The 72089-nt window shown below is 43.7% G+C and overlaps 1 protein-coding gene across 2 annotated transcripts; it reads right to left on the minus strand.

Annotated features, from left to right (window-relative positions):
- Positions 1–9139: 9139 nt before the first annotated feature.
- On the minus strand, positions 9140–38229 carry LOC147425545 (AUGMIN subunit 6-like). Of its 2 annotated transcripts, none has more exons than XM_086500141.1 (13): positions 37490–38229; positions 37343–37399; positions 37171–37265; positions 19199–19355; positions 18838–18963; positions 18596–18758; positions 18462–18522; positions 17973–18276; positions 10686–10811; positions 10447–10590; positions 10081–10330; positions 9522–9998; positions 9140–9435 (listed from the first exon to the last, which is right to left on the minus strand). In XM_086500141.1, the coding sequence occupies exons 1-13, from the start codon at positions 37766–37768 to the stop codon at positions 9371–9373; spliced, it is 2304 nt and encodes a 767-aa protein (XP_086356267.1). In that variant the 5' UTR covers positions 37769–38229; the 3' UTR covers positions 9140–9370. The 2 variants fall into 2 exon arrangements, with proteins under 2 accessions (XP_086356267.1, XP_086356268.1); XM_086500142.1 differs by having other exon boundaries at positions 19234–19355; positions 37490–37628.
- Positions 38230–72089: the final 33860 nt, after the last annotated feature.

Below are 72089 nucleotides of genomic sequence, written 5' to 3' on the forward strand. Positions count from 1 at the left end.
TACATTTGTATTTTCACCATTGAAAAGAGGCAACAAAGTGTCATAAATGTCCTGTGAGCTTACAATATTGTCTCTAGTACATGACAGCAAGGGCTGAACAGAATCTTCCACAAACACTACATCCCGTGAAACCAAAATACATTTTGTTTGCGAATGATACAACCTGTAACCTTTTCTTTCAGCACTATAACCAACAAAATACATTTGACAGCCTTATCATCCGATTTTTTTCGTTGTGTTTGTGGCACCAAAGCATATGCCAAACATCCAAAAACACGCATGTGCTCAATAGAAGGCTTTCTATCATGCCATGCTTCATATGGAATAATAGACTGCAAATCTTTCGTAGGACACCTGTTAAGTACATAAGTGGCACACATGATGGCCTCAAGCCAAAAAGAATGCCGCAAAGCTTGACTTTTGACCATACATCGTGCCATTTCCGTAAGTGACCTATTTTTCCTCTCAGCAACACTGTATAAGGCACTGTCATTGGTGTTTTATTACATGACTAGCCAGAAATGCATTAAATTCATGAGACATATACTCCCTCCCTCGATCGAAATGGAGGGTGCCCATAGTACATATCGATACATTTTCAGCCATAGCCAAAAATTGTTTGAAGCACATAAAAACTTCGGGCTTCGTTTTAACCGGAAATACCCATGCATGCCTGGAGTAATCATCAATGAAAGTCACGAAGTACAGGTAATTTCCCAAGGACGGAGTCTGCATGGGCCCACAAACATCACTATGCACAAGCTGCAACCTGCATGTGGCCCTAACTGAACCATCCTTTGGAAACTTAGAACGCTGCATTTTACCCAAAATACAGCCTTCACAAACATGTTAACACGTGCTTCAAGAGATGGTAAAGAAGCAACCATATCAGATTTTTGCAAACGCAGCAAACTGGAAAAATTCAAATGCCCAAAACATGCATACCACAGTTTTGCATCTGAAACAGACCTTGAATCTGCAACTGCATTTGCAAACCACGCTTGTCATACAAAGTGAGCTTATACAACCCATGGCACAAAAGGCCAGATGCAACAATTTCATCACCAAAATTGAGATCATGAACTGTACATCTGTCATCCACAAATTTGACTACAAGTCCAAGTCTAGCAAGTGCAAATACAAACGAAAGATTCTTCTTGATCCCAGGTACATAAAGTGTATCAACAAGTGTGAAAGAACTTCCATTTGCAGTAGTAAGCACACTCTCTCCAACCCCCTGAACCGGATATGAGGCATTGTTGGCAGAAGTGACTGAATTCCCATGAGGGACAAACTCGAGAGAGGTGAACAATTCACGATGTGAGGTAATGTGCTTTGTAGCACCACTGTCAAAATACCACACATGTGAATCTGCAGCAACTGACATGCATCCATATGGACAACAAGATTGTAAGTGCACTCTGCACTAAAAGCCCATTCTGCATCAACATGAACATCAACATCACAGTCTCCTTTCACAGAAGACTCAACAATGGCTGCTTTTGTAGTGGAACTAGCATTTGCAGTGGAACCACCCTCTTTCTTCTTAGCCTCTTTGGCCTTCAACTTAGGACACTGCTTCATCAAGTGATCATTAGCTTTACAATAATGGCAACGCATCTTCTTTTTGCCCTTATCACCAAAATTATCAGACAAATTGTTGCCAACAGAAGCATTAGGAACAAAAGTTTTGACACTCGCAATAGAACCATAAGAAGTGGCTGCATTGTTGTTACCACCCTTTCTTTGAGAAGCAATAAAAGCTTGTTCAACTACACGCTGCCTAGTCCTGTTTTTTCTGGAAACTGACGCTTGCAATAGCAATGTGCATAATGCATCAAACGTGACAACTTCAAGATTTCCTTGGGTCATAAGTCTCCAAGTACTAGCAAAAGCCTGGTAAGAATCAGGTAAGGCATCAAGAACAGTCTGCACAAGGGAACTGTCTGAAATGACTTCACCTACAAAAATAAGTTGCTCATTGATATCCTTGACACCAGCAAGGAAAGTTTCCATATCATCTTCCTCATGCATAATCGTCAACTCCAGCTCTTTACGTAGCAAAGCAATTTTAGCCTATTGCGACTTGCATAAAGACCAGTCAAAATATCCCAAGCCTGTTTTGTAAATTTTTTTGAACGAATGTGAGAAACAATGGTGTGCTTCACAAACAACACAATCAATGCATGAGCATGTGCATCCTTTACCCAATGAGATTGTTCTACCATAGGCAAAACAACTCTAATGGTAGCAATCGTTGCAGCAAGACCTGCCACATCCTCAACATCGCCTACATCCTCAGAACCAGGACGTACATCAATGCCCTGCACAATATTCCAGACGCCCTTTGACACAAGAACATGTTGCATCATGTAAGCCCACATAGGGTAATTGTCCCCATCCAATCTGTCCTCAGCAACAGCAAACATTGTGAACACATCATTGTTGTTGTCAGCCATGGTAAATATTGCACCTGATGTGAAAACCGCTCGAAAAGAAGAGAAACGAAGCGGGAACAACACGTGCTATATAGCACAAACCATAGAAGGCTGTAAGGCACCTGTTATGCAGAAAATGGAACTGACAAAAATTTTGCACAAAATGACGAAATAGCTTGTGTAGTACTGCCTTTAGTGGAAACGGAGGCCGAAATGAGCCCAAATCAGAAATATGAGCATACTAAACTCTACAAGCTTTTCCAAAAAAAAATTCGACCTACGAACGCTCACCAAGCTCACAGAAATCGGAGAAAGTGAGCAGGCGTGTGCTGGAGATGCTGGCGACTGAGCCCGGGAGGATGCAACTTGCTCTGATACCAATTGTTGGAATTAGGGTTGCAAGGAAACGCACACATCTTGGAGAAGACGAAGGAAGCTCAAGGCACACAATAGAGAGTTTGTTACTTAGTGTGCAATGAAAAGATAGATAGCCCTAGAATGGATGGGCGTATATAGAATGCACGGGGGGAAAAACCTCCTAGAGAGGGAAAAAATGCCCCGGTCGTCCTAGTGTGTTCACACACATCACTACCACATGTATATGGTAACAGTTATGCCAGCTATATTTATTGATTTATGTCATATCTCACAAAAAAACTATGCATATTATATTTTTATTTATCAAAGATTAGTTTTAGTCCACTTTTAAACTTTGTCGTTCATCTCACCTATTTGTATACAAATACCTCATATGGACACAATTAGAAAATTCATATACACACTTCCATTAATTTTTCACGGCAATATTTTTTTTCAAAAAATAATGCACCATGCAATCACTGACAATTATGCATCTTGAAAGCAATATATTTTCAAAAATTATTTTGAAAACACGCTCTTTTACTTCGATGTAACATTTGTCCAAGAGATCATTCCGTGTCATGTGATACAAAGGAGCTGAAAATCGTGGATCGTACTCATCGATTCTCTTCCATGCATGTTTCCAATGATGGTTGTTAACCATGACTAATACACTCTCAATGAAAACAAATGCTTTCGTAAGTGCATTTTGTGTCTCTTCTAGTGTTTGTGTTCAAAAGCTTTGGTGCAATGATCTTTATCGCATTTGCTCACGCCCAACCTCGTTGTGGCGCTTAGAAAAAACATTGCTTGATATTGTATCTCCTTGTGCATGTTCTTGTGTAGTGTTGGTTGGTGTCACCATAGGATTATCATGATTGGTATTTAGATATGGATGCTCTTGGCATGCATTCATAACAGATTCCTCTACTCCCCACTATTTCTTTCCATCCTTCTTTGCCGTCTCTTCTCTCAAACGCTTTGCAACTGAGGTGCCTGAGGATGTTCATATTTGCAAGAACTCTTTTTGAAGCTACTCAAAAAATGATCCCTAATACGTGGAGCCCCACGTGATTTTGTTTTGAAGCATAATTTACATTTGCCACTCCATATATCAGTCACATATGTTGTGAGCAAACATCCACTATTTGCCAAGAGCTGTTTTTTTCTTTCTTCATTGTGAACCACTTGTGCCGGCATTTTGGTTCATTGCTTGCATTAATAGCTGAAGGGATAAGAACTACATATTCAGTTATAAAAACAATTCTCTAATTTAGTATATATAAAAACTTCATTAAAAAAGGAATTAAATTTATACATTGTGCAATTTGCAATGCACTCTCTATTTGATATTATGCATAAAACAAAACTATGAATTTTTTAATTTAATTACACACTTGAGGATTACTTTTACACGCTCTGCGATTTACAGACAATAAGACACATTTAAAAACATCACATTGTCTACATGTAGAGGTTTAGGGTTTTTTTATTTGCTCACTTATTTTCACATGCAACATAGAGTAATCAACTTAGACATTGGAATGATGATAATCGTTTGCAAAACACAAACAAAAGTAACAATATATATGATTTCAACCTCATGCACCAACAATCTTTCACAATACACAATGCACTCTCTATCTAACATCATGCATAAAACAAAAGTATGAAATCTTCAATACAATTACATATTTGAGGACTACTTTTACCCAATCAAGGATTGTAACCCCCTTATACATTCGATTGAATATATAAAAGTTATTTTCACCCAATTAAGGATTGTAACTCTCATATTGTGCAGTGATACATCAATTAAAACCTAGAAATGCAAGACTTCAAGGATCGTTATATACCCAATACACTAGTACAAGACATGCAACACTTGATTAACGACTCATTTTTCAAAAATGCTCATCTTCTGAAACTAACTTCAGCCCCTTTATGGACAAGTGGTTTCGTCGCAATCATGACTCTTAAGACATTCAATTTTTTTGGCATCGTACCTTTGTCAATGATTTTAATTTTTTAAGAATTGGTTACCGTATTAACGTTCAGCTCAGAAATAGGACCTGTGACTCTGTAAGGTTAGGTCTACTCACAAGAAGAAACAATTGTACGTGGCACTAGGATACACTCCCCAGGGATTGCCTAGTCAAAATGCAAAAGATGGTAGAGTTTTTACTTTATACAGATTGGTCCATCGGGCTTTTTTATTTTCACGACGGGCTTACCGGCCCAAGTGGTTTTGGCAGGTTACTAGGAGGGTTACGTTAATATTTAATGTAATCAAGTGTTTTTTATGTGTGACCACTCAACTATAGTAATGTGTTCACGTATTCATGATCACGTTAATGAAACCCCTAGCCACGTCATGTCCTTATTGACAAACCAATATGAACCATCAACCACATGGAGTAGACTATATGGCAGTTGATCCAGAAATCCCAGAAGGAAGTACCAAAATCTATGCATGAAGGCAAAGATAGGCATGCATCCCACCAAGAGTCCAATCATGTAGGTAGACACTCCAAAATTTCCTATTGCAATAGATATTAGAATATGCCAAGCTCTACCTTAGCATTATTGATTGATTCTCTTTCCTTCCAAGAAGATTTCAATTCTGACTTAAGTGAATCTGGAAATTGAGTTGCGAAGTGTCCATACTTGCCACACTCGTAACAATCCAGATTTTGTTTTGAAAAATCCTCTCTGCTCCTGCCAGGTCCAGTACTTGTGCTGGCTTCATTTTCATTAGACCCATTGGCTGCATTTGCCTTGGGTGCTTAAGGATTAGTGAGTGCAATCATCAACAGATCCTTTCCTTTCTTGAAGTGGTGAATCTTAATTCCACAATTGTTCCAAACGTGACCAAAGGCTTTACAGTAGGTGCAGTGAGAGCACTCACATATGATCCTTTGATCTACAAATAGAACACCAAATTTTCGTCTTCTTGAGCGAGGTTTTGATTTTTGCAATCTTAGCTATTTGCTTTAGAGGGCCCGGCGTATATGCCAATGTGGCAAGCCTGTTTGGACATTTCATGTATCTTTCTAGTCCATGACCCCTTCTTTTGAAGGCATGTGTTATCATGGACAAGGTTGCTTTTTGCCGTGCATTTTACATACTTTTTGGTGTTTTGTCCAATTTTACGGGTGAAAATGTTAGCTACCTTACAAAAAGCACACCAAATTACCATTAAAAAAATGTACAATTTTTCAGATTTGAGGGGCAAGGGTGCCCATCAAAAATCAACCCTGATCATGAAAGACATCTATCTGGGTATAGAGTGGATAATAAGATTGCTAAGCAAGGGTTGTTGAAAGAAATGTGCTTTGCAAAGCTTTGCAAGTCCATGGCATGTTGAAGTGGATATAGCATTCAAAATCTAGATAAGGATCACAGGCACTTTCGTACTGTGAGAAAAGCATATATCATTGCAAAAGGTTTTGTACATTTACAAAAAGACAAAAAAGTTTTTAGATGGTCTTCTTAGTAATTTATACTTAACTTCTCTTTTCTTGCTGTCGTAGGCAGCATTGCTACTCGAGGTGGTGGAAGTCCCACTCTCGTAATATAAATGCAGGAGGATTTGGAATAGAGGGTTGCAAAATGGTTCCAATTCTCTCCTCTGGCCACCCTCTCGTGGTCGCTCTCAATGTCTCAAAGATTACAAAAGTGAGGCCCTTTAAACCTATTTGTCTTTTCCATTTCCCTCTTGAATAATAGGTCTTGAGTTCGTCTTGAGTTCAACTCCTCGTCAGCTAGATCTTTAAGGTCTCTTGGGATACTTTCCTACGATGTTAAAACTCTCTTCTTCTTCTTCTTTTGCTTGTCTCTCGCTCTCGCTCTCGCTCTCTATCATAGAGCAAGCTAAGACAATAACTCATGGCTCTAAAATTGGTTTAGAAATATCTCATGGATACTTCGAAAGTAAAATCAACAAGGATTAGGCAAGCCCAACGTAATAAAAGAGGCCCAATTTGTTGGCGCTGCATAGAAGGCGTAGTGCACATTACACTGCTTTGTTGTGCATATTCGAAACATCCAATTCTCTCGAGTGACACTTCGTTAGGTTTTTTATAACAGATTCTTCTTCTTCTTCTTCTTCTTTTGCCATACTCACAATTATGATTGGGGATGTTATAGTATCTCAGTAACACACGGACAATGAACCTCAAGCACTACATGACAACTTTTCCTTGTTTTTTCAAGCAATCCTTGCCACAGATCAACGGTCTGCTTTCCCGAAGATCGAGCAACCGATGCAACTCGATGCATGTCTACATTCTTCAGCTTGCCTAGTTTACCCTATTCTTGATCCTAAGCTCAATGCTTTCATTCACTATATCATTGAAATGAGCAATTGCAAAGTTTCTTTCAAAGACTACAAATTGAGATGCCCATATTATGTTTTCACCTCTTGTTTATTCTCCTTGTCATCTTACCACAAGTAGAACCCACATTTATGCATTATATCTCATGAAGCTCAAATTTTCATTGTTAAAAAAAATCGGCATCATAGTTCTGAAAACCTTGAAATAAATCAGATTTTTACACAAAACTTGGTGGCCTAAATAGTGTGCCTGTAAAGTATAGCCCAAATAATGGTTTGTTTTAGTGGTCAATAGTTTCTAGATTCCACATATTGAGGCATTCATAAAGCCATTTTTAACAAACTATGGCCCGTTTTTCATATTCCACAATGAAAGGAGGTCAGGCGAACCACTAAATTTTTTATGAAAATCATATGAACAAGAAATTTGCCCAATTTCTTGACCAATAATTTAGACAAAGATGGAAAGAGAGCAAAACATTAATCCAATGTTGAATTTACTTGCAAAACCACCTGAACCGATCTCTACTTTTCTTTGATTTATAAACACTTTGGGCTTTCATAGGAGAAGAATCTTTGTTTATCTTGCCAAAGAATTCAAGCATTCGAACCGTTGAGAAGAGGTGTCAAGGCGCCTATCTTACAAGACTTTGTAATGCTCCTCCCATATACAAACACCAAAACCCTGAGAGAACTACCACCACCTCCAATTTTTACCTTCAAGGTTGAAATCAACCGCCTTGTTTCCAACTTCCAATCTTTAAAGCATGTGGTATGGCAAGTACATGGTTGGATACATGTCGCACTCCAAATGCATATGTTCTAGTGTAACAAATCTTGCACTTGACGCAATGCAAAGCTTTGACTTGGATTTTAATCAACATGTTGCCTACCCCCAGGGTAGTCTCGTACGGTCATGTACGTTTTGTCCACATACAAAGACGTACGGTACTCATCGAACTAGAAAATTTTATGTCGTACAACATGGTTACATACGTTCAAAAATAAAAACATGCAATTCTTAACCCTAGATTTTACATTTGGGACAATTAGACAATTGGTTATCACAGTGAGGATGTCGTGGTATTTAGTCAATACTATGCAGGATGGAGCTGATGGTTATATTGTCTTGTGGGTGACTACCATGGGTCTATCCCTTGCACTTTCCTTTAAGGCTGAATCTGGGCTTATCTTGGATTCATTGAACCATTGAGCAATCTCTCATGACTCATGAGAGAGCTTGAGAATGACTCGTGAGCTTGAGCATTGGGGGGGGGGGGGGGGGGGATCCTAAGCTAGGTGGGAGGGATCCTATGCCAAAAGGTAACCCAAAAATCTCCCCAAAAAAAAGCACAGTCAACAGACTAAAAAACCGATCAAAAGTACTAAAAAACCACCGGACGCCTTGACCGGACGGGACGCCACCGTACGCCTCGTTCCGTCCGACAGACGAGAACAACCCTGCCTACCCCACAGGGTAGGATATGTACAGCATAGGAATCCATTCATACCATACAACCCTACGATAGTAGGGTACATGATGGTTCCATACATCGTAATGTACACAGATACATTTAAAAATCGCATTACAAAATTATTATGTAGCTGACCATTAATCACTATTAGAAGATTAGAAAAGCAAAATACTCTTTGAGCATCGAGTTACTACACCTCACAAAATCATAATGATGACTAATTAGGGAAGGTCTTATAGAATGGACACAATAGACTTATATAGAGACTTAGTCTCCTTTGACTCTCGAGTAATGACTACACATCAACGTAATGTTGGGAGATATGATCTTGAATATTTAGTAACATAGTACAAATATCCTACATTGCTTTACAATTTAGGTTTTGTTCTAATAAAATGTACCTGAACACTAATACAGTTCAATGTTGAGCACCTTACATTCCAAACGCGTACCGAACACTACATACCTTTCCACCTTGAGAACATACCTTTCCACCTTGAGATTGCCCATACACAAAAGCACAACACATGGCGATGATAAATGCTACATGCTTATTTTTACGACATTGAGCTCACCAAGTTGTAAACTGCCTTACAAAGACCTGGCGCCGAAACTATCCATGTTAGCCTACTCTAGTGAGGGGAGGGGTCGAAAACTACACATTCTTAAGTCAATGGTACAAGTTGCATCAGAATACAACCTAGCAATCTATTCACTATGATATGTTACACAGAAACCAGCAAGATTGTTGCCCAAGAAAATTACATGGAAGGATTGAACCAGACTCCTTCCAAAGCAACATCCGACAGCTCAAAATCTTCAGTACCTGCAGAGAAATACATTCAAATGTAAGCAAAACTGCCCAGATACTTCTGTGAAGATAGACTCACAAAATCACAAAAAAGAACATACTCAAAAGGTCATCAAAAGTGTCTGAGAATGTCGAAAGATCCGTAAGAAGAGGTGGAGAAAAAGGCCTTGTCAACTCATTGCCAATGCATTCTGACCCCTCATTCATCTGTAGCATCTCTGGGTTGGACAATGATGTGCCATTTTGTGTAAGACCGTTATAGCTGAGACACTTGGCTGGCTTCAATACTTTGCCCTGTTTTCGTGATTCATCCTCCATATGGCCATTGGCTAAAGGCCTACCTTCATATCTGTTGTATTCTTGAGACGACCAATCGGGCGATTCTTGTAGATGATTATTGACTGAAGTTGACCCTGAAACCCCTTCAGATGTATTACCTGATACGACAGGCGTGAAAAAATGCTCCGCCTCAAGCTCAGATCTTTCCATTGTTATCTCCTCTGCAAAATTCCTACTTGAAGACAGAGCAGCTTCATGAACAGCTTGTCTTAATGAGGCCAGATTGTCTTCTTTCTTTCCTACAAAATGCATCATGCTTAGCCTTTGAGTTCACATAAGATTTATAGAAAAACATACCGACAATCGGTCCAGCTATGAAACCTTCAAAGTCAGATTCGAGTGTGTTTTGAACAGAAGCTTGACCTACTACATTTTCAGCACCAGGGGCCCCCAATACTCTCTCCCGATGTACGGGTGCACGCGACCTTTGTGATTGCATTGACCTTCCCATTGAAGTTGTTGATAGAGAGAAAATCTGAGGAAGCTTCAATGCAGGACTTGGAGGCACTAGCTCCAATTGAGATGTGCCAGCCTTGACCATAGTCTCAGCACCTTGGCCAGTAAAGGCCTCCTGGAATTCCTCGTTCTTTAGCCTTAACATGTGAAATTCTTTGAAAGAAGATCTGAAATTATTTCTTCAGATGAGAGAGCATATCTCTTTGCAAATAAGTAGAAAATTGCACATACCCGTGAAGAAGCTAATCTGTCAGAAAGAGAGGGTGGAGCAGAGGCTGAAATCATAGGAGGTATTGTCCGACTTAATTGCTCTCGCAGGCTGGCAATAGATGACTCCATTCCAGGCATTGACTCCTTCAACTGGTTGATTAATACCTGATACAAAAAGAGGTAGCAAAGCATGAACCTTGAATAAAACAATATTGATTTAAAACCTGTTAGTTGCAAGCAAGGAAGCTTTCACTGCTCACCTGAATATTTGCAAGGTGCTGCTTATGTTCAGCAAGAGTTGCACGTAATGCTTGAGCATGGCCATTATCACCACCATCAAGTGCTTCCTTAATTAAGTCAGGGCCTGTTCCATCGTTTGCTCTGGCCTGAAAACCTCACAACAGACGGTCAATTCAGTGCACGAAGCAGTCAAACAAATCTATAATCGTTAACTGGTTCCCTATTAACACATATGTATGTATATGTATGCATGTATGTATGTGTGTGAGTGTGTATATATAGATATATCTTCTTTGCGACACTACCTCCAAAATGTGTGCATCTCAAGTTTACAGATATTTAATATCAGATTGAAAAGTCCTCAGAGCGAAGGTGTCATCAGAGAGAGCACATAAAACATCAAAAAAATGACTATATCACTTAGATAGAAACCAAACTGAGAGAGAGAGAGAGAGAGAGAGAGAGAGAATGAAAATGAAATGATATATTAACGTCTTCAAAAGGCCAAAATGACCTATGAGACCATCAGATACAAAGTGGTGAATCTAATACAATGTCTGAAGTACAAGTACAAAAAGTACTGAATGTAAAAAAAATGAAAGCTGAAAATGAAGTGTGAAATGTGAAATGTGAAAATGTAGAATAGGCCCTCAATGACACTCTGGGTGTCGTGCTAAAATGCCTCTGATCCTCTGCTGGAGTCTCCGTCGATGGAGTGTGCTCCTGTGTCTCGGTCGTGGTCGTCTCGATCTCCCGAGCTCAGTCACCCTGTCAATGAGGGTGCCTCTGGTATGAATGTGGGTACAACCCTGTGCTGGTGGTTGGTCTCCTGGCTCCCTTGATCCAAAGAAGTCTGTGATCTGTCTCTATGACTGTCGTACTCCATGTCTCCTCAACAGACTATCTCTATGTCGGTGTAGCTCAAGTAGATATAAGCCAAGGCATCTCTGATCCTGATACTTCATGACTCTATCTAGGGGTCCAAAACCCTCCCTGAATAAGCAATGGAAGTGCCCTCGTATCTCATAATACACAGTGCAGTGGCATATGTAGTGTAGCTCTGTCTCTAGCTCTCTATCGCATAGTTGGCATATCCTAGACTCCGGTGGTATCCCTCTGAATCTACCCGTCTCAATCTCCAGCTGGTGTGAGGATGTGCGAATCTGACCAATAGCACATCGCAGACCATGAGACAAATGAGTGTCCATGTAGCTCGGACGAATCACAAACCCATCTCCCGAAAGTTGGAGAAGATGCTCTTTGTAGAAAGCCATCTTCGTGCCCAACTCCTGCATCGGCTCTACCCATGTCCTCCTGGTGTCCAACTGTATTAGATCCTGACGAATGAGTCTAATGATCTCTGTCCGTGTGGCTGGCAGGGAGGGTGCATCCAGGGAATGCTGAAAAGGAGGCAATCTATCCATGCTGAAACCATGTCTCTGAAACCATGAGGTCATCTACGCATACCAACACGATGCGTCTCCCTGCATCGCTAACTGTCTAGAGGACTCAAGAGCCAATCTAGTATATTTGCCTCTATGTGTATCCCATAGACTGTGCATAAAGGACACTGACCTGGTAAGAGCCTCAATCTCTATAGGAGGGGCTGCTACCTGCGCCCGAATAATCGCATGTGGTACGGAGGCCTTGGCTCTAATCATCCGGGATATCATAAATACCAAGGGTCTCTCCATGCTCCTCCAGCTGTCATGATTCACAGATGGTCCCCAAACCTGGACCCCATAAAGCATAGCTGAAGCAACCAAAGTATCAAAGAGCCATAGCTTTGTTCGTGGTTCTTGAAACTGAACCTGCGAACACATCCTCTCTAGCCCTCCCAATGCCGCATAGGCTTTGGACAGTCTAGTCTCTGCTGTTCTCCTCAGAGTAAACCTCGGTCCCATGAATACCACCCCCAGATATGTATATTCATCTGTGTACTCCACAGTGTCCTGACCATATACGAGTGTAGGTGCCGATCTCTTGACCCACTGTGGTGTGGTGTTAAACACCATAACCTTGGTTTTACCAAGGTTCACAGACAATCCACTATCCTCTGCAAAGCTGTGCAATGCATCCAATTGTCTCTGCATGCCCTCTAGTGACTCTTATATCAACACAATATCATCAGCATATAATAATAAAGGGATCCATGTCCCTGCTAGCTGAGCGCCTCTGTCGCCCTCTCTGTCAATGTAGTCAGAGACCTCATCTACATACATACCAAAAAGTGTAGGGGACAAAGGACACCCCAGTTTCACTCCAATAGTGGAATGAACAATGTCAGAAATTCCCTCAAGAGTTCCTATCTGGCCAGTCACTGAGCCGTATAAAGCCATGATCCCCCATGATCTCTGTGGGTACTCCCAACTTCAGTAGCCTGCGCATCAATCTGGCCCTCGGCACTGTGTCAAATGCTTTGCGGAAGTCCACAAAGCAACAATACATCCGTCTCCCATGTGCCCGACCCTCCTCAATAATGGCTATGAGTGTAAGAATATGGTCCAAAGTGGAGAAACCCCTCCTGAATCCAGCCTGTCCTACTGCTCATATCCCCTCATTTTCTGCCCATTTACTCGGTTGCTGTTCAAGAATGGATGCATACAACCGTGCCAATGTGTGCCCTATCATAATAGTACGGTAGTTCCCTGGCACCGTGGGGTCCCGTGCCTTGAAGAGAGGTACAATAGTAGATAATCTCCAAGACTCGGGTAGTCCCTCACACATGACACGGTTAAACAACCGCGCAAGAACCTCTGACAGTAAATCTCTAGCATGTATCAAATGCTATGCCACCAAACCATCATGATCATATGCTCTCCTAGTCCTCATCCTCTCAATGGCGTTCTTCACCATCTCAATGGTAAAGAAGGTACTAGTGGCTAGACATGGCTCTAGAGGGTCTGGTAATGGTGGTTGCCCAGGTATTGTATATAATGATGCTGCATACTGACCCCAAATCTCGGGAGAAGTAATCACTGGAGGAGGTGAGTGCTCATGGAAGAGACGCCAGGCCTCACCTGAATCTCAACTCAAAAAGAGCTAATACAAATCACGTTCCATCTGGGCTAAAAAGGCTCGCTTCTTCCGTCGCACTAAACGCCAAAGGCCAATCCGAGACTGTCTATATGTAATGACTCCAAGTATAAGCTCTCTCTCAATCTTAACTCTCGTCTCTCTGCACTCCTCATCATACCAACTATTCTGAGGCATGTTCCCAGAACGTCTTCTCTGATCTGGTTGAGTGTGTGGGTATGTCTCTGCTGCTGCCCCATGCAAGATCTCTGTCAATAGAGTGGTGATCTCCTCCAGAATTCAGTGCTAACTGGCCTGACCAGTCCCAGACTGACCGACCCAAACTCCCGCTGTGAGAAACCTATTCGGCCGCAGCCGTTTCACACTGGCCATGCAATGTCCACTTGCACCTTTTTAAGGGTTCCGGGGAAAACAAGTAAAAATAAAATAAATAAAAATATCTAGTACTTATTTACGGAAGGCAACAGGAAAAATACACCTCCTGGTGAAAGAGGAGATCGGTTCATGCTCACACGTTCGGTCAGACAAGGCTGCCCTCTTGCCCCCTTCCTCTTTGTGTTCTATGTTGAGGCGATGAGCAAATTTTTTGTTTCACAACAGGTTGGTTTACATGGCTTAGAGCTTCCTATAGCTCCTAGATTCTGAGTTTGCAGACGACTCAGCTTTGTACTTGGAGGGCCACGAGGCCAACCTACACAGGTGTGAGCAAGCTCTTGAGACCTTTTGTTGTGCATCAAGCGCACTGATCAACTGGAGGAAGACAGTGGCTTTCTCGATTGGCAATGCTCCTATGCCTGATTGGATGCTAAAAGTGAGGGTTTCAGATGGATCCCCCAAGGGACTGCAGTTCGTTACTTGGGCTGTCAAGTTGGCTTGGACTTGTCTCCTGAGCAGGAAGGGGGAGGGTCGGAAAAAGCTCCTAGTGGGGAAAATTCTTCTTCACCACCCTATGCTCATCACCTCCATGCGAAGTATCCATTCCGATTCGGGTGATGACCATCCACTGGAGTCTTGGGTTCTCAAGTTCACGAGGAACTTGGGTTTTTGTGGGTCTTGGTTCTTTGGTTCTTGGGTTCTTGAGGTTCTTGAGTTCTTGAGGTTCTTGAGGGTCTTGAGGTTCTTCTTTAGCTTGTAATCTGTGTTAGCGAAGGATCTTCTCTTCACCCGAGCTATACTCTTCCCTGCGGGCGCACCCCTTGGCGGCCTTGCACTAACACCAAGGTTGCTTTTTCCCACCTCACGTTGATTGGCCGGCCGCTAAGTGCACGGTCTGCTCGCAATGAGTGAGAAGAGAGCAAGGGGAGGCAGGACAAGCCCTTCTTTCTTGGGTTTCTTGTCACTCTTCAAAAACACGATTAGGAATAGACACACCCAAGAGATCTTGGGTTACGTGTGACCGCAACATGCGAAAAAAATTATGTGGTTCTTGTGGCTCTTTCCTTGAGTGATACAGAACATTGCCAAAGCTCTGATACCAATGTAAGGTGCAGCGGAAGTGAATGTTGAACTTTGCTCAAGATGAGTGCTCCGAATTGTGCTCAAGGTTCCTTTTTACTTACGGAAGGGAGAGCCTTCCGTTCCTTTAATGAGAGAGTGCAAGTGATCACAAACAAAGTGGATAAACACTGTGAATGAAGGTGCATGAGACTGAGAGAGAGAGAGAGAGAAGAATACGACACCAGAATGTTGTCAAAACCCTCCTCCGAAGGCCCGACTCTCTATGGCGAGGGCGGTCTACTATTCATTGCACAAATCTCTACAATGCTTGGACTTGCCGACGATGTCGACGGCGATGAGGACGACGATGGGACGAGCTGAAATCTGAAAATGCTAAGGGCTGAAATCTGCAAATCTTTATCTGCTGAATTCTGACTCTATGTCGATAACGACGATGCAACAACGACGCGCTGAAAACGCAGATGCTGAAATCTGCATTTTCCGGGCTGAATTTGCAAACTACGCGGGATCTGACCGTGCGCCGAGGATCTGTTGCGGGAAGGTGAGATCTGCGAGGTTTGGGACTTCTTCTGTGATGTCTGACTGCTGAAAACTGAAAACGCTGATGCTTCTAGGCGGTGAATCTACAAAACACTATGCTGATGCAAAAACGCTAGGGCTGATTTCTGTCATGCTGTGGAATTCCGCTAACGCTAGGGCTGATCTGCTGTCTTATGCCAAAACCCTAGGGAGTCTGCTGTCCTGTTGTCGCAAGGTGGTCTCTGCAATGCAAAACGCTGGAAGGTCTGCAAGGCTGAAAACGCTAGGCTTGGTCCTTGGCTGACCACGCTAGGTTTACCACCGGTAAGGGGTCTTGTTGAGAAGGTGCCTGTTGAACGCGAAGTCCCTGCTGCCTCTTCTGCCCAAAAGTGCTAGCGCTAGGTTTCTTTATATACTTGCTCTGCTAATTTGCCCTACCCAGTTCCCAACAAAAGTCACTTAAAAATAATAAGTGAAAGATGTCAAAAATAGGGAAAATAGGTCTATGCACTGTAAAAATGCTCCTGATGGGTTCTGATGGAAATCTGATGATCATGTTGTGTGCAACCCGAGGATATGCATCTATTCTAAGTGTCTGGACATGCAAGGTCTGTGAACAGACTCACAAAAGTGCCAGAACACTTCCTAATCTAGGCTGACTGAACTGAACTGAACCCATGTCATGAAGTAGCTTGTCCACGTACAAGTAGGGTTAGATGTGCACGTGACAATTAGTGCTCCAATCACAAGGCATATACCATGTTGAAGTGCAAGGTTGAACATGTCACACATCCGATCATGTGTAAAATCTCTCATCCCTTTCATCATTTCCGGCTTGATACCTTTGCGAGTGGCCAACTTTTCGAGTCCATCGCACACATCCTCAATAGTAGAGACCATGGCCTCTACCAATGTCTTGAGCACAAAGTCTATCCTTAGAAATTCTTTAATCTCTTATCTAAACTCAAGAGACTACGACTCTCTGATCTGTGAATCTAGTCCCAATCTCAAGGTATAGCAACCCTTCGGGCTGATCTTCCTCTCGATATTCCAGGAATATCCCTAGAGCATAGTGCAAGGGAGTAAGTGCTTGGCCACTTGAGATGTGGAATAGGTCCTAGGGATATTCCGTCTCTAATGCTCTACGCATCCTTCAATGACACATCCGAAAGAAGCCCTCACTAGATCTAGTTAATACATATTTCATTTTAAAATTATGGTTATTAAGCTATAGCTAATGTAGCAACATCCCTCTCAGTTAAAAACAATTGTCCTCAACTTTAGTGGTTGAACTTAACTGCCCAGCTTATATAATGATTCAAAACTTAACTAACTATTAATCTTTAAAGCCTGGGCTTAACTATCGAGTTACCTTAACAATTGGAAACTAGTCTTGTTGATCTACTTTAGTAGAAGAAACCCCCATCTTTCCTCCGATTCCTACTTCACTCAAAGACTTGGCAATTCAGTCCCATAGACTGATCATTCTCACAGTCACATACGTGACTCCATATTCGATCCATCAAGCAAATCCTTATCCATCAATATTTTTGCTCATTTCTGTCTCCTTGATCTTGAGAACCCTCTCCTGCCTCGCCTCATCGGCCATGTCTAAATCTTGTACCACTAATCTCATCCTTTGTCAAAAGGATGGGTGGAAAAAGAAAATTTCCATCTTGCCAAAATTGGCTGACCATATAAAGAATCTCTTTGACAATTTCTCTGTCTTAGGCAGCTAATGATGCCTTATAAAATTGTAGGCAAAAAAAAATTAACCATAGGATCCTTTGAGCTGACTGGCTATATCTGTCCTCATAATGTTTGGCCTATCTTACACTCGCCTACATAATGCCAAAAGTCATTAAGAAAGAACATGCCAAATACTTGTGTCGATCTTTGACCTGCCTATGGAGAAGCATATGCTTTGTCCAAAACTTGCTACCTTAGTGGCCTACCCACATAGTTGGCGCATTGATCATAAAGCGACCATGATTAACTCAGAAAAGGAGAACTTTCTTCTTGTGTTGAAACTGCTCTCAGAAAAGAGGGTTAGATCTACAAGACACGTCTCAGAGAGATATTCTTATTCCAGAACATAGTTGCACGCGAGGGCTTCTGGAGAGAGCACCTGGTGCTACGTTTGGACTACCAAATTCATTGAAATTCCCTCACTAGAGTCTGGAATGAATCAAGAAACTTATAAAAACCAGCACGTTCAACTTTTACATAGTACAGACAAGTATCTAGCAAAGTCCAAACTAAGTATATGCTATAAACCTTTTCAAAACACATACCAAACGAAGAGCCTGCTTATGCAAGGTTTGCAATGAATGTGTCCACCGCCGCAAAATTTCAGCTACATCTAGGGGAGCGGATGCCTTTGTAGGTCTCTCGTCGCCCCTAGGGCGACTCTCTTCATGGCCTTCAAATACACTGCGAACCACAGCAGACTGTACAAGGTCCTTTGGTGCTACGGTATGATTATTGTCATTCTGACTGGCGGAGGCTTCCTCAGTTGCCAAAGATCCAAGTTCGTTCAAAGAAGCACTAGAGCTTCTTTCCATAGCTGCCCTTAGTGCAGGTCCAGACACACGATATCTATATTTATACAGCACAACACGAAAAAGAAACTCAACTCAGATTACATATCGCTCCTGGAATTCAGACAAAGCCATGAAAGCTGAACATTAGAATTTGTGCAATAGCACCAGTATAAGACACTCCTTAACATTGCAGAAGCCCTCTTAAAGACACACTATCTCTATGGGATTAAAAATGCTTACCTATGCTCACGATGAGCTATGAGATCTTCAATAGGACCAGAAGCCAGTTTTTCATGCTGAGCTGCAGACAGCATGAACAAAAGTTATTATGAGATTTGGTCCAATCATCGATGTCTGGATGTGAATATCATTACCTGTTTGATTCATAAGGGACTCCCAAAGAAGAGAGGCCCTGCTTACTGAGAGCGGTTTTCGCTCTTGAGGTGCATTTTCAGAGCCACTTTGTGATTCCCTAACCAAGCTCTCTTTATGATTCCTGGCATCTTGTACTTTGTCCAGCTCTTGGTTTAAGTACGCCTAACAATCAAGCTTTCTAGATGTCACAAAGACCTCTAGTGCAGCCTTCAGTTCCTACTTAGACATAAGCTGCCATTACCTCTTCGGCACAAAGCGCCCTATATTCTGCAGTCATATCATGAGCAAGGGTTGACCATAAACCTTGCCTGCGTACAGCTGCAGAGGCACTATCAAGAAATCGTCTGCGTTCAACTGCAATCCTAGCCTGCCAACAGTTCGAAATCATTATCACAGTCGGCAGCACACAAGAACAGCTAAATGATGTTTGAGTCTCTCAACCAACAAAAACTTCACAACATAAGTTCCAAAGATCAAGCCAATTTTCAAGACACTCTTCTCAAGCTACCACCCAGGAGAGACAAGCAAAAACACCATACTGCTCAATGAACCAATAGTCTGAGGATAAAAGTAAATTGGCCCTTTCACTAGTTCAAATCTACCTTTGTGACAGTAAGCAATGCAGAAGCATGATTACTTTGTGCAACAACTTCTGTAAGAGAGGGTGGCAGAGGATTTGATAAAACATCCCCAGGAAAACTGCGTTTATGGACTTCACGCAGAGCATGGGCTGACAATTGCCATAAAAGCTCAACAAACCTGCACACAAATGAGACTATTAGAGTGAATCAATTTGCACGATGATGAAAATTTGTTGTCAAATTGTAAAGGATTGGTGTGCTTTACAGAGACTCGAAGTGAATAAGATCAAGGACAACCACCACAGAAACTACAAGCACCAAAGAACTACAATGACCATTTAAAAGATGAAGAAATCAAGGAGTAATCAGTGTAAAGGAAAGGAAGGCCCTCACAGGAACCAAGACTACAAAGAGAGAGCCTACAACAAGCCTTCTTTCAAAGACATAATAAGATTATACAGACTTGAACTAGAAAAGAGATCTCTGGCACAAAAAACTAAACATTCTCAGATGGGTTGCACACAAGCTAAGATCACCACCAAAACATTGTACAGTGTATTTTTTAGCAGCAAATCTACAGAGGCATAAAAGCATTTTCATGCCAACCACCCCTTGTCGCTATCGCTGATCTTAACAGCCATCACATTGATGTCGATGACGACGACGACAATGGCTGAACTCTGAAAATGCTAAGATCTACTGCTGTGAATCTGCTACTGTTGCGAGGCAAGGGCTGATATGTTGTTGTCCATGCCTGCAAGGGCCGAAAAATGCAAAATGTTGACTGTCTAAAGGCTGAAACAGAAAATGCTGGCTGATTTGGGCTGAAACTGAAAACACTAGATGATCTGCTGCGATGAGGAGAAACCGGTGAGGATCTTCTACCGGATGGAAGCGAAAAGAGAACACATAAAGACGGTGACGAAAATACACGATACCGTCACGAATGAGAGACTCGGACAATGCATACTGACTAATCATGTGATCAAGAGATACTTCCTGAATGGATTCTTTGGATCTCGACTCGAGAGCCAAGACCGATCGTATCTGCAATGAGGTTATAGCTTTACTAGAAACATAATCATCCAAACCACCAAAGTTGCTCACAAGACTCGAACCATCTAGCTTGATGGTCACCCCAAGGTGTACTTAGTACAGACTAGAGCAACGTGAAGGCTTGATGATCCTTAAGAAAACTCACATCTCTATCATGCAAAAAATGTGTGTCGTGCTTTGGAGAAGACATGACAACAAGAGAGTTCTTTTCATGCAATGACTCATGCTTTTCTAGACTGTGGGACTGTGTATTGAGAGAAACTATGATATTGAGTGTTTTATCCTCTTTCGAAACATGGGAGTGAGAGACTAGAGGAAAAAACGGAATATTCTTATCACAGCGAAGGACCATGGGAGGTGCTCCTTCAATTGTGAGAGACAGAGTGTTTTCTTTTAAACCAATGCGTGGATTATAACCTTTAAACCACTTAATGCCAAAAATCTAATCACATCCTTCGAGAGGAGAAACAATAAATCTACGACAAAAACCCACATTTTGAACTAACATTGTCACATTCGGGACATTCATGCGTGAAAGAAGAGTACATGCCAAGAGCAAAACCAGAGATCACAATGGGATCTATGGGAAGAGCTTCTAAACGTGCACGCTTCACGAGAGAGTCACTAATCATATCATGCATACTACCCGAATCAAACAAGATCACAATGCGTGTACTATTCACATGTGCATAACACTGCATGAGAGACTCATCTACATGATCATGAGAAACTCAAGACACATTAGTGTTCTCACTAAGTGCATTCACAGATTATGTGGATTCTGTGGGTTCTTTTGTGGATTCTTTAGGTGCTCTCTTAGGACAATCTCGTTTAATGTGACCTTTAGTGTGACATTGAAAACATCTTTCGTCCCGTGCATATTCGGCTCGTTCTTCAAGAGTTAACCTACCTCCTAAAATTTCTTGAGCAGACTTTTCATCAGGTGCTAACTGACGGGTTTCCTGAGTTTTAACCTTTCCTTTGTCATCATTGTGAGAACTTGTGCTTGAGGTGTAGAAGAAGACTGAGAAGGAGAATTACCGTCGATCCCTGCATGAGCTCGTTGCTGCCCTCACCCACTTCCCCTGCGCACGCACTACACCCCCCCCCCCTCTCTCGCCATCGCTCTCCCCCTCAACCTCCCTCGCGTTGTCCTGCCCTGCCCAGCCCGTTGCCTGCTATAAGCACCAGCACGCAATCAACCAGCCCGCCCCAGCCTCGCATTTCCGCTCTCTCCGCATACCCCCCCCCCCCCCCCCCCTTCCTACTCGGCTGATTTCGTCAGCACCTTCGACGTGCTTGGTCCAGCAAAGGGCCACCTTCCGTCAACGTCACTTCGCCCCTTCTCCATGGCAACAGACACTGATGGAGGCTCATGCTCCACCTCAAGGGACTCTCAGGAAGCCCCCTCGCCCGACCCTGCAGAGCCCACCATCCGACTTGCTCTTTCGCCGACAAAACAAGCAAGCCTCGCAACAGAGGTAGAACGTCTTTGGGCAACTTCCGTCATCTGCAAGATTCTCGACACCAGACCCAGTAGAGGAGAGGTGCATGATCTTCTCCAAGCCCGCCTCCTCGCAAAGGTGGGCAAGATCTTGGATGTTCAGTTCCTCGGACGCAGCTACTATCAGATAGATTTTGAGACCTCTGAGATGGCGTCCAAGGTCATCGCAATGAGCCCCTTCGCCATCCGAGCAGTTCGAGCCCACTTTCAACAGTGGAGGCATGGTTTCGATCCAGCTACAGATGTTCTGGTAGAGGAGGCAGACCTTCCCATCTCCGTCTGCTTTCCCGGTTTGAGGAGGGAGTACCTGCCACTCTTGTCTAGGATAGGCTCAAACATTGGGAGTGTCCTGGAGACACCTCGCACGGCAGCCTCTGTAGCTGCCAAGGCGGCCGGCATCCCAACAGTAGTGTTCTGGTTCGAGACACCCACTCTCTCCCGAAGGTCATCCTACTACCTCAGGTGAGTGGAGGTTGGTTCCGTCAAAGCGTGGAGTATTCGGGCCTCTTGAATCAGTGTTTCATTTGCAGACAGATGGGCCATTTGGCAAAGGCCTATCCTCGCAGGAGACCTCGACCCACAGCGCATGCGCAGCCTCCCAAGGCCGAGCATGCCCAGCAGCCAGACACACAATATGCACACGCTCGTACCTCGACTGCGACCAGCGATCAGACAACTGACGGTTGGCAACAGATGCCTGGCAGCCGCCAACAAGGGCAGGCTCGCCCCACTGCTCCCCCTGATGGCCGACCTTCTGCAGCTCAGTAGCACTGTGGGTTCCGACTGGGAACTGTTTTGACCCCCTTCAGCAGGACCCGCCTGAGGAGGCCCCATCCACTTCAGTTTCTCCACCTCCACCTCCTCCTCCCTCAGACACTGCCGCTCCGCCTCCCCCGCCAGCTCCCCCTCCCCCACCTCCAACTCCGCCTCTCGTACCCCCTCTCTCCCCGGTGGGGCCCACAGCCTCATCTCCCGACTTCCCCTCCACTCCTCCTCAGACGCAGGGGACTGGACACACGTCTACCGCGAGGCGATCTCTTGGTAGTGCTTTCGCCACGAGCCGTGTGGATCGAGAGGGACATCCCCACCTAAGGCAGCCTTTTTTGGTGCAACGTTCTCCTATTGCGCAGTCCCTAGAGGTTTGACTAGCTTTGACATTCGCAGACACTGGGACTTCTTTGACTACAGCTTCACACGGTTCCTCGGTGACTCTTCTCTTGACCCAGAGGAGGCTTGCTTTCGAATCCACATCCTCTTTCTTGCAGCTAGAGGCATTGAGGCTTTGGACACAGCGGTGGGTTTCTCCTTTCCGCTGTGCGGTAGGGATTCCACAGAGTGGACCCAGCACACAGTTCTTGACTGTTTTAGATTCAGGCTATTGAGTTCTCACACCACACAAGGGACTTAGGGGTGACAGATTTGGTGCAGACACTTTGGCCTCTTGCCAAGTTCAGAGTGACGCCTCTGGATGCAGAAGGTTGCAGGCACATTGCGGTGCATTTGTTTGCCGACACTCAGAACCCTCCTTGTTATGTAATTGTTCATGAGGATTCTTGGACAGAGGATGTAGCCCTTCGGGCTGCACGCTTGGCTTGGGCCTGGGCGGGACAATCACTCCTTTCGCGCTTGTCTAGAGGTCGTTTGGATGCGGATTACTCCCCATCCAAACCGGCCTCAAAGATAGCGAGGTTGGCTGTTGTGGCAGCATCTGTTTTCTCTCACTGACTCTATGAGGATCATCTTGTCACAAAAATACGGAAGCGTAAACTGACGTTTAATTGCACTTCAAATACTCAAGAGAATTAGAGGGAGCGAGAAAACTTGACACTTCATTGGGGACCAGAAGATGGGCTCGTCCCCCCCCCCATAAAGAGAATATCTTTATTACTAAGGGAGAATCTTTACAAGCACAGGAACGGGGCATACGCCCGTCCTCTATTCTTTCTTCTGTTCTGTTCTGACTACTGACTGAGAAAGTGTTTCCACTTTCTTACTGCTTAGGGGATTTCCCCTCTTCTGCGAGACTGGTTGGAAGCTCTCGAAAAGAGAGTATCTTCCGAAACAGCTCATCGGAAGCTCTCACAGAGGAGAGTCCATCTTCCGTTATGTGTTGCCTTCATGCTCATTCATTCATGCCTCGAACACAAAAGAGAAACAAGCAAAATGCACACGCACATGCTTGCTGTAATTTTCTGCACATAACCTGAAATTCTTACCTGTGCACACCCCTACGCCGAAACAGAGGTCTTCTTCACGATGGAATCGCGCCAAACTTGATGTAGACTTAGGATAAGGAGAGAGAAGAGAATTTCTATGGCTGATCTGCTGAAAACAACCCTAATCTAGGTGATTAGGGGCTGAAAACAGAGAATTTCAGCAGCCGCACTGTGCTAAGAGAGCGTCTACGGCACCTTCTCGCGATGAAACTTCACCAGAAGGTGTCTATGACTGTCAGATCCCTTGTTCTTGACAATGGGAGCACAAGGCTACCACATATGTCGCAAGGGGCTACTCTCAAGCTTCAATGGAGGGCTCCACCGCGTAGAGCACGCTCACATTAGGGGGGGTAGGTGCACTGCCAGCCCTGAAAATGGGGGAGGGGGGACTCCTAAATAGCCATCAGGGAGAGGGGGCGCTAGGAAGAGAGAGAGGGTAAGAGTGAGTGAGAGAGAGTTAGTTTGCATTGGTAAGTGTGCCACTTGGCACACTTACTTTAAAAACTTAAAAACCATTCAACTTTTGACTTTAAAAACTTCTAGCTCATTAAAAAAAATGTGCAACTAACTAACAACTGCTACCAATGATTCTTTTATGAGAACACCAAAGGTCTGCCGGCGCAATGCCGCACGGGCAATGCACCGCCTTTACCTGTTCACATTTGTCCGGCCGCCCGCCCGGGCACGGACCGTTAAATTTAATTTCACGAAACTTACCCTAAGGCTTTATTAGCTTTATTAGCCTTAGGGTCACTGTTCTAAGGACCCCGTCTCATTCATGTGCTTGTACTGACGCGCGTATTTTTCCTGAGCCTAAAATCTGAGGCTACTGCTTACCCCTGTCTGAAGACACGATTTCCCAATCACTAGGGCTTCAGAGTAATTTCTGCTAAGGTCCCTCTGAGGTATTCTAGCCCGCATTTAGGCTCACCTGAGGCCTTAGAACTGCTAGGTCTATTCTGGTGTGCACACAACTAATTAGATAATTCTTTTCTCGTAAATAAATTAATTATTTACAAAGTCTGACTTAGTTACATCCCTCTTGGTTCTAAACAGTTGACCTCAACTGTAGAGCGTCAACATAACTGTGCAAGATGTCCGGATAGTCCTTGAGATCAAACTCAGTCATCCACTTTGCATCTAAAGGAGTGTAATTCTTGAACTTGACTAAATACTTTCGATGTAGACTCCCCGACTTGAGTTGTCTCTCCGAGTGGTGTATTATCTGTTCAGGTTGAAGGATTTTCTCAGTCTCTTCGACTTCTGGAGGATCTTCTTGTATTCGCGCCACTGGAGGAGGTCCAACATATGGTCGGAGGAGACTGACATGAAAAGCATTATGGATGCGCCAGTGAGAAGGCAAATCCAATCTGAAAGTCACGTCATTGACTTTATCTGTAATTTTGAAAGGGCCGTAAAATCTATGGGAAAGTTTGACAACTTTCCCTTTGCCGACCCGCTTTTTCAATCTAGCTTTCTCAAACCGAAGCAGGACATATTGTCCTTTTTCAAGATTGAGATTCCTTCTGTGCTTGTCTGCTTTTCTCTTCTGTTGCTCTTGAGTACGAAGAATCGCTTGCTTTACTTGTTGATGGGCAATATCAATATTGCGCACAAATTCATCTGCGGCGAAGATGTTTTCTTTGGTAACCATAATAGGAAGTAGGAGTGGCTTCCCATAAATAATTTTAAAGGGAGCTTTACCAGTTGAGGAATGTATGGTATTATTATACGCAAACTCAACTATTGGTAAGTACTGTTCCCATTCGGATTGTCGTTCCGAAACATAGCACTTGAGGAGATCTAAAACAGTGGCATTAGCGATTTCGCTTTGACCATCTGTTTGAGGATGATAAGCTGATGAAAAATCAAGCTTAGTTCCCAAGTTTTCGAACAATGCCTGCCAAAATAGACTAGTCATGCGGGGATCTCTATCGCTGACAATAGTCTTTGGCAATCCATGGTGTTTAAAAATCTGAGCTAGAAATATTATAGCCATGTGATCAGCTTTGATCGTCTTTTTTACTGGAAGAAAATGTGCTTGCTTACTGAACCTGTCTACTATAGTCCAGATTGCATCATTTCCATTCTTGGATCTAGGAAGATCCGTAATAAAATCCATGGCAATACTTTCCCATGGCGTGTTAGGCACAGGGAGCGGCTGAAGCTTGCCATAAACTTTATGTCTGTCATATTTCACTTTTTGGCATACTAAACACTCACGTACATGTTTTTCAATGTCCGCACGGAGTGTTGGCCAAAAGAAATACCTTTCGAGGGCACTAGTGGTGGAAGCAATTCCCCGATGCCCGGCATAAGGAGAATTATGTGCTTCATCCATCACCTTTTGTCGTAAGGGCTGAGCTATGCATATTGCTTGTTGACGATAGAGTGTATTATCCCGGATACAATAAGGTGGCTTTGAATGACCAGCTTGAAGATCTGCCCAAATTGTGGCGAAGTCTGGATCTTGAGGATACATCTCGCTGAGAGATTCTAGTTCCTCATGATAAATTGTTGTTAGTGCATTGATCTTTGGACGCCTGGAGAGAGCATCTGCAACTGCATTCTTCGTTCCAGAAGTGTGTAAAATCTGAAAATGAAACATTGAAAGAAAGTTGGCCCATCTCATCTGCTTTTCTGATAACTTTCTCTGTGTGAGAAAGTAGCGAAGACTTTGATGATCTGTCTTGATAATAAAATCAGCTCCTAATAGATAGTGTTTCCAAATGGAAAGAGCATGAATTACTGCCATTAGCTCTTTTCGTATATGGAGGCATGCAACTCTGCATCTTTAAGGCGCCGACTTTCATAGGCTATCGCGTGACCCTCTTGGTTCAAAACTGCTCCTACACAATCTCCAGATGCATCGCAGTATACCTCGAAAGGTTTGCGAAGATCAGGGACAGTGAGAACAGGTCCGTGACTGAGTAGATACTTAAGCTTTTCAAAAGCTTGTTTTTGTCCAGACCCCCAATGGAATGGAATCCGCTTCTTTGTCAGGTCATGGAGGGGACCTGCTATCGCGGCAAAAGCTCGAATGAAACGCCGATAATAAGAACAGAGGCCAAGGAAACTTCGTACATCATGTACCGTAGTTGGCGTAGGCCATTCTACAACTGCTTGGATCTTATCAGGGTCCATTCTCACCTGGTTGTGAGATACTATATGGCCCAAATAGTGGATTTCTTTTAGAAAGAACTCACTCTTCTTAGCATTCACAAATAATTTGTGTTTGCGTAATTCTTCAAACACTAAGGCAAGATGCTTATAGTGTTCGTCTTCCGTCTCTGAGAAGATTAAGACGTCATCAAAGAAAACGCCAGTAAAGCTTCTGTATGAGTGGAAGATTCTATCCATCATTCTGTTGAATGTAGCTGGTGCATTAGTGAGTCCAAAAGGCATCACTAAGAATTCATACAACCCGAAGGTTGTTCTAAATGAAGTCTTATGCACATCCTGAGGAGCTATGCGGATTTGATGATAACCGCTCTTCAAGTCTATACGACTAAAGACACTAGCTCCTTGTAACTTATCAAGAATGTCGTCAATCCGAGGGATTGGAAATCGATTCTTGATTGTGATCTTGTTTAGAGATCTATAGTCTATGCACATGCGGAATGTGCCATCCTTTTTCTGTACTAGCAAGACAGGTGAACAATATGGAGAAGTACTAGGCCTTATTAAGCCCTTCTCCAAAAGTTCGTTAACCTGCTTGAGAATTTCCTCTTGCTGCATTAGACTAACTCGATAAGGGGGCTGATTTGGAGGAGAACTCCCTGGGATCAAATCAATTGTATGATCCTCAGGTCGCGAAGGTGGGAGTTCATTTGGAAGTTCATCTGCAAAACAATCTTTATATCTTTCTATTAACTTAAGTCTTTTTTGCTCTAAAGAGGAAGAAAGTTGTGAAACAGACACATCTCTCTCTCTTGCAAAAATCAAGTACGCTGGAACACACTTTTTCATTTCTTTCTTGATGGCAATGTGATTGGCGATAGGAATACGCCAATCTCCTGCATCTGCAAGTACAAGATACTCCTTTCCTTTATGAGCAAAAGATAAGGTTTTCTGAACATAGTCAGGAATGGGATGCATCTTGTAGTGCCAAGGCATTCCCAAGATAACATCGCATCCTTCAAGTGAAGCTAGTAAGAAAGACTCTTGATCCTTGTAGTCGTCGACCTTTAGATTCAACTTCCCTATGATTGGAGTAGAGTTTGAGTTTTGCCCTTTGAAAGCAGATTGCGCTTGAATAGAGACTCCAAAACGATTGGGCTGCAAGTTCAGGTCGTCAGCTAGCTTGGTAGAGATGAAGTTGTCTGTACTACCAGGGTCAAACAAAATAAGAGCCCGCTGGTTGTTGATACTACCCCATGCTTTGAGAAGAGCTCTTTCTTTTCCATCCTTGGTTGTATTTCCCTGTACATCTGGGACTGCATTGGAAGAGGGTGGTTGTGGAGGTTTGGTAGGACAGTCACCCTTCATATGACCAACTTGTCCGCACTTGAAGCATCTTCCTTCACTAATGTATGTTCGCAACTCAGCAGGAGAGAAATATCTCCCTTTCTTGGGCTGATTTGGCTTTGCTTCTGCTTCGGAGGCGGTTCTTTTCTTCTTTTGAGAAGAAGTAGAAGAGGTAGGCTGCTCATGGAGAGCCTTCTGCTTAGCATGGTAAGTGCTTTGCTCCATCTTCCTGGGAGTACCCTTGTCATGTATTCCATCAACTATGCGGGCTGATTCCATAAGTATCTGCAAGTTACCTCGAGGGTAAAGCTTCATAGCCTTTTGCAAGGCTTCATGCAAACCTGCTTCAAACTTGCGCATCTTCTCCGAATCGTCAATCTTCTTGAATGGAGTGACTTTCAAGAGAACGTCCCAAAACCTATCCACATAGCGTGGAACACTTTCGTTCTTTGACTGTGAAAGTCGATCCCATTCTTTCTTTACCTCTTCCTCATAGTCTGGAGGAAGGAACTGTGCGTAGAACTTCTTGAAAGCGGTCCAGTATTGGGGTTTGCGATCTTCTAGGATAAGGGTTAACCACCAATTGCTGGCGGTGCCTTTCAGGTACAAACTAACATGGCGAAGCTTGGATCTTTCTTTAAAATTCCCTTCAGCAAATGCAACTTCAAATTGGCGGATGAAAGCCAAAGCTTTGTCATTATCACGCCGTCCATTGTAGGTGTCGAATTTCACATCTTTATCTCCCGACTTGAATGTTTTCTGCCTGTGGTGCTTCTTCTTATGGTGCTCCTTCTTTCAATGCTTAGACTCCTTGGGGACAGGAGTCCTTTCCCTTGAATGTACTTCTTGTTGCAACGGATCGTCGAGAAACATGTCTTCCGGAGAAACTATGTCTTCCAGATCCTTCATGAAAGAGAACTGAGGGGAATCAGGGGGATCCTGCTCTTGAACTTTTGGATTAAACCGCACATGACGTTCTGGAGATTTCTTCTGCCTCTCGTGCATGCGGGAAGTTCCAATCAAAGGATCTTTTCTTGGTTGTGGCGCCTTTGGGTTCTGCGGGATTTCTCCCGACCCCATCGGCATTTTCTCATTCCCTTTTTCAAGAGTATGGAGAATCTTTTGGACTTCTGGATGGGAGAGAGCTTTCTGCAACTCTTCCACCTGCTGTTGAAGGAGAGAGAACTCTTATCTCGCGTCCTCCCATTTCTGCAGTCTGCCAAGAGTCGTCAATCCCTTCAGGAAGAGAGAGAGGACCTTGCTCTGATACCACTGTCACAAAAATACGGAAGCGTAAACTGACGTTTAATTGCACTTCAAATACTCAAGAGAATTAGAGGGAGCGAGAAAACTTGACACTTCATTGGGGACCAGAAGATGGGCTCGTCCCCCCCCATAACGAGAATATCTTTATTACTAAGGGAGAATCTTTACAAGCACAGGAACGGGGCATACGCCCGTCCTCTATTCTTTCTTCTGTTTTGTTCTGACTACTGACTGAGAAAGTGTTTCCACTTTCTTACTGCTTAGGGGATTTCCCCTCTTCTGCGAGACTGGTTGGAAGCTCTCGAAAAGAGAGTCTATCTTCCGAAACAGCTCATCGGAAGCTCTCACAGAGGAGAGTCCATCTTCCGTTATGTGTTGCCTTCATGCTCATTCATTTATGCCTCGAACACAAAAGAGAAACAAGCAAAATGCACACGCACATGCTTGCTGTAATTTTCTGCACATAACCTGAAATTCTTACCTGTGCACACCCCTACGCCGAAACAGAGGTCTTCTTCGCGATGGAATCGCGCCAAACTTGATGTAGACTTAGGATAAGGAGAGAGAAGAGAATTTCTATGGATGATCTGCTGAAAACAGCCCTAATCTAGGTGATTAGGGGCTGAAAACAGAGAATTTCAGCAGCCGTACTCTGCTAAGAGAGCGTCTACGGCAGCTTCTCGCAATGAAACTTCACCAGAAGGTGTCTATGACTGTGAGATCCCTTGTTCTTGACAATGGGAGCACAAGGCTACCACATATGTCACAAGGGGCTGCTCTCAAGCTTCAATGGAGGGCTCCACCGCGTAGAGCACGCTCACATTAGGGGGGGTAGGTGCACTGCCAGCCCTGAAAATGGGGGAGGGGGGGCTCCTAAATAGCCATCAGGGAGAGGGGGCGCTAGGAAGAGAGAGAGGGTAAGAGTGAGAGTGAGAGAGAGTTAGTTTGCATTGGTAAGTGTGCCACTTGGCACACTTACTTTAAAAACTTAAAAACCATTCAACTTTTGACTTTAAAAACTTCTAGCTCATTAAAAAAAATGTGCAACTAACTAACAACCGCTACCAATGATTCTTTTATGAGAACACCAAAGGTCTGCCGGCGCAATGCCGCACGGACACTGCACCGCCTTTACCTGTTCACACTTGTCCGGCCGCCCGCCCGGGCACGGACCGTTAAATTTAATTTCACGAAACTTACCCTAAGGCTTTATTAGCTTTATTAGCCTTAGGGTCACTGTTCTAAGGACCCCATCTCATTCATGTGCTTGTACTGACGCGCGTATTTTTCCTGAGCCTAAAATCTGAGGCTATTGCTTACCCCTTTCTGAAGACCCGATTTCCCAATCACTAGGGCTTCAGGGTAATTTCTGCTAAGGTCCCTCTGAGGTGTTCTAGCCCGCATTTAGGCTCACCTGAGGCCTTAGAACTGCTAGGTCTATTCTGGTGTGCACACAACTAATTAGATAATTCTTTTCTCGTAAATAAATTAATTATTTACAAAGTCTGACTTAGTTACACATCTCATGGAATGTGCAGGGATTAGGAGGGCCCCAGTTTCAGCGTCAGTAGGGTCGGCTGCGTCAAGAGCTTCAAAGATGCCTCGTAGGTGGTGAGATTGACATTCTTATGCTACAGGAGCATCATCTTTGTGAGAGCCGCATTAGACGATGTGGTCAGATTTTGCGTGGTCACTATGAGATGTTTTGGTCAGCTGCATTTGGACTTGCAGGCATCCAAGGAGGGGTATGTATGACTATTGCGGATTCTTTGCAAGCAAGCCATTGTGGGCAGAGGGATTATTGTGCCAGGCAGGGCTCAGTGGATTACTATGCAGGTTCACGTTGCCTCGTGGGCTTCCTAAACATCTATGCGCCCAATGTGGCGAGTGCACGTGCAGAGTTTTGGTCTCATATTGTTGAGTCTTTGCCGCAGGCAGAGCAATGGTGCATTGGGGGTGACTTCAACATGTTGGAGGACCCCTCTCACACGATTGGAGGTAACCATACTACTGTGCATGGAGTTGAGTTGGCAGCTTGGGAGAGGTTTTGTATGACTGCAGGTTTCAGATGTGTGGCAGCATTCTAGCTTTGTGAGGCCTCCAGACAGCCTGGGCTTCTCTCGTTCGGACCACAGAGTGGAAGGACTGAATCTATCTCGGATAGATCACTACTACACTAGTGACCACTTCTATGACTTGGGTGGGACAGTTTGTATTCTAGTTGTTTGTATTCTGGCTGGGACTTCTTTTTCGGACCATTCACCAGTGATCCTCACAGTGACAGATAGACAAAGGAGGGGGAGCACGATGCTATGTATCCCTGATAGGGCTGGACTCTGCGCTCACAGAGAGAGTGGTGGCTCTTTGGACAGAGGCTTAGCCATGCAGGACTCTCCTGCTCACAGAGTGGCCTCTGGACTTGCTCAGCTTAGTCGGCTATTTCTTCAGGAGTCCATGACCCGCCTGGCTGCAGCGAGAGAGGAGCAGCGTCTCCGACGGGGCGTTGCTTCCTTGTAGAGGATGCGGAGCAACATCCAAACAGTCCTTGGTTGGAGGAGCAATTGCAACAGGCTCGTCGGGAGCTTGCCAGCACAGAGGAGAGGCGCCATGAGTTTGCTTTCCATCGACAGGCATCTCAGTGGACCCAGAGTTTTTACTTCAGCGGCTTAGTGCTAGGGTGCCCCAAGTTGGAGGCCCCAGCGACCTTCGACCAGATGGATCTTCACACAGATGCGCAGAGTTGGCATGAGCAAGAGACTAGGAGCAACTGCGGAGAGGCTTGGAGCAGCATCAGCCTACTTGCACAGAGGAGCGCCTCAGACAGCCCCTTGTTTGGAACCCCATGGTTAGCACTCAAAGAGGCCACTTGGTTGGTAGTAGGCCTCATGTTTCTTGGGGTCCGATAGCAGAGGGTCCAGCACGCACTTTAGTTGACTGGCTACAGTTCTCAGGCTTGTCAAAGGAGCTTCAAAGCATCCAGCTACATGGCATGAGAGGGGTGCAGAGCATGCGTCAAGACATCAGAGAGGCAGTACAAGCTGAGTGGCTCACACCTCTCGAGTCAGCAGCGCCCAGATGGATGGGGACCTTCACACGACTGGAAGTTTCTATCGCAGTTCGGGCTTGCTCAGAGACTGTACCCTCCCTGTTTTTCGAGCTACATGGTGAGGGTCGTTTACACCGAGTTTCATTAGAGGCACCACAGGTGGCAGAGTGTTGTTTTCATAGGATCCGAGTTGTGGGCATCTGTGGAAGGAGTTGTGTCATAGATCCTGACCCAGCAGCTCTTGAGACTGGCCACTGGAGGTTGTGAGCTTGGGAGAGTTGTCCACTGGCACGAGTGCAGTGGACTCATTAGAGGCACCACAGGTGGCAGAGTGTTGTTTTCATAGGATCCGAGTTGTGGGCATCTGTGGAAGGAGTTGTGTCATAGATCCTGACCCAGTAGCTCTTGAGACTGGCCACTGGAGGTTGTGAGCTTGGGAGAGTTGTCCACTGGCACGAGTGCAGTGGATAGAAGTCGCCAAGGAAGCAAAAGAGAAAGAACCAACAGTCATCCCCACTCCCCCAATCATCAACATGACCCTACTGGAAGAGCAAAGGAGGAAGGCTAGAGCTTTACATGTACGAGTCACTGGTCTAAGAGACCGTAATGATGTGGAGGGGGATATCAAAGAGCTTCTAATTATGATGGGTAGTGAGGCCACTCACACAAAGGCATGGAGAGTGGGGAAGAAGAGAGAAGGAAATGGGGAGACTTCCAAGGAGAGAGCATTGATCTTTAGCGTCCCCTCCATTGAAGCAAAGAAGGATTTCTTGAAGAAGTGTCCTACACTAAAGAAGACAGGGATATTCCTTGGAGACGACCTCACACTCTCACAGCTTGCTCATATGCAAGAAGTTATGTTTGAGATAAGGACAGCTCGAGAGAAAGGGAAATTGGCCTACTATAGAGACGGACGAGTGGTTATTATGGAGAGGCGCTCCGCATAACGGTGTGAGACCGATGGGACCACACTCAGTTGCTACTTGGAATTGTAATGGATCTCTACGCCTTGATGTGGGTGCTTTTGAGGATAGTTTTACATGGAGAAACATCTTCTTCTATTCTGAGACACATCAGGCCCCTGGGCAGTCTATGCCACATGTTAGCGGATACAAATGGGAGACAACTTGCAGACAGGAAACTCGATCAGAGCATAGAGGACGAGGCTCAGGGGGAGTGGCAGTCTTATTCAGGGAGGAGTTGCAACCATTGATACATATAGCCCGCAGGGATGAGCAGTCTAGGTACATATGGGTGAGACTGAGGGCAGAGACAAGCAGATACCTCTACATTGCTATTTGTTAGATTCTTCATCTCCAGATGCTTCGCACACTGTCTACAGGCTCCTCACCACTCACGTGCATTGGCCTTTGGTTGTGGGTTGGCCACCCGTACACCTGCTTGACAGGGATCTCAGGCACACTTAGGGTTGTTCAGCACATCTCCCACTTTAGACCTGTTTTGGTCACATATTCCCCCATTTATATTGGAGGGTCATATTTTTAGGTCATTGGGCTATATTGAGGATTATTGCCCGACAAGCCCCTATTCTCCTATATATAGGAGGGGGGGCACCCTCTTTCTCATTGTATTGTCTCACACCATGTAGCCATATGGAGTTATTGGGCTGCCAGTCTTTCCACCATCTGTCTCCTGTCATGTCTCTTCTCTCTCTCTCGTGCCATTGTCTCTTTCTCTCTCTCAGCTGCACACTATGACATGGTATCAGAGCATGGTATCTGCTTGATCTACCATCGTCCTAAGCACGAAGGATAAGATTTTTGAAGCGGATGAGTATACGCGCGACTTAGACACGGCTTTTGCCAAGGTCCACGAGGCTTTGCAAAAATCTCAAGAACGACAGAAAAAGGTAGCGGATCGCTATCGTCGCGATTTGAAATTGAAGGAGGATGATTGGGTGCTCTTACGTTTTGAGAAGGCACGCCTGAGAAAGAAGAAGGGAAAGGAAAGGCTTTTTCCAAAGCTTAGTATGCGATACTATGGACCTTTCCAGATTTCTAAAAAGATCAATGATGTCTCCTTCCGACTGAAACTGCCTGACAATTGGAGGATTCACAATGCATTCCATGTGAGTCTCTTGAAACCTTTTAAAGGTGATGTGCCTAATGATGGGGAGCTTGATGAGCAACCCGAAGTGGAAGAAAACGAGGAGATCCTTGTTCCTGAACAGATTTTGGCACATAAGGACACAAAGAATAAAGATAAAGTCCAAAGGCGGTTCTTGGTTAAGTTCAAGAACTATCCTGCATTGGATGCGAAGTGGATGGAGGAGGAGGACCTAGCAGATACTCAGATTGTGAAACTTTACCTCAAAGCTTTTGATTTAGCATAGTCTATTCCAAATGGAACCCAGAATTCAACTTGGCCGGAGATCTGGTGCAATGGGATGCACAAGAGGGGAATTACTCCGCTCCTTTGTCAACAGATGCCTTGATTTTTGTACTAGAGTCACTGATGTCTCTTTGAGCTTCAGGGATACTGAGAGCTGACAATATTCTACTGTATGACTTTATGAAATGGAATTCCTGAATATGAAACTGATTTGTTCTTGACTTGTTTGTAAGTGCACGAACTGATAGACGAAATGACTGCAGCATTTTGGTCTAATTGATCTCGAATAGACGGTTGCAATAGGGGTTAGTCAATCGGACAGCTATGAGGTTCCGATTGGATCTAGATGCGATTGCTAGCTCCATTGCCGATAAATCATGGTCTAAGATCCGAATGAATGTTGAATGTCATGTGATGTCGAGTGATGTCCTGTGATGTCGTGTGATGTGACTGTCGATTGGTACATGTACTAGATATGTGTTCCTAGTGCGTAGGTACTAACAGTCAATGTCTGCTAAGACGGTTTATGGCCTCTGTTTGTTTCGCAGGCGTAATAGAGGGCGATTACAATGCTTTCAAGAGGGGGGTATGTCCCAAACTGGTGACGTGGCTACCCAGTGCACTCACACACACCTTGGGTGCACCCACAGTTGGTTGGCTGCTACGGACAGAATGCTGACGTGGCATGCTGGCCGTACGACAGCCCGAAAATTGCGGAAAGCTGACAAGTGGCCTGCTGTACGGAATCCCCGCGTTTTGCAGCACTTTTTCGCGGGCGATGACATGGCAACGCTGGCAGCCTTTGGGCGATGCTTTTTTGGCTACGCTGGAAGCTTTTGGCATTGCTTTATTTCATACATTAAGCAAGAGAGAGGAACTTTTCTGCTTTATTAAAGCTTGAGAGAGAAAAGTTGAAAATTGCTTTATTTTCTTTAAGCTTTTGATTTTCAGCTTTTAGGACAGTTTTTGGGGCTCTGCTTTTGGCATCCCTTGTATCTTTAAATACGTGGGTAGGCCACTCACAACTCAGAGCATCTGGACGCAGAGTCTTGAGTTTGAGCCCCTGCCCGCACTCTTGTACTTTGAACTCAGATTAATAGAAAAAGAAATACCGAAAGGGGCGCCAATCTTTGGGGCCAATATCTCTAGGCACGGAACTCCGCCGAGCCAGTGTCGAATAAATTTGTGAACTGTGAACTGTTTTGAAGTAGTTATTTGGTGCTGTCGCAGTAGATTCTTGACTTGGAGTGTCCAAATCTGTTACATGCACCAACTAACTTTAAAGATGGAGGCCAGAGCTTTAAGTTTAATATTCTTTCAGAGCCTCGAGATACAAATGATCTAAGAGGTCATATGTGACAAGCCGATAACGTGGCAGAACCAAGGGCGGCAACAGATGCAACACAACCTTATGCAACAGCAGATTTGCCAGCCCAAAGTCTTGCATGGCAGCCCACAATTTGCGCCGCAAATTGCAGCATGATTTGCATTAAAGCGTCAAAAATACACTGACATAGTAGTCAACGTATGGACCAGTGCTACCGTGGCTAATCTTTTACACAGGGCGAGCATTTGGGCACCAGTTAATAATATCCGATGATTTTAAGTACTTTTAAGCACTGTGAATAGCAGATGATTTTTACAGTTGCTTTCAGGGGCCAAAGTACCTATAAATTTGCAGCCTTAGTACCGGTGGAAAACAGATTATGCGTGTGGTCATACAGCACAGTTGTAAGCTAACTCTTCCAATAAAAATAAAAAAACACTGCCAGAAACACTTGTTTGTGGGGAACTCTGCCTCTTTGGTCCCAACTTCTAGTATTTAAGGTCCAGTAGTTTTCAGTTCTGCTACAGTTTTTGTCACGGTTTTGTGATTGCATGGATCATCCATGCGGCGGCTGATTACATTAAGGCACCCAATTCTTCAAAATATCTTTTCCTTTACAAATGATAATAATTACTGAAACAAACAGCAAGACTTCACTACTTCCAATTCTGGATAGCATGACAGATCATTCTTAACCAATTTCCACGAAGCATTGATGTGTGGCTAACAGATAGCAATTGAAGAAACACCTAAACCAACCTTTGTCCACAGCATGTTGCAAGAGAGGATACTCGAGAATTGCTTCGAGGCAAAGCCCCTTGTGCTTCGAGCTCATTGATAAGATTCTGCACAATCTGCAAGACTCAAGGAACTATTGTAAGGCGCTTAGTACTGCATCATAGATTCAAATTATATATATTGTAAATTGCACCTTTCGAAAATCTCTAGATTGCCCTGCATCAAATATTGGCCACACTCCAGCAAAATCCTACGGAAATAAACAAGACCTATTTATGATCTAGAAAGCCACAAGTAGAAAACTTTTTCAATAGTGATTCAGCAAGACGTAAAAACTCGCCTTTGCAGATTGTGCAGGGCCTCGAAGAGCGCTTAGTAGGAAATGGAGAAGGTTTTCTCCCATACGTGGATTTGAATGGCGAAATAGCCCTGTTCTTAGTGCACCACCTTGGCTAAGTACTGAGGCATCCAACCCCAAGAGAAGACAGTTGGTGTACAATGCAGCTTCCATCTCCATCTCTCTCTCCCTTTCTTTATCTTTCTCTTTATCTTTTTCCTTGTCTTTATCCTTTTCCTTGTCCCTGTCCTTTTCCTTCGATGTGGCAGTCACCGAATCCATGGTTAATTCAAACTAACTGCCGAGCCTCTCAGATCCCAATTGCACGAAAAATTTTCCTGTATGTAGTTTCCATTGTAATTGTTACAAAGAGACCTTATCTGTCAATCCACTCCTGCTTACCCGGATGGAAACCTAACTCTCTACGTGTGCTAGCAGAGTTGTGCCTTCAGAGCCCAAAATGTGGCTCACTGTGTCTCATTGTCGCCACAAACGCGAGCTGTCTGTGATCGTAGCTGTGATCTCACCTTGCAAGAATGCAAAGAAAAGGTAACGAAGGACACATGCTGGATCAAGCAAGCAAATAGATGGTCGGAGGCGGGAGGCCCAGTATCTGAGGGTTAGGCTCGCAGCAGCAAAGCTTCACTGCTCGCAGACGAGCCTCCCACGCTTGCGGAACCTGGACTCACAACTCCATATTTTTGAACTCGCACACAATCGCTTAATAAGTCAGCCTTTTGAGGATGTGGATCTGTTATCAGTAGACTTTCAAATTTCCAATTTGATTCTAATCACTCAGCCTAGATATAAGGCTGTTTTCACACGCGCTGCTAGAACTTGGCTTCTGTATGCGGAGTGCCACCACGCAAAATGCAACAGGCTGTGGGCTAAGAGGCATGGACAAATCAATGGGCAGCAAAGACCTCCCATCCTCGTATGCGTGAAGGTTCACCATTGAACCCTTGCTACACGAAGCAACTAGTTCTACCTCTTCATTTGGTTCCCCAAGGCAGGGCGCCCATCCCAAAAAGGGATGTGCAAACTCGCTTCCGCTATGTAAAGAGGCTAAGTATCATAATTCTATCCCACTTTTGGCATTCATTGAGCCCTAAGTGATGCATCCTCTTGATAAGTCACATCTCTAAATGACATGGAGTGGTTAGGTGCGGTATATGGTTGATGTTAAACATCACCGCACAAGATAGTCTTTAGCGTTAGATTGATGGGTATCGAGATGTTTTTGCATGGTCTCACAATTAGCTAAAAGTATTTGATCATGAGACGTGTTGACACATCACACCTCCTAAAGCCTGAAGGAGTTGAATTAAGGGTGAACAAGAAGTGAATTAAGGGTGGCGTAATTCATCGAAATTCATAACTAAATGGTCGTAGTTATTGCTACATCACCGATTGTTCCTAGGGCCATGATTACCCTAGGTACTATGATTTCTAATTAGAACCAGATAGAACCTTTAAAGGACCCCCCACCACCACCACACAAAAGAATGTATGATAGTGACAAGGCTTTATGAGTAGCGATAAAGTTGGGAAGAGTGCAAATATTCAGGCACAGTCGACTTGGAAAAAACTAGAACTTTAGAGCATTGCACCCCAAGTCTTGAACCCAGAAGCCCCCCCACGTCGGCACTCAATATCGAGATAACGGTCCTGTGAGAGAAGACTCTAGAGGACTTGGCAAGAAAGCCGTTATTTTTATATTGAGCACCTATAATTACAACATATGGGTGGAGATTCACCAATCTTAGCTCATTGAGTTTAGTATCAGGACTTGAAGGTGCCAATCGGAGGCCACGATGATGGAGGTAGCCAAGTTGGTGGCCATACATTGGTATCAGAGCAAGCTCTCCACCTCTGCAAGATGACGACTACAAAGAGTCTCGATTTTTGTGGATGGAGACAACAAGCAAACAAATCCAATGTTTCATATTATTAGTCAATATTCAATCAAGAAAATTGCATCAGTTTTATGCTTTTGTGTGTGCAATACGCATACTTGTATTCAATATTGATATTTATTGGTTTCTTTCTAATAAGCATGGACCTTATGTTTGTATGTGGCTCTACTTGGTTGCATGCTTTTTGAGTTATGGATTACTTCCTAATCCTTTTATAATAAGGTCAGATGATTCCTCAAGAAGTTTGGAATGCACATAATGCATGCATGATTACAAAGCAAAACGATCTTGTTCTCCAACTTGTTATGAATTTTCAAACACGAAAACATCTGGAACAAGCAAAGCATCGATCGCTGTCGGTTACTTAGACATGAAGTCTCTGTTTTTAAATTGTGGTTTACACGTGAAAGTGTATGTAACCTAGCCTCGTGATTTTGTCCAAAAGGGCAAGAAAACAAAGAGTGAAGGTTGGAAAAACCTTTGTACCATTTAAAACAAGCTCCCAGTGCTTTGTATGAGAAGATGCATGCTTATGTGGCTACACATGTTTTCCAAAAGAATCGTTGGTTGATGACTTGCTACTACTCACTAGACCAAATGAGAAAGACATTAAAATCTCATTTGGACGCTTCTTTTAACAATGTGCTAGAGGTATTGCTTTGTGTCAAAGTGAGTGTATTGAGGCATTGTTGCATAAATGTTGACCTTGAAGACTACAAGACTATTGCTACTTCGATGGAGATAGGTTTGAGCTTATTCTTTATGATGTTGGGTATTATTTTGATGTCACTCTCTAGTTGCGATCTATTGGGTGCCTTGTTTATTCATGCATTAGTATGCAGTCTTACCACTAAGTTGATTACGCATATCCTAGGGTCTAAACATTGACAAGCTTTAAAATTGATCTAAACATTTTGCTACTTTAGTGGCATATCTTGGGCTGTCTTAAACTACGCAAACTCTTTTTTTAATAAAGTATGTTACTCTTTACCTAAAGTTGAATATACCCCTTTTTTAGGCTTCTTTTTTTGTTAATTAATAAAACTAAATACATGCACAAGGGAGGAGCTTACTCATGCATGGGGGCAGATTGGACCCAATTTATGCACATCGTCTTCTTTGTTTCAAGCTCTATGTGCATTCTTGGTGCATAATTTTCTCTGTTTGCATATCACCATGCTCAACAAATACGCTAGAGCTACATTAATATTATTTATACACAACTTGGAAGAAAATCTCCATCTTGTTCTCTTGCACCTCTAAAGAAACATGCTTTATTTTTGTGTCCCACACTTCGTTGTCATCTTCACTAGACACAATGTACAATGTAAATTTGGTGTCTATGCTAAAAATAACTCTGTCACCAACTTTTAGTGTAAGATACTATGCCTAGCACCATCATCAATGAGAGCACTACAACTCCTTGTCTTAGTATTGCATCAACCCATTAAAAATCAATGTTTGTTGCCACATATAGACAGTCAAGTAGCATTCATGTGCTATGGGGGTGTGGATTACCTTGAGATTCAGTCGTGAGGAGAAGTGCCTTGGAAAAGAAGAACATATACCACAAACACAGCTTTCTTCTCACCCTTGCCATTGTCCTATAGTTTTTGCTTGATTTGAGACAATCTTTTCTCTCATGCAAAGCTTCTCTTTGCTAGCTCTCACAAATTCTTCCATACAGAGAAATCCAAGACCTTGTTTGGACTTCTTAGTGGGGTCTACTGCAATTGTGGGGTGAAGGTTTTGCTTGTTGCTTTGTGCAAAGAAGAAACGGCCTTTGATTCCCATCCTAAAGTACCCTTCTTTTTCAATGACATGTCAAGTTTTCCTTGTCTAGATCACGTACGATGTTGTGCAGCTCCACTCCCATGCAAAGAAAGATGCCAGGAAAATGCACATCAAGTTTTTTTGAAGCTTATATGTTTAATGAACAATGATTAAGGGCTGGTTGCAAGCTCGAGCGCGACAGCCTTCTGGTCATTTTTCGACTCTGTGGCGGTGCCATCCAAGCTCTCTACCGCGCGCTATGAGCACACCTTCTTTCCTGCGCATTCTTCTTCGCTGCCTGCACACCTTCGCCATGCTTGGCTTCACACCCTTAAGGGTTTAGGTTCCCCTTTATTAATGGGCGGCCGGCCTTGCTCTATTTTACGTGGGTGACCCTTAAAGGGCACCCCATTTAGCATACATAAAGGCACTTAATTTAGCATGCGGCATTGATCAAGCTTTGATCCGCAAAATAAGGCATCATATTTGGTATACCTTGCAAAATCTCTTTGGTACAACCCTTTTTGGCATACACATCGGCCTTGCAGTGCCGGCTAAGGCATCGTCCATACTCATTGCATTCCAAAAGACAACATTTTTGACAGAGAACTCAACAAGAACTTTTTGTGCCTTCGTAACAGCACCACATTTTGCATACATATCGGCCAAGGCTCTGCCAAGCAACTCAGTTTTCTACATCAAGCCATAGTAGTGTTGGCCTTTCCCCGCAATATGTGCATTTCAAAACCTGGGTAAAACTCAAAATAGCACTCTGACCGAGACGACCACACTGGTACGGAACCGGCCCCCGGTGCATCTTAAACGGTCAATAACTTGACAACCGTAAATCCGATCACTGATCTAAAAAGACCGACGCGCTCCACAAAGCGAGCACTTCAGCCCGACGTATTCATTTCATTCTTGTCCCTTCAGCTGCAGTTGGCCAATCCGGCACGGATCTGCAATCGACTTGAACTTTAAACTGCCATAACTTCTTCACCGTAGCTCCAATCGACGAGCCGTAAAGACAGGCCGATAGAGCACATCGAGCACTACAGTTCTAGGACACAATACCCCATTCATGTTCACTTCAAACATAACACTTTTTAACATCATTAAGGCATGTTTTGGCCCTTTCAGTCGCATTTGGCATACATGTGCCACTCCCGCCGAAATCCGAGATACTCGCCCCGGCCCTGCCACGTCATAGGGAAGGTACCCATTAGCGATGTCGCTAATGGGTAGGCAGTTTTTTAAAGCAAAAGGGGAGGCCCATGCAACTATAAGAAGAAAAAGGAACAGATTCCTTCACATAATCATCTTGGGGGGCTCTTCTCTCCTCCTCATAATCTCCTTAGGCTCTGAATCTACGTCCTCATGCCTTCGAGCTCTCAAGCTCCTTAAGCTTGGATTCCTTTACCTCATCATCGTGAGTTCTCCTCCTCCTCCTAAGCTCCATATCCTTAAGCTCCGGATAATCCCCAAGCTCCTAATCTCCTCCTCATAAGGACGAAGCGCTTAAGCTCCTTGGAAGGGACATAGTCTCAAGCTCCTCATAAGCGGGTAATCTTCAAGCTCTTAATCCTCGTAATCCTAAGCTCTAAAGCTCACTTAATTAAGTTCTTAAGCTCCTCTTCATAATCCACAAATTCTTAATCTCCCCATAATCTCTTAAGCTCAAAAGCTCGCATAAAAGCTCTTAATCTCGCATTAATTGCGGGGAAGCTCTCTCGGATTCCCTAAGCCCAATTAAAGCTTCAAAGCCATCATTAGACATTCGAATCGGAAGCAGAAGGCAGAGTAAGCAGAATTCTATTAATTTTCCTGTTTAGCACCTGGATTAAACCAGAATTTCTTCTTGTAAGGAGCATTAAGCGTCCATTAGGGATTGATTAATCATGGATTCTGTCGATTAACTGGAATTAGGCAAACTGCTTGTTTTGAATATTGTTGCCACTAATTGCATCTCCTACACCTTTTTTTCCCACACCTCTCACAGCCAAGAGCCCGGTGCCTTCCCGACTCACCTTTCGCACAATTATCCCCCGACATTCTTGGTGAACCCAACGTGAAACGAGTCGGGGTGAGCAATGTGGTGAAGAAGGATGTCGACACCGCAAGAGGCTACCATGCAGCAGTTTGCTGCTTACATGCAACAACAGCAGGCTGCACAACAGCAATACAATTTGCAAGAGAGGATCCGTAAAGCTCGGCACACAGTTACCGAGAAATTGCATCGATTTGAAGGCCGGGATATTAGCAAATTTTGCAATATCTATGAACAGATAATGGAAAGAGAATGGAATTGATGATCAGAATGCAGTGGAAGGGTTCCATTTGATTGCGGAGCCGGAACTTAGGAGTCGAATTAAAGAGATTCAGGTGCTTCAAGGCCCGAATTGGCAGGATTTCAAGAAGGCGCTTCAGGAGGAATACTTCCTGGAGGATTCTCAAAGACTAACCAGGCAAAGTTTCATGAAGTGGGTGCAGAAGAAGAACAAAAATCTGTTTGCACGAGAGTTATTGCGGGAATTTGAGAAGAAATTCGAGCAACTATCCTCGAAAGAGCAACATTCAACGAGGGATCAGAAGGTTGAGTTGTTTATTCAGGCTGCTGATCCTCGACTTCAAAAGAGTTTAGTGTAGTTGCTGGAGGATCCAAGTGGAGAATTGGGCTTAACATCCGACTGGAAGGTAGTCACCGAAGCAGTCAACATGATCATGAAACGACAGATGAGAGTCGATAAGTTGATCGTGGCTGACATCATGGATGTTACGGAGGAGGAACCTAAAGAGAAAACAACCTCAACAATACCTAGAGTGGAGGAGCCAGTTCTTGACGAATTGGTAAAAGGTATTCAAGAATTGAATTTGAATTTTAAAGCTGGTAAATTTGATGGACTAGCTGCAAAGGGGTCTACATATGAGCCTAGACAGCAGCCACCACGCAAAGGCTAGGACCGATGCATGTGGTGTGACAGTGAAGACCACAAGTATGTTAAGGAATGTGATGATTTTGACGAAGCATATAAAAAAAATGTGGTGTTCTGGAAGGACAAGAAGATACACCTTAGGGCAACAGGTGAGATGCTTCGCCTGAACTTCGGTAGGGGTGGCATGAAGAAGATAGTTGATGAGATTCATCATAATGTTGCTCTTGTGGAGGCAGCTGCATATGGGCTGCAAGTCTGCGGGAAGGGTGATGAAGATGGTGCAGGTACCAAGGGTCAATTATGGCCTTATGCTTTGAAGACATCAGAAACTGGACAGGTAACTTATGGGAAGCTGCGGCAAGTAGGGAATTCAATTCGAAAAACCACAAGGTGGACTGATCCAATGGATTCCCTCTCGATGTATGCGTTCATTGCGAAGTCTCAAGCTAATGAGGCTATGGTGGAGGAAAAGCGGAAAAGAGATAAAGAAGCTCCTAGGACATCGAAAAGGACAACGAGGTTCAACAGCAAAAAAGAAGAAAGTCCTGCTCCTAAGCCCGCTCCTGAAGTGGTGATGGAGGAGGCACCTAAGGACAAAAAGCAAGGTAAACCAAGGGGACCCTCTTATAAGCTCAAGTCTGACATTGAATTAGCTACAGATTTTAAGAAAGTCTTTGAAGAGCGAATTTTGAATAGCAAGGTGGAGCTCACATTGGGTGATATATTGGGCATTTCCAAACGTGAGTTTCATGAGGAGATAATAGATATCATCAAAAGGAAGCGGCAGATACCAAGTGAACAGGAGCCGGAGTCAGTGAAGAGCCAGGCGGTACGCCACATTGAAGCAATTCTAGACGACTATGAAGAGTATTTGGCAAATCTTGAAGAAGAAGAAGAGTCGAGGTGTTTGGTGGTGTCAAATCCAACCGTACCTGAGGTAAGGCATGTTCATTTCGATGAAGAAGAAGATAGTGAAAGCATACCAAGGAGTCACTTTTCAAGGACTCATTGGGCAAGAGCAACAACAAAAACTGTTGTAAAGCTTGGCGACATCGAAGAACCGGTCTTAGCACTCATAGATCATGGATCGGAGATCAATTTGATGGCTAAAAGCTTGCACAAAAAGGGGAAATGGCCTATTGATGTGGACCATGGTTGGCGGATTCGAGCTGCCAATATGCTTCCAGGCGACCTCTATGGTGCATGTGCCAATGTTAAGGTAACTGTAGGGGATGTCTGTGATGAGCAAAACTTCTTTATACAGGAGCATTCCTCTTATCCTCTAATTCTGGGGCAACCATACATTACGGCTGTGCGAATGGAAACCAAAGTGTTGGATGATGGTGTCGGGGGATATGGGTTCGCGAGGTGAGCCGGGTCAGCACCTGGCTGCTTGCTGTGGGAAATAAGAGAGACAAGACGCACGGCACAAGGCAACAGATCCTTTCAACGCTTTAAATACTTAAAACTCGACAATCGAAATGGTTTAAACTGCTAATGATTAGCCGAAGTGGAATTCGATTACAAATGTGTGCCGTTAACGGCACTGATGGAGTTAGGAGAGTTTAATGCTCTCGAATTAGATCAAGACTGTAAAATTTCCACTTATACTCGCCATTAGAGTCTTTATAAGCTGATTAGGAGGTAAGTATCCGACAAAATCCCCTGCTTGATACCCTTGTATCTTCCAAATACAGTAGAGAGAGTTTATCCTCTCTCCTTGCTTACTCGAGAGCGAGTCTCCTCCAGTTTACCAGAAGGCCGAGAGAGATAGAGCCCTTTGATTTGCCTTACTTCTTCCTTCTTTGGTAACCGACTTCAAAAGAGAGAAAGAAAGAGCGAGTTTTGACTTCCCTTGGTTTGCTTGTCCTGCCTTGCTTCTTTGTCCTTGATTTGCTTTAATCATTGCACGCTTTGCTTGCACGATTTAACCTCGACAAGCTTCTCTTTTCTTGCTTGATTGGATTGAAGATCGAGAGAGAGAAACCTCGCCTTGGCTCCCTTCACCTCCTCGCCTTGGTTACCCTTGCTTCGTTCAAGCTCGAGAGAGAGATCTTGCTTCCCGCTCCCCTTTCTTGCCTTCGTGCCCTCGAGCTTATCTCTCCCCTTTTGCTCGTTTGCTTGCCTCAAGGATGTGTGTGTGTGTGTGTGTGTGTGTGTGTGTGTGAGAGAGAGAGAGAGAGAGAGAGAGAGAGAGAGAGAGAGAGAGAGAGAGAGAGAGAGAGAGAGAGAGACTCCCTTTGCTTATGCACGAGTTCTTCCCCCTTCTTCTTCTCCCTTCGAACCTCTCTGCCTTCCTCGCTTGTTGTCCTCTTGCCCCGTTAATAGCCTCCCCTTTTTTTTTCTTGGAGTCCTCGTTATGCCCTTTAAAAAACCTCAGCCCATCAGTCACGGCGCCGTGATTGATGTGGCGCGGGACGCGGCTTGATGACGTGGCAGTGGCGAATTTTGAGCAGCACCAAATTTTCCTCCTTCACCATCATAAAGTTGCGCCTTGGAGAGCTGTCCAACTTTCGACTCTTCACCACTCCCGTTGCGACCTACGCGAGCATGGCTTCCTCTCTTGCACTGCTGCCCGCTGCTCACGCCCTGGGCCTTCTCTTCTTTTCTTTGCTTACACACTTAAGCCCTTTAGTTTACAAGGTGGGCAACCCTTAATTGGCTTGGGTGGCCATTTGATTGTCTTGGGCGGCCATTGGCCCTTTTGTGATCATGGGAGGTCCTTCCCGGCGGCCTTTTTAATTCATTGGCTTGGGCGGGTGACTTCATGGTGGCACCACATTTTGTACACATATCGGCTGAGCATTGCCAAGCACAACACCTTCCTCGAGTGGCCCCCGTCGAGCTAGGCCTATCCCACGATGAGTACGCTCCATGAGATGACATTTAGGACTATGAGCTCATCAAGTGCTTTCGTAATAGCACCACTTTTAGTATGCATAATCTAGCAAAGCATTGCTAAGCACGACATTTTAATGCTTCTCGAGCTCAATCCACTTAGCATATTTATCATCCAAGGTACTGCTAAGCACATCAGTCGTATCTTCATTAACTGGTCATGAAATACAATTTAATTGAAGCACCAGTTAACAATGCACTGCAAGAGATGAAATACCGAACAAGATTCCATTTCCCAAAACCTGACTGAAGCTCAAAATTTCCCAGATGGCACTCCATCCGAGCGGACCGGATTGGTACAGAACCGGCCCCCTGTGAATCTTTAACGGCCAATATCTTGGCGACCGGGACTCCGATTGCTGATCTGAAAAAACCGACGCGCTCCACAAAGTGAGCACTTCAGGCCCATGCATTCATTTCATTTTTGTCACCTCATCTGCAGTTGCCCAATCCGGTACGGATCTGCAATCGACATAAACTTCAAACTGCCATAACTTCTTCAACGTAGCTCCAATCGACGAGCCGTAAAGACAGGCTGGTAGAGCACTTCAAACACTGCAGTTCTAGATCATAATCTCTCATCTGTGCTCACTTCAAGCATAATCATTTTTGGCATCATTAAGGCATCTGTTGGCCCTTTTAAGCCACATCTGACATACATTAATCATTAAACTTGGCTTGTTAACAAGCCATGATCACTGACCACTTAATGTTTAGGCTTCAAGAAGCTTAGCTTGCATTTCTCTGCTCTTTTTCTCTACATGGCAGCGGAGCTGCACGACAATGGCTCGGCCTATGCCAGGGTTCGGAGCCATGATGGTAAGAAAGCAGTGCAATTCTTGACTGTATGTGTTGACCATGCTAGGAATAAGGACAGTCTACGTGATCATCCAATGCCGAAGATACGCAAGGAGTTTAGAGAACACAGGTTTGCACAGGATTTTCTCGGAGTGCCATTATAAAGCGGGACTATGGTGGTACAAGTGAGGAGAAGTTCTCGCAAAGAGAAGCTTTCTCTTCGGGGTTTTTGGGGTTAACATCTGAAGGTTCAATCTCTTTCAGAAAATTTAATGATTTGCCGAAGTGGGAAAAATAGTATGTTTCAGGTATTCAAAGTGAATTGCAGGGTTGTGATGTGCTTGAATCTGATGATGTGATTTCAGGAGTCTTTGAAGAGGTATCTTATGAAGATACTATGTCAGTGCTTGAAGAGATCATGCAAAACAGGTTACAAAGTGGAACTGAAGTAGTCAAGGTCCATTCAATGGACATGTATGATGAGTTAAGTTTATATGAAGCACTTATGCATATTGAAGACGATTCAGGTGAAACTGTTGAAGCATAGGTAGAGACAAAATACAAGACTGTTGCAAAGAAAGTGAGGCCAGTGGCTACACCGCTGCCAGAAGGAAGTGATGGGATGATCAAAGAGGCTTCTCGACACAAATTCCTTTCCAAAGTAGTCACTTGGTGGTACCCCAAAAAGTGAAATAGTGGTACTAAGGACATACTACAGCAGCTGAAGGTTGGAGAAGACGGTTTCCTCAATGAAGAGGAGATCAAATGTTTTCAAGGTATGCTCGAAAAACATGGTAAAGCTTTCGCTTTTGAGCCAAGTGAGATAGGGTGTGTGGATCCGAGTGTTGTTTCACCAATGGTTATTTTCATTGTTCCACACATGCCATGGAGCTTGCGTCCTATTCCAACTCCTAAAGCTCACTTGCCAAAGCTCATCAATTTGCTTAATGGAAAGATTCAAATGGGAATTTTGGAGCCGTCATGTGCTCCGTATTCCAATCGATGGTTTACTGTTCCGAAGAAAAATGGTACATTAAGGTTCATTCAGGATATGCAACCGGTTAACAAGGTAACAATCTGCAATGTGGGTACTGGCCCAATTGTGGATGAATTTGCTGAGGCCTTTGCAGGTAGATCTATTTACTCCATGGGCGATCTTTATTCAGGGTATGATCAATTCTAGTTAGCTTTGGAGAGCAGGGATCTTACTACAATGCGTACTTCTCTTGGTTTGGTAAGGATGTGCACTCTACCACAGGGTGCTACTAATTCAGTAGCTCATATGATGAACGTCATGAATAAGGTATTAAGGGACTTTATCCCACATGTTACCATGCCTTTCATTGATGATCTACCAATTAAGGGTTGTGAAGAAGGCTCAAAAGATGAAGCAAAAGTCCAGAGGGGGTGCAGACAGTTTGTTGCTCAACATATTGCTGACTGTGATGCTATATTATCAAGGCTTGAAGAAGTTAACACTTTCAGGTCAAAAATCAACTTTTGGAGCTAAGGAGGTCTTAATTGTGGGACACATGTGCAGTCCTGAAGGAAGAAGGCCAAGTCCAACAAAAGTTGAAGCAATCCAAAAGATGAAGGATACATGTTCTTCAGTTATACTGAGGTTCGTCGATTCTTAGGCGCGTGTGTGTTCTATCGTATTTGGCTGCCACACTTTGCTCATGTTGTAGAGGTGCTGTATCAATTGCTATGAAAAGGTAAGAGGTTTGTTTGGAAAGAAGTTCACACACAAGCTATTAAGAATTAAAGAAGATGCTTCTTGAGGCTCCTACCTTGAGGAAATTTGATTATAAATGCGACAGCCAATTATTTTAACAGTTGACACTAGCCCGACAGGTATTGGATGGGCTATAGGTCAAGATGATGCTGAAGGACATAGGTATGCGGTGAGATTTGGAGCCAAGGTGCTCAATGCTCGTCAACGAGGATATCCACAGGTTAAGAGGGAACTTTGGGGTGTTGCTACTGCTCTAAGGACCAATAAAGAATACTTTATTGGAGCTTCCGTTGTGGTAGAGACAGATTGCTTGCCACTGATAGGGATGATTGCAAATTGCTCTACTCCGGACATTGCCATGCTACGATGGATAGCGTATATCAAGTCTCTTAACCCTAAATTTTGTCATATTGTAGGTAGAGATAACCCTGTTGTAGATATGTTATCAAGAGCCAGGTTTGAAGATGAAGAAGAGATGCTGACCACGAGTGATGATGTTGGCTTGAAGTTCTACACGTCTATTTATCTACATGCCAAATGTGGTAGTATTGCTCATGTTTTTGAAGTCTTTTCTGAAGAGTTTTATGATGGAGAGTGGCTTATGATTGGCCGCTACCTAAGTACTCTCACTAGACAAGAAGGATGGAGTGGTCAACAATTCAAGAAGATCAGGAAAAAGGCAGACGGACATTTATGGAAGCAACCAAAGCGCCTAGGAGGGGTACCATAACGAATTATTTGCGACAAAGCGACCCAACAACAGGTGATTAAAGAGTTTCATGAAAGTCTATGGGATGGACACAGAGGATCCTGGGCAACCTTTTTCAAAATTAAAAACCGATATTGGTGGAGAGGTATGTACAAAGATGTGGTTCAATTTGTGGAATCATGCTTAATATGTCAACAATACTCTAATGTGCGACATAGAGATGGGTTGCATCCCACATATCCACTGGCTATGCACTACAAGTGGGTGGTGGACCTTATTACAATGCCAGTAGGAGTGTGGCAGATGAGATATATTGTCCTTGCCACGGAAGATCTTACAAATCAAGTTGAAGGCAGAGCTTTGCGTATCAAAGCTACCAGTTCAGTATGCAAGTTCTTGCTTGAAGATGTTGCATCCCACATATCCACTAACTATGCACTACAAGTGGGTGGTGGACCTTATTACAATGCCAGTAGGAGTGTGGCAGATGAGATATATTGTCCTTGCCACGGAAGATCTTACAAATCAAGTTGAAGGCAGAGCTTTGCGTATCAAAGCTACCAGTTCAGTATGCAAGTTCTTGCTTGAAGATGTTATCTCCAAGTATGGGTGTGTTGGCAGAATTACTGCAGATAGAGGGGAGCTGGATGCAGATGAAGCTCGAGAGTTTTTTGCTCGTATGGGCATTAAACTCGCCCTCACCACAACATATAATCCAGAAGGTAACGGGAAGAGTGAAAGAGGACATCTGCCTATTGTTAAAGCTTTAGCAAAGGCGTGTGAAGGACATATTGGTGATTGGCCTAAACTCTTGCCATTTGCTTCGTGGGCTAATCGCACTACTCACAGTTCAGTTTTACAAGATTTATGCCATTCGAATTAATGTATGGGCAGAAACCCATTATGCCTATAGAGGAAGCAGTTACAACTTGCGCCATAATGCCATGGGAGGAAGGTATGTCTACTGAAGACTTGCTTGCTCTACGTATTTGGCAGCTTGAAAGGCGTCAAGAGGATATAGAGCAGGCTAAAGAGAAGCTTAAGGAGGCAAGATTGAAGAACAAGGCAGCATTTGATGGAAAGCATAGACTGCGACCACATGCTATCAAGGAAGGTGACTGGGTACTTGTCTATGACAGTAGCTTGGAGAACCAATACTCTGCTATGCGAAAAATGGTTAAACGGTGGTTTGGACCATATGTGGTGCAACATGTTTTTGATAATGCGACATATCAATTATGTGAACTAGATGGTACTATGCTTAAAGAGCCTATTGCAAGGAAAAGGATCAAGTTGTTCAAGAAGCAAGAAGGTGAGATTGTTCTTGAAGATTCCCATTCAGATCCGCCTCCAGAGGATCATGTTATGTACACATGAGATGATATGTTTGATGATGATTTCAATGAAGCTGATTAAGTGCAATTGGCACAGACCGGAGGCTGTGCGGGTTTAGAGGGGGTGAATGTCGTGGAGCTCCGCTCCCATGCAAAGAAAGATTCCAGGAAAATGCACATCAAGTTTGTTTGAAGCTTATATGTTTAATGAACAGTGATTAAGGGCTGGTTGTAGGCCGAGTTCAATGCTGAATGTATGTCAAATGCGGCTGAAAGGTTCAAAACATGCCTTAATGATGTTAAAAAGTGTTATGCTTGAAGGGAACATGAATGGGGTATTGTGTCCTAGAGCTGCAGTGCTCGATGTGCTCTACCGGCTTGTCTTTACGGCTCGTCGATTGGAGCTACGATGAAGAAGTTATGGCAGTTTAAAGTTCAAGTCGATTGCAGAACCATGCCGGATTGGCCAATTGCAGCTGAAGGGACAAGAATGAAATGAATGCGTCAGGCTGAAGTGCTCACTTTGCGGAGCGTGTCGGTATTTTTAGATCAGTGATCGGATTTACGGTTGTCAAGTTATTGACCGTTTAAGATGCACCAGGGGTCGGTTCCGTACCAGTCTGGTCGGCTCGGTCGGAGTGCTATTTTGAGTTTTACCCAAGTTTTGAAATGCACATATTGCGGGGAAAGGCCAACAGTGCTGCGGCTCGCTGTAGAAAACTGAGTTGCTTGGCAGAGCCTTGGCCGATATGTATGCAAAATGTGGTGCTGTTACGAAGGCACAAAAAGTTCTTGTTGAGTTCTCTGTCAAAAATGTTGTCTTTTGGAATGCAATGAGTATGGGCGATGCCTTAGCCGGCACTGATGTGTATGCCAAAAAGGGTTGTACCGAAGAGATTTTGCAAGGTATACCAAATATGATGCCTTATTTTGCGGATCAATGCTTGATCGATGCCACATGCTAAATTAAGTGCCTTTATGTATGCTAAATGGGGTGCCCTATAAGGGTCACCCACCTAAAATAGAGCAAGACCGGCTGCCCATTAATAAAGGGGAACCTAAACCCTTAAGGGTGTGAAGCCAAGCATGGTGAAGGCATGCAGGCAGCGAAGAAGAATGCGCAGGAAAGAAGGTGTGCTCATAGCGCGCGGTAGAGCGCTCGGATGGCACCGCCACAGAGTCGAAAAATGACCAGAAGGCCGTCGCGCTCGATTCTGGTGCCACTCTCGCCGAAATCCGAGATACTCGCCCCGACCCTGCCATGTCATAGGGAAGGTACCCATTAGCGATGTTGCTAATGGGTAGGCGGTTTTTTTAGCAAAAGGGGAGGCCCATGCAACTATAAAAAGAAAAAGGAATGGATTCCTTCACATAATCATCTTGGGGGACTCTTCTCTCCTCCTCATAATCTCCTTAGGCTCTGAAGCTCCGTCCTCATGCCTTCGAGCTCTCAAGCTCCTTAAGCTCGGATTTCTTCACCTCACCATCGTGAGTTCTCCTCCTCCTCCTAAGCTCCATATCCTTAAGCTCCGGATAATCCCCAAGCTCCTAATCTCCTCCTCATAAGGAAGAAGCGCTTAAGCTCCTTGGAAGGGACATAGTCTCAAGCTCCTCATAAGCGGGTAATCTTCAAGCTCTTAATCCCGGTAATCTTCAAGCTATTAATCCTCGTAATCCTAAGCTCTAAAGCTCACTTAATTAAGTTCTTAAGCTCCTCTTCATAATCCACAAATTCTTAATCTCCCCGTAATCTCTTAAGCTCAAAAGCTCGCATAAAAGCTCTTAATCTTGCATTAATTGCGGGGAAGCTCTCTCGGATTCCCTAAGCCCAATTAAAGCTTCAAAGCCATCATTAGACATTCGAATCGGAAGCAGAAGGCAGAGTAAGCAGAATTCTATTAATTTTTCTGTTTAGCACCTGGATTAAGGCAAGATTTCTTCTTGTAAGGAGCATTAAGCCTCTATTAGGGATTGATAAATCATGGAGTCTGGCGATTAACTAGAATTAGGCAAACTGCATGTTTTGAATATTGTTGTCGGTAATTGCATCTGCTACACCTTTTTTCCCACACCTCTCACAGCCAGGGGCCCGGTGCCTTCCTGGCTCACCTTTCGCACAATTATCCCCCGACAACGAGCTCATGTAACTTTTGGAAATCATCCAAGTTCTCCAACACGTACTGGTGAAGTGTGAGACCATGCATTTGACAAATATCCCAATATTTTTCATTGTAATCTTATTCATTCTTGAGGACACCCCCCTGAAGCGGGTTTCGGCTTTTAACTCATCCATGACATGTCGGTATCCCCTTCAAGTGATAGATTTGCTTTCATGGCTTATAGTTTATCTAGGTTGCATTGCAATTGATGAAAATCAATCCAATTATATAGATATGTGTTTACATTGTCCTCATTGGAATTTTAGTCTTCACCATGAAACATACACTACTTGGTATTCTTTAACAAAGCTGTGGATTTTTTGTTTTCAACTTCTTTGTTATTTCAATGGTTTATGGGGTTTAGGGCTACAAGAATGAAAAAGAGGTTGGGAGGTAGGAGAAGCTCAAAGATACACAACACAAGAAGTAGAATTACAGAGTTGCATGTACAAAGAGAACCGATGTTCTAGAATTGTTCATATATACAAGCCAAGGGAAACACCTACTAGTCAAGGAAAAAATTTCACTTACAATCCTGAGTGTGTCCACACACGTTGGAGAGGGGGAATGAATGAACACACCCGGCACAAAAAAGACTACCTCTCTATAGCCCAAGGCGTACACAACAGCCCAATCCACTAGAGTTCACCTTTGAAACTCATGACACACGCTGGCAGGCCATTGCCCGCACACACACCGACACGTAAATTGAAACCACACTCTCACTTCCATTCCACACACAAAGAAGGGGTCTGGGGGGGCGGACACATCCGCACCGACACCGCACACACAAGCAGAAGAAGTACAGAAGGAGGGGTAGGGGAAACAAAGCGAGAGAAACATTACGGAGGCTTCACCACTACTCAATCACTCTTTACAAGTCATTTACATCAAACGGCGCACCCACATGGTCATCGGGCAAGAAAATGCACACTTGGGGCTTTACAGGCACACACCTCTGCACAAAAATCTCCCTCAAGAACTCACACACACACACTCTATCATGGCTCTCTGTAGGCTCACCGGCTCAAGCTCCTGGCAAGAAGCCTATTGTGGAAAAAAGCATCTAAAATGGCTAAAAAATGGCTCATATAGGGGTGCCCCTTTCAATTTGGGCATCTGGGCTTTGATTGGTCCATCTTGCATCCACATTTGGTAACTTTGGGAGGAGGTAGCCGCCTCTGGCTTCATCTGCTCTCTATCTCTTCTTTTGCACTTGAGGTGGAGTGTCGCTAGTGCCCCTTGACAATTTTTAATTTTTATTCTTTTCTTTCATTTTCACCCATTGGGAGGCTTCCTCTTACACTACTCCTTTGATCTCCTCTTTTGACCCTTTGATCGGCTCTTTGCTTGATCCACCCTCCACCAGCCTTCTTTCTCCTCACTCTTGGTTCCGGCCTTTGGGTGGCCCTTTGCTCTGCTTTGCTCGGCCCTTCCCTCTCTCTTGCCTTCACCTCGGACTGCCCTCTTGGATCCCTTTGCACATGGCCCTCTTCTCGCAGGCTCTGCCTCTTGGCTCGTGGCTTTGACCACTCCCTCTCTCTCTCTCTCTCTCTCTATATATATATATATATATATATATATATATATATCCATGGAACTCACCCCTTACCTCATGCCCCGAGCACACTTCACATTGCCCATAGAATACATCCCCCACCCCTCGGCACTAGCGACATCGCTTGTGGGGTTGGGGGGGGGTCTCTGCCTTCAAAAGATTGGGTGGGGCTGTCGCTCGTGTGAACTCGGCCCTTTGAGGGCGCCATGCCACATCACCAACTTGGTCAAAGTCAACCACTGGCGCAATGGGCCGTCGCCAGAGGGCAGCGACACTTGCACCGGCCAAAACGCCAATGTTGCGCACCCCTGCATGGCTGCGAGCACAGCCAACAGAGCCACCACAACACCTAGTGCTCATCGCCATCGCTAGAGCTCCAAGGGAGAATCTCTCCCATGTGACAATTACAAATGGGCCACACCCCTGGTCTTATGCACCCATTGCCCGCCAATGAGCCCCCCATGTGGGGTTTTTCCACCTCTACGTGGCAGCAGATGGATGCTCCCACTTGGAATGACCTCCAAAGCCCAAAAACCCTCTTGAAATTCCCCATTTAGCCTTCAAAAAACCCTTTTCCTCTGCCACCTTCAACCCCTTGTAGCTCCTCGCTCGAGCATCCAATATTCATGCCATCAAGTATGGCCAAGAGTCCTTCTTCCCATCTTTGAACTTGCTAGTCCCTGCCATAGTCCGGCTCTACCTTGGCCTTGGTCCACGCGTTCGAAAACTAGAAAAAAATCATATATACCTGTATGCTCGGCATTAACTTACACATTTGACTCGCCCTATCTCGGCCATCGGGAACCCATTTGCCAAGCCATCAGTTATGTCCAGCTCCATCCATCACCCACTACCTTCTTGAGCTCTATCAAGGTTCAAAAAATGCCAAATGGCATGATTCCCCACGCGGCCAACTCGGTCCATAACTGGCCCCCAAAAGATCTTCTTATGGCCATAAGTTGCTATCCAGAGCTCTGATTAGCAATCCAAAAAGAGTGGCATGCTCCATAATTTGAGCTTTACACATCTATCTGCTGACATCTGCCTGGGCCATCTGTCCCCACCAGCTACCCTTTCCATCGGGGATCTGCTAAACCTTCTAACTTCAAACTGCAATATCTTGCACACCAGGGCTCTATTTGATGAGCCGTCTGGACTGCCATCTAGAGCACATCAAACACTATATTCTAGAACATTGACTTGGCACTCTGAGCACCTTTACCTGCTATCCCATATGGACCATCCTTGAGCCTTTTTGACCTAAAAAGCCACATTAAGCATACATTCCCACTACCATTGGTCTGTCGAGGGACTTCATACCTGGTCTAGCCTTCTGCACTGCACCTGCCTATACCCTTTTCTTAGCATAGATCACTTTCTTACACATACCAACTTTGGTTGCACCAACGTCGCTACCATATACAAATACCCCATGGGAGTGATGTGATGAACATGAGCTTTTGATCTTGATGTATAGTGTCGTGCAAGACCCCATGAAATGTGATCCATTCTCACAAAGGGGAGTAAGCTCAAAGCTTTGAAGTTCTCACAAGGTAGAGCCTTTGTAAATAGATCTTTAGAATTGTCCCACAAAGACACTTACGCCAAATTGATCTCTCTTGTGCAGAATCTCTCCTTCACAAAAATTATAATACACATGAATGTGCTTAGTGCGAGCAGGAAATATTGGGTTCTTTACAACTATCAATGTGCCCTCAATGCTAGTGAATATAGCAATGGTGTACAATTATCCAGCACCCAAACACACTCAAGTAAAGTTGTGAAAGCTACCTTGTACTCATCTTGAAGGGGCCAAGGTAGGTTGCTTCTTATTAAACCACAAGTTACGAAACATATATTAAGTATGCACTCAAGTATACTTTACATATTCCTGTTATTCTACCCATAGACAATTCATTAATAACATCAACCTCCTTATCCATTCAACAAATTCTCTTGTAAGGGTATTATTTAAGATATGAAGTGCTCACATATCTTTTGTTAATTGCAAATCCTTTCTAAAGTTCCGTAAATGTGAGTGACATAAAGATGCACTCACAATATCCGCACACTTGTGTACAAACCCCCAAAGAAAAGCACCTTTTCACCAAACAATATATCATTTTGCATGATGTACCTTAACATTGTATCTAGTGCCTTTTATGCATATCTATTGGGCATGGAAGGCTCATCCCATATGGTTGAGGTGGTCCCTTCAAAAGTTGTGTAAGCTAACTATTTCCTTTGATATTGCATGTCGATTCTAAATGCAACTCTAATGGTACTTTAAACCTTGAGCAACCAGTTCCTGTATTGCTAGGAAGTAAAGTTGTAATGCCAAATGATACACATGGCAAAGCAACCTTCACTTGACCACGAATGCAAGAAATCAAGGATCCATCTAGAAACAAAATAGTTCCTTCTGCTTTATCAACTGCATTCCTGACTTTATAATATGCAATGTGCTACCCATGATTCAAAGATCTTTCCATTTGAGCTACCAAATCCTTTTGTTCATGTGCATTGAACATTGTCTCCTCGCTTAGCAATCCATTATCATGCTAAAATAAATATGATTCATGTATGTTTTGTATTGGAAACAAGTAAAAATGTCATTTTCCATACTGTTGCAGCATATATTCCAAGGTAGATAATGCTTAGCTCTTTGCTATCTCATGACGAACATGCTCATCATGTGTGCATATGCACACATTTTTTCAAAAAAATGTTGAGATGTCAAGCTCAACATATGCTACTTACTCCTAGATAACTATTGCCGACAACCATCATCACTAGCACTATGCTTTTTCACCAATGATACTACAAGTGGACTACACCGACTTGGTCTACCTACCGGAGTCATGGCACACAACATGGTATCAGAGGTTGGTTGTGTCTAAGGAGCTTGGAGTAGCTGAAGAAGCATTCTCATGATTCTCAAGAGCCATCGCCAAATGAACAAGGTACTTCTTTTTGGAGATTGTGCACCTCGATTTTGTGTGTAGTCATTTGGGATGCTGTTGTGCAGCCAAATTTTTGATCCAGGTGCATTTTGATCCCCATTTTTCAATAAGTGTGTGTTCGCATGAATGCTAAGGTTTGGGTTTCTATAGATCTACATTTTGGTGGTTCAGAAAGTTATATTTTGGCTACAATGTTTACAAATACTATTTAGCAATGTAGAATATGTATTTGTGCACATATTTTGGTGGTGTAGAAAGTTTTATTTTGGCTGAGTGTTTATAGATATTGTTTAACACTATAGAATAGGTACATGTGCACATATTGTGGTAATGACTTGCTATTTTTAGCAAGCTCTCAGATGTAGTGCAAAGTAGTGAAATTCTACAAGTATGTCATCAAGCAATGATGATCATATTGATGGTGACAACAATGGTTCTGAGTAGAGTTTAGATGAGGAGTTTGGCCTACCCTCTATGAAGAATCCAGGTGCAAATAAGGCACCTAAAACTGATATTGGACCACAAAGATCTGTGAGAGTAAGAAATTCTATGTAGAGATTGACTCATGACAGTTATGTGGCTGGCCATTGTGCATATATGGCCAAGATTACAGAGAAGGTAGAGCCCCTTTTTTTTGAGGATGTTGTCAAGGATGGAAAATGGTAGTAAGCTACGGATGAAGAAATAGTTTACCTTCATGAAAATGGAACATGGGAGTTAGTGCCATTATCAGAGGAAAATAATTGGATGTTAAGAATGCTTCCTTGCATGAAGACTCAGAGGAAGTTGTGTATATGATGCAACAAAAGGTTAATGTGAATATGAGAACATGACCATGTATGCAAGTTAAAGAAATTATTATATGGGCTGAAGCGAACACTTAGAGCTTGGTACAAGAGGCATGTGGCGTTCCTCATCTCTTTGGACCTTTGAATGTTTGATGCAGATCATTCTTTGTGTGTGCAAAATAATGATGCAAGAATTGTAATTATTTGCGTCTCTATGAATGACTTGATTCTTGGTGGTGATAATGGGGCTCAAGTAGAGAGTGTACAAGCTCTACTTATGTAGGAATTTGAGATGAAAGATATGGGAGATTTGAGTTACTTTTTGGGCATTGGTTTTATTAGCACTCAAGAGGTGTATGGCTATCACAAAGGTAGTATGCTTTGGACATGTTGACAAAGTAAGGTAAGGACGATTGTAAGCCCATCAAAATGCCCTAAGATGAGAATTTGAAACACTATCATGTCCAATAAATTCTCCAAAGATAGCACCCTTTATAAGTAAATGCATCAAATCTTTAAACTTATCATAAAGGGCTCTTGCTGTCAAATAAGGACAATGAGAAGCTATAAAATTTGCAAAACATCTCCATCTACATTTGGTACATGGTGTAATCTACTATTCAACTTATTCTCCGTATAAAAAAAAAGTATAATTGTGCAAAGTGAGGGATATGAACTATTGTTTCCCCCAAAACCATAGGTCTAATGTCATGATAGATAGATCCATGAACTTTGGAGGTGTAAATACCTCTACCTCAAGTGAATTGCTCATCTATATGGACCCCCAACAAGGCAATAGCTAATGCATTATTATATGCTCTTGTGGTTTTGAGAAATCCTTTGCTTCTAGCAATATTCCCTTGCATCATTTCTTTAAGTTCCATTGGTGGATCACTCAAAGCAAGAAAACTAACTTTTCCCAATAAGTTACAATACTTTCCCATAATTTTTTGTATGGACCCCCCTTTTGCATTACAAGCAAAAGCACCACAAATAGAACAATGAAAATCTAAGCCACCTAAGCTATGAAGTAACCATTTTCTATGGTAAAGAACAAGCGTTGAGCTATGCTTTAAGGCCATGGAATCTACATATATGCTATGAATAGATAGGCAATAATCCTCAAATTTGGAGAATTCACCCTCTTCAAGAGCATTGTGAGGATCTATGTGGACATGTTGTAAGGGTATATTTGTTTCAATACCTTCATCAATATTATTTTCAAAATGTACATTACTTTCTCCTTGCTTGGTGATGCACACCCTTGAAGATTATTCATTCAAAAACCCACCCCATGTAGAGATCTTCAAACCCTATCCCATGCAATTTCTCATCGTGCAGCATCACACAATCAACTATGTCTTTTGTGTTTAGGAGTTGACAATCATGGTCTAGAAGGCACCAAATATTTCAAACAGAAGACAAAGTATACTTCTCTCTCTCTCTCTCTCTCTCTCTCTCTTCCCCCCCCCCCCTCTCTCATGTACAAAATTCACAAAAACATGGAAAATATACCCACAGCAGAGCACACACACTCTTTTCAAACATCATGATATACACCATGAAACAAGATTAGCCATCCGATCGAACAATGATACATGCACAAAATACTTTCGCAACACGTCAATTTCAATGGTTAACAGTCCATAATAATGCAATTTGACTTTGAACAACATTTAAAGACAGCAATGACAAAACCACATAGATTATATTAAGGGTTGAAAGTACACAACTTAAAACAACAAGTACAATAAGATAAATATGGACCAAAACAAAACAATACAATATGCTCATATGGTGTCAAGGCCTTATTTCTCTAACATTAGCGAAGAAAGGTGAAATCTAGTTGTCCTCATCGCTAGTGTCATTGTTGTCATTGTTAGCTCCATTGGCCTGTCCTTGCACAACAATGTATGTCATCCACACTTCTACCCAAGCCTCCACTTTTAATTTGAAGGTTGCACACTCCTGTGGGGTGCGAAAAACATGTTCCCCCAAATCATGATTGCATTGTTGGCTAGAGTGGCAACTTGCTTGATATCCCCTTCGATTGGATGTGCATTGAAATCAAGGTCTTGCATGACATTGAATATGGCACGTGTGGCCTCATTGAACGCACGGAGAGCCTCCGTGTAGTTGTGTGCACTTTGTGTTGTGCATACAACATTCATAGCATATACATTGTTGAGAATGTAATTAGCATGCACATTCTTGATGGGATCAACATGGGGGGATGGTTGCACATGTTGAGAGCCATGCCCGCATTGCGTAGGGTGGCATAGGCTAAACGTGTTGTCCGCAATTTTCCCTCAGCATGGTAAATATGTGAATGAGAGAAAGCTAAATGATTAGCTTTTGAAAATAAAAACTTGATGAATGAATGAAACTAGAATTTTTTTGGCTATTAATAAAGAACCTTGAGTGACTTTACTGCAAATATCATTCACATCATGTCCTCTGTAATATTTTAATAATAAAATAAAGAAAAAAAACTCACTAAAAGATTAACCACCTTCGATTGACTTGCCTTAGAAAAAAACATATTTACAAAAATCAAAACATAGTGGCAAGCACATAGTACATGATGCTTGTTGAGAATTAAAACATAATATGAACAACCAATAAGTTTTCGTGTGCCATTACATAGAGAATAAGTTCATATGGAGTAATCATTATAAATTGAGATTTAGGTTCCCGATGGCCGCAATTCCTGTGGCGACTATGCTACTGGGGCGTGTGCAATTTGTGGGTGGCCCATGGGTAGTGTGGGAAATAGTGGGGCCGATAGAGTGATTGACCATGGCTTGAACAACCGAGAACTATAGCTACAAGTCTACTTGGAGGAGGAGCAGATGGCACAATTGACTCCTGGTGACGTCGTAAAGGAGATGGAGGTGGATGTGACGGTGCTGAACCGTGATACCTCATCCACATGAAGAGTTGATCCTAGACCACTAGGAAGCCGCTGCTGCGGTTGAACATGTGTCAAAGAGAATTTGTGATCTCGATCAATGCTGATGCAATGTCATTGTAGACGCTCGCACTCCATTTCCAAGCCACCACATCCTGCAGGACAATCCAAAGCTGCATCCCCAATCTTTGTGAAGGTACCCAACAACCACTTGTTTACAATGACGCAAACATTAGCGACCATTGCAATGGCAAAAACTAAGCAAAAAAGTGCCCTCCTCAACTCACCGAGCAAAGAACTTGCTCTTCTCCACTCCAAGCCGGAATGGTGCTCCAAGGGCATCTAGAGTCCATGGCAGACTCCCTAATGGCTCTCGGATCATGTCACTATCAAACTCGAACCCATCGTTCTCTGCTACCACATCTGTTTCCTGACGAACATATAATGGAATCACAGGAAGCCCTTCAATTTTACGTGTCAACATTTCCAGCAGCAAGGTCTTGACCTACAATATGGTTGAGGGTTTAAAACAAAAACACACCAATATCTACCAACCATGAAATTTGTGGAGAAATGGTTGAGAGCTTACTGGATCTGAGTCATATATCACAACATATGTACATGACACCATCCAAAGAAATATGGTGCAAAGATGACAAAAATGAAGAAGCGGGCCTCCTCGATGATGAGTGCCAAGGGGTCTGCTTGGCATGCCATGACTATTGCATCATCCGGTAGTAAAAGCTCGACAACTAGGGTGAACATACTTGCAACAAGCTCAGTAGAGAATACATTCCATCGGGGTATACCACCAATGCCGACTTCAAGTTTGCAATTTCTTCGCGGCAAGGAATCCTCCACGAAGCAAGCGTAGAGCGGTGAGTGACACACCATCGCCTTCTTTGAGCTTACTAGTTTAGGCTTGTTGTGTGCTTGGAGCCATTTGTGGCTCGCACACGGTGTATCGGCAAGTTCCTTGCATTGACACGTGCGACATACGCACACATTTTTGGCGCCGTTGCCGGGGAATGCAATACATGAAGCTCGAGTAGCACTCTGTGCTTCTCCGTGGTGCAATTTCAATTATAGGAAAGGAAGGGAAGGAGTGTGTGTGTGTTGAGAAGAGGTATTTGGTGTTATACTGTGTGTTTTTTTTGTTAATGGAGTTTTCAAAGGTTCTGTGTTTATTCTCTGTGTATTAAGGTAGTTAGTTTTCTTTGTTAATAGAGATTTCAAAGGTTCTGTGTTTATTCTCTGTGTATTAAGGTAGTTAGTTTTCTGTGTACAGTAAGTAGGAAGTAGATTAGTGAGAGTTAATAGAGTGTGTTAGTGTGTAAGAGTAGATGTATTAGTTAGAAGTAGGTAGAGAGAGTGTGTGTGTGCTCTCGCGCAGGCCGCGGCGGCCTTATCCTTTTTATATAAAAAAATAAAGGTAGGACCGGGATCGGGAATATCTCCCAGACCCAAGCCCAAGCTCATGCTCAGGCCTAGGCCACAGTCGCCTTTTAAAAAAACGAATGTTAGCTTCACACGTAGCTGAAAATTGATTTTTGAGGACCAACGGAACGTCAGATGCCCGAAAATTGTCTTGTAAAGCATACAGCGACCCTTTAAGTGATACGCTCGTTTCGAGCTATCACACACTTCAATAAAAAAAATCAAACATTAAAAAAACATTCAAAAACCATCAAAAACAAGAAAAAATCAAGTAGAAAACGGGGTGCAAAACACCCACAAAACAAAGTAAGTAACCTTTGAGGGTACTTGCCGACACTTGTAGGGCACCCAAAGCACATGTATCTATGCTCTGGTCGTGTGCTAGAGTCCGAACAACTAGCTAGTGCTTCGATTTATGGGGGTACTCACTATCCTTCCACGCTAGGGTCTACGCCCTCGGCGGGGACCCAAGGTAGTGCAACCCAATACCCAAATATAGCGGCTAGCGACTCTTCCTCTGACTACGATATTATGGAAGAGCATCTTACACAAAGCCCCGAGGGAACAAATGAAACCGTACCTAGCAAATGAAACCGTACCTAGCTGGGCCCAACAACCTGGAACTAGTGTTTTTAGCCGTTTGATGGAAACTTTTAGTAGAGCTACGCGCTCTGAACCTACGGCTAGTGAAGTAAAGGAAGGGGGTGGGGAAGTAGAATCACCATTCACATCTCCTATAGACCCCACACTCCCTCAGAGTGTCCACGTGGACATTCTACCTACCTCATTTAATGAGGGCCCTACCGAGCTACCACCTTCCAAAGTCGCCTCTAAGGTAGTGGTGACTAAAAGTCAAAACACAGGAAGCAACATTGCATCCACCTCACGACAACCCTCTAGTACACCAAGTTTGGACGGGGTATTTCTCAATGAAAATTGGGAATATGACCTACACACGGAGACTTTGACCGACCTATACATGGGCTACACATACCATGTGGGTTGGTTAGAAGTTGTACAATCCACATCTAGTGCCACTAGTCTGGAGGAACAACAACACATGATCTGCAATGTCATCCATAGGATTATCCAGTCCGAGAGGCAAAATCGAGGAATAAACATACCTTCGATGGGTCCTATGTGATTTTTAGACACGGGCAAAGGGAAACAACCCACTCTATCACAAATGGAGACTCCCCCAGTGAGTCCCATCGATCCCCCATATGTTGTTTCGCCAGGGGTCTCAATGCAATCTGAGCCCACAAGTGATAGCTTTACTTTTCCAAGTCTAGCTCATCTTTCCGTTGATGACACCACGGCTACCATGCCTACCCCAATGATGGGCATGCCAAGAAACACGCCATGGACCTCGTTTGTTAGTAAAGCACCGCTACATGGTAGCTCAATGCTTGCAATAGTACCTACAAGTGCGTACCAATCGTATGCACCTATGGGTCCACGTACTCATGTAGTCCCTACTCCTCCCATTGTTTCAACTACATATGCTCCACAACCACAATACACAAGTTCTTATTTCCATGGGACTATACCGGCTAGCATTAGCATGTCACATCCGACGTCTGTTATGCCTAGGGCCACTCATATGAACTATGGACCACCACATGGCACAACATCGTACCCAACGTGGAACCCAAGGGCTTCCTATGCGCCAAGCCCAATGCCAATACCTACTCCACATGTAGTCTCTGGAGCACCTTCACCCACGGTGCCTGCTCACTTAGGTGACTTGGCAACATATGCTCAAGCTATTGGTCGATCTATTGCTGAGAATTTGCGTAACACGCCTGATAGAGAGCCTAGAAGTAAGGCATTACAAATAGCCAAGCTCACACAAAAATTTAGTGGAGACGGGGATGTGAGAAAGCATATCGAAGTGTTTGAACAAATATGCGATTCTCTAGGAGAACACAATGACCTGCATAAGAGCAATGCTTTAAGCCTAACCTTAAGTGGAAAGGCTGGGGATTGGTATAGAACCCTGAGGGTGGAAGAAAAAACGATTTACCCTACTCTTAGGAGACTGTTCTTAAAGGAATACATACGAGAGGGAGTGCTTTGGGGTGTAGCCTCTCAGCTCCAGAAAGCCCAACGAGAGGAAGGAGAGTCGGTGAGAGACTTTATAAGTTGCCTGAAGCACTTGAATTCTCGTTGTAATCCAAATGAGCGCTTCAACAATAACCAATTGCTTGATAGATTCATTAGGGGGTTACGACATGAGGATATCTACAATGGCCTAGTCATTAGAGGTATCACCACTTGGGAAGCAGTCACCATCAATGTGATCCAATTGGAGGATAATTTAATGATTCAAGGAGAAAGAGTGTCTATTGAGACTAAATCTATTAGCTCGCAAGCATCAGGGCATCAGCCAATGACCCTAAAGCCTATTGCTAAGGAGCCAAAGATATCTGAGATGACTTTAGCAGATCTCACCAAGGCTATTCAAGAGAGTCTTAGAGACAATCGTGCTCCGTAAAACAATCATATGTATCCAAGAAGGGAGTAGCAATGGTGCTCAATATGCTATGGACTGCATGGTACCAGTGAATGCCCTACTTTTAGAGTAAAATTCAATGGGAACTGCAATGCCTGTGGGAGGTATGGTCATCAAGCTAAGGATTGCATAGTATTTAAGCGTGCGATGGCCAATAAACCAACCTTAGCATGGACAGACACACCTTGAGTGCCTGCCTTGATGCTGGCTCCACCTCTTGAACAAACAGCACAACACATGGTCCCTAGGGCCCAAAATGTTGTTCAAACAACACCCTTACCACCTCCAGTGCTAGGACCGCAACCACCACATCCGAGAATCACTTCTGTGAATAAAGTGGGTTGTGAGTCATCTATTTCTTGTTTGGAAGGCTATGAGGAAGATATAGATCCTAATATCGCCTATGGGATGGATGTGCTTGAAGAAAGTCCACAATACTACATGGAGGACTATTGGGGACAAGTCAAACCTGTATATCAAGTAGCTACTCTTGCGGCAAGAGGCCAAAATATCAATTACACCGCTAAGAGACCACCTCTTCAATGCTATGAGTATGGAGGTCCACATCGTGTAGCCGAGTGTCCTATTAGGCTACAAAAGAACGCCACACTAATGCAAACCAATCAAGCGAGCACGTCTACAATGCCGATACTCATGTGTAATCGATGTGGCATAGATCATTTGATTGCCCAATGTCCAAATAATCCAAATGCACCGAAGATCACGCCATTAAACTTGATTGAAGTTACCGAGGAGCCATCACCAAGTGCACCCGTGGTACCAGTAAACGTACTCACACGATCGATGCTCCAAAAACAAAATTATATTCTTGAGGAAAGAGACACGACAACAATTGCCCAAACTCAGAAAAAGAAGAAAACACGAAGAAAGAGATCGCAAAAAGCAGCGAAGTCAGACCCCAGTTCAAAGACCAACATAGGGACTGGTGATGACCCCGTATATATGAACGATGCTGAAGAAGATTCTGATTCAGGTGAAACCATGGAGACCAAAACGACCACTAACATAGAAACCAACAAGGAAGATCTTCATGAGCCACAATGGTCAGGATCCAAAAAGAAGATAGGAACTTACCCAAACCCTACAGAGGAGATTGAGCGAGTCAAGCAATTAAGGAGTTTGGTAGAAGATACCCAAAGGGATCTAGAACCAGCACCTAGGAAGATCCAGATTACAGACACCGTGTTCCCTACGCAACAACAACCTCACCAAGTCCATAGACCCTTGGACATACCTAGTGTCATCCAAGAAGAAAGTGACTTAAAGTCATGGGAAAGTGGGCGTACTCACTTCTTGATGGAAAGAATGTTTACAAAGGGACTACCTGATCCTATCGAAGAAATGCAGATCCCATCTTCCCCACGTCAAGGGACTCAAGGCCAAAAGGTGCCGTTAAACATTGCCAAATTGATGGATTTCATGTCTTCAGAAGTTAGAACCACCATCATGTCCAAACTATATAAAGACCCCGAGCTAGTCTCAGCCCTTCGAGCGTTCCTCAATGGAGAACTGAAGTTTGGGCTACCACAATTTGCACAGATGGATGGAGCTGAGGAGATGCCAATAGAGGAGGAATATATAGATCCACAACCCAACCTAGATGAGAACCTTGTTATAGAAATACATGTTAACAAGTTGGGACAATACTTTGAGGGTGATGAATCCAATGCGACCATACCAATCACTACTAAGGGATTAACTGTGAAGCGAATCCTTGATGGTGGCGCTGGGGTTAGCATTGTGACTAAAAATTGCTGGGAAACTATGGGAAGACCTCACCTTGCGACCACAACCATAGTAGTGAAGATGGCCAATGGGTCTATTGTTAAACCTATTGGGATGCTAGAAGATCTCAAGATCAAGGTCTTTGGACATAAAATAAGGATTACCTTTATTGTTATGGATTTCTCCAAACACACTATGGCATCGGAGATGATCTTAGGACGTCCTTTCATGAGGGAAGAAAAAATGATGCATGACTGGTCTAAAAACCATGTCTACTTGCAGTTCCAAGATTCTATCATTCGAGTGGATCTTGTGACGGGTTGAGCACATCCTCTAGGAAATAGGTTTATAATTGATCATAGATCTGACACCACAGTTCACTCGGCCCCATTGCAGTATTGTTACATGTGTAAAGCGGACGCATATGTTAGGGAAGATTCTCCTTACATGGATGTACTACCTGGGATGACTGTGTTCTTACCTATCACCTGACCCATGTGAGCCCAATCCCGTAGCTCCAAAATGAATTGACCATCGTGGAAAGAAAAAAATCATTGAATGCTGCACACCCGCTCCAGAGCTAGTTTGGGTACCGAAGAAAGAACGATTTGTTCCACCTAGCTCAGGAAGGGGGGAGTCCCATGAAGCTTCTAGCTCCTCATATAATGCATCCGTAGAGGTAAAAGCTTCTCCACAGCCTCCACCTACAATAGTGTACCTCCATAAAGCTACAAAGGAATCCACACTTCCCAGTGTTCAAGAATCACCTGATGAACCACTTCAAGTTCTATCCTGGGAGAGTACCTTACCACCCTTGCAACTCGATGAGGCACCTAAGGTAATAGAAAACTACTGGCAAAAATCCTCACCTATTATTGACTGGAACAATTGGTTTCAAAGGGTGACGAGCACATTTCAAACGATATGATCTACCCAAGGAAGGGGGGAATGTTTGCTGACAGTCATCATTCACTCACTCCCCTCTCAACCTTGTTTCCCTGACCTCTCAATCACCAATCTTAGGGAATGTATATATATAAAGCCTTATACTCACAATTTTTTTTTTTTAAAAATAAAGAGCAACAGCAATTAGCAAACGAGTATGCACCATAAAAGTCAAAACATTGACTTAGACCCACACATTCGCATCCGGTACACTGAAACAGAAACCTATGCCATAAAACACCTTTGATCCTCATCACTCGAGTGATAGAGGGTAGGTAGTATTAGTACGATAGGAGTGTTTCTGTTTTAGAGTTGAGTGATTAGCAAAGTTCCTTTTTCCCACTGACGTGCCTCCTAGAGGTATTCTTTGTGTTTCCTCGTGTGTACAGGAACGTGTTGCAGTTGTTAGGATTTGGATCTTCATGGGATCTTTCTCTCATCCACTTTTCATATCAAGCGCGATCATCAACACAAACAGGTGTTTCTTGTCCATTAGCATTGCCCCTTATCTTTTTTGCATCCATGTGTTTGTCTGCTTTAATTGTGATTGGTAGCATAATATTCAACACATTTGCTTAGTATCAAACATTAAATTCAATGTAATTTTGTCATAATCACTTGGCTAGGTTTAAAAATCAAGCAGTCCGACTAAGCTAGTTTGACCAAGCTAGGTGTTAGAGATCTTCTCTTAATACCATAGGGAATGCCTTCCTAATAATCAATGGTTACTTAGGTTCTTAATCCGATTTAGGCAGCATTGTGTGAAATGTAATAGGGATTTCTAGTGGGCTTAGACCCTATTGACCTTTCGCTTAAGTATTATAAAGGGAGTTTACTTGTGTGATGAGCCTGGGGAGGTGTATCAGTGTTATATGACCCCCCAAAGTTACAAAATTAAAATGCTGAACATGAACAAACAAAACATCAAAGTGCCACATTGTAAAATCTTAAGCTGGAAGAGAAATCTCAGCTTGATTTGGTACTTCACTCACATGTATCGCCTATGGTACTAGAGCCCTAGAGGTTCCCAGTGTGGGCGCTTTTCCTTGAAAAGCAAAAAACCCAAGGCATACAAAATAAGCACACACATCAAAATTGAATCACTGTGAAAAGACTTTGGGGGGTCAAAGAAAAGGTAATCAGTCAGGCGATGATTTCATGATAAATTCCTTTTATCGTAGCCTAACTACAAGGTCTTCTAGGTATAGCCTCTAGTCAGCCCTCGAACATGAAATACTTGGCTCTTGCAATTAAACAACTTAATTGACCAGAGAAAATTAAGAAGCTTACCCATGGTATTAATAGTCGATCTCTAGTGCCTTTCGACCATTAAATTAGCGACCCCAGACTTGTTTAATTTTTTACCTTTACATCTGTTTATGCATTTGATTATATTGCAATTTAATGTTTATTGCTGACAAATTGTTTAAAATTATGTTACCAATCAATTTGTCTGCCTAAAACTGCATATGCTTTTTAATTGCTTATGAGAATGCAATTACTGTGTCAATGTTGTTTGATTTTGCAGTGACTGAAGAAGGCTAAGGACATTCATCTCAAATGCTCTTCCACCTTGACGAACGAGCTTCAACTCAATAGCTTCCGAGGACGGAATCTACATAAGGAAGGGGGGCATGTTAACCCTCACGGCTCACGAACACCCTATCACCTACGACGGACGTTGTAACCTATGGCGGACATTGTATTATTTATTTGGTAGAGTTAGGTACCGGGCTTGTCGGTCCAATAGGAAAAGGGTAAGAGTGATCGCCGATGAGAGGCGCACTCTAACTAGAACATTCAAGGGATTAGTTGGCTAAGCATGGGCGCCCAAGTGTGAATGGAGCAAGCTCATATAAAAGTCAACTAAACCTAAAATTCACTCATTCTCTCATTTGTGCAATTGAAGAGTGCTCTTGCTCCATCTCCTTCTTCTTCTTCATCATCTCTTTGTGTGTGTGTGTGAGAGAGAGAGAGAGTGAGAGAGGGAGAGAGAGGGAGTGTGTGGGCGATCGAGCATTACGAAGGCACGACGGCGGTGAAGCGGTTGAGCGCTGTGTAGCGGCGTCTCCTTCTTCTTCGCGGCGAGGAATCCTCCACGAAGCAAGCGTAGAGCGGTGAGTGACTTACCATCGCCTTCTTTGAGCTTGCTAGTTTAGGCTTGTTGTGTGCTTGGAGCCATTTGTGGCTCGCACACAGTGTATCGGCAAGTTCCTTGCATTGACACGTGCGACATACACGCACACCGACTAGGGAGCCTGAGTTGCTTGCGGGAACACTACCCAAACTTGAGGTGCTTTGACATGCTTGCTCACTAAGGTTCTTGAGGGTAAGGTGTGCCAAAAGTCAACCACTACACCTACAAGGAGGGGGCGAGCCCTACAAGAGGGGGGCAAAGAGAGAACACACACACCCTCACACAAGGCAAGATTGGTACAAGAAGGCAAAAGGGACACTTGTCAAGCTCCTCCTCATGTTTTCCTCATGGTGTGCCTAAAGCCTATTGGTTGGCCTCCCAAGGGGTCCAATGATAAATTAGTAATGTTAGTTAATTCTTTTAGCATTTATCAAGTCCTCTCTCTCAAAGAAAAAGGGGGACACTTGTCCCAATGCTACCCTTGTTGCTTGATATGCCCCTACTTGTGATTGGCTAGGCCTAGAGGGGTCCAATGAGCTTCAAGCATGAGCTATAAGGGGGGGTCGACCAAAGCATGCTAGGGGGTTTCTTGAGGGATATACTCTCCCGCACACACTCACACACACTCTCATTTTGTGAAGTGCAAAGTGCAAGAGCTCCATCTCCTTCTCCAAGCAAGTAGAGAAGTTGAGAGCCTACACCAACACTCTTGGCTATGGAATGCAAATCCAACCAAGAGCCATGCTTCAATGCTTAAGCTTGCCATCTTCTCCATCTTCATTACTATGCTATTATGCATGCTAGCCAGAAGAGCGATGATAAGTGAGGAACTAGTTCTTTCTCCTATGAAATGTTTCTTCTTCCTCTTCCTCTTCCCTACCCTCATTACCTGCCAGCTCTCTCCACCTTCGAAGGTGTTTGAGGTCTTGGGGCTGAGGCTTGGGATAGTTAATGCTTACCAAAAATATTATGTTATGCTTGTGTCATGAAGCTTTCCATCTTCGTTGCATCACCTAAGTCACAAGGAACACAAAGATTGTATTGTAACAAGTCTCTCTTGATGGGAGAAACTATAATACAAATGCCTATTAGAGGGGGACCGGCTCCACATAAATCTGGTCCTCAACTGCTGTCATGATCTCTTCTTGCAAAAGTATTGCTCATGCCAAGTTAATTAAATTCTATGTTTATATTGCTACCATCAATTAAGTTCACCCAATATGCTCTCAAAGTAATTTCCCAAAAGTACTTTCTCTAATTTCCGCTACTCTTAAGTAAATAGGCCATTTCCATTGCATCGGTATCAAAGCATTTGGTTTCTCTTTTCTTGCTTAACAAGAGAGGTCCT

This window comes from Adiantum capillus-veneris, chromosome 25 (genome assembly GCF_014529385.1).
Source record: "Adiantum capillus-veneris isolate H3 chromosome 25, ASM1452938v2, whole genome shotgun sequence".
Taxonomy (NCBI): Eukaryota; Viridiplantae; Streptophyta; class Polypodiopsida; order Polypodiales; family Pteridaceae; genus Adiantum; species Adiantum capillus-veneris.

What these genes read in the sequence shown, in the direction of transcription:
- LOC147425545 (XM_086500141.1), bottom strand. Translation starts at nt 37,768, where the DNA reads ATGGATTCGGTGACTGCCACATCGAAGGAAAAGGACAGGGACAAGGAA. An exon ending in AGCACCTTGCAAATATTCAG is followed by an intron (nt 10,591 to 10,685) that starts GTGAGCAGTGAA and finishes TTTTTGTATCAG; the next exon opens with GTATTAATCAACCAGTTGAA. An exon ending in ACAGATTAGCTTCTTCACGG is followed by an intron (nt 10,331 to 10,446) that starts GTATGTGCAATT and finishes GAGGAATTCCAG; the next exon opens with GAGGCCTTTACTGGCCAAGG.